Raw genomic sequence first — 72089 nt, forward strand, 5'->3', positions numbered from 1 at the left:
CATCCCTGCAGCTGTAGTGGGCGGACGCTATAGTAGCATCCCTGCAGCTGTAGTGGGCGGACGCTATAGTAGCATCCCTGCAGCTGTAGTGGGCGGACGCTATAGTAGCATCCCTGCAGCTGTAGTGGGCGGACGCTATAGTAGCGGCACTGCAGCTGTAGTGGGCGGACGCTATAGTAGCATCCCTGCAGCTGTAGTGGGCGGCCGCTATAGTAGCATCCCTGCAGCTGTAGTGGGCGGACGCTATAGTAGCGGCACTGCAGCTGTAGTGGGCGGACGCTATAGTAGCGGCACTGCAGCTGTAGTGGGCGGACGCTATAGTAGCATCCCTGCAGCTGTAGTGGGCGGACGCTATAGTAGCATCCCTGCAGCTGTAGTGGGCGGACGCTATAGTAGCATCCCTGCAGCTGTAGTGGGCGGACGCTATAGTAGCGGCACTGCAGCTGTAGTGGGCGGACGCTATAGTAGCATCCCTGCAGCTGTAGTGGGCGGACGCTATAGTAGCGGCACTGCAGCTGTAGTGGGCGGACGCTATAGTAGCATCCCTGCAGCTGTAGTGTGCGGACGCTATAGTAGCATCCCTGCAGCTGTAGTGGGCGGACGCTATAGTAGCATCCCTGCCGCTGTAGTGGGCGGACGCTATAGTAGCGGCACTGCAGCTGTAGTGGGCGGACGCTATAGTAGCGGCACTGCAGCTGTAGTGGGCGGACGCTATAGTAGCGGCACTGCAGCTGTAGTGGGCGGACGCTATAGTAGCGGCACTGCAGCTGTAGTGGGCGGACGCTATAGTAGCGGCCCTGCAGCTGTAGTGGGCGGACGCTATAGTAGCATCCCTGCAGCTGTAGTGGGCGGACGCTATAGTAGCATCCCTGCAGCTGTAGTGGGCGGACGCTATAGTAGCGGCACTGCAGCTGTAGTGGGCGGACGCTATAGTAGCATCCCTGCAGCTGTAGTGGGCGGACGCTATAGTAGCGGCACTGCAGCTGTAGTGGGCGGACTCTATAGTAGCATCCCTGCAGCTATAGTGGGCGGACGCTATAGTAGCGGCACTGCAGCTGTAGTGGGCGGACGCTATAGTAGCATCCCTGCAGCTGTAGTGGGCGGACGCTATAGTAGCATCCCTGCAGCTGTAGTGGGCGGTGTAGTGGGCGGACGCTATAGTAGCATCCCTGCAGCTGTAGTGGGCGGACGCTATAGTAGCATCCCTGCAGCTGTAGTGGGCGGACGCTATAGTAGCATCCCTGCAGCTGTAGTGGGCGGACGCTATAGTAGCGGCACTGCAGCTGTAGTGGGCGGACGCTATAGTAGCGGCACTGCAGCTGTAGTGGGCGGACGCTATAGTAGCATCCCTGCAGCTGTAGTGGGCGGACGCTATAGTAGCCATCCCTGCAGCTGTAGTGGGCGGACGCTATAGTAGCATCCCTGCAGCTGTAGTGGGCGGACGCTATAGTAGCGGCACTGCAGCTGTAGTGGGCGGACGCTATAGTAGCGGCACTGCAGCTGTAGTGTGCGGACGCTATAGTAGCATCCCCTGCAGCTGTAGTGTGCGGACGCTATAGTAGCATCCCTGCCGCTGTAGTGGGCGGACGCTATAGTAGCGGCACTGCAGCTGTAGTGGCGGACGCTATAGTAGCGGCACTGCAGCTGTAGTGGGCGGACGCTATAGTAGCGGCACTGCAGCTGTAGTGGGCGGACGCTATAGTAGCGGCACTGCAGCTGTAGTGGGCGGACGCTATAGTAGCGGCCCTGCAGCTGTAGTGGGCGGACGCTATAGTAGCATCCCTGCAGCTGTAGTGGGCGGACGCTATAGTAGCATCCCTGCAGCTGTAGTGGGCGGACGCTATAGTAGCATCCCTGCAGCTGTAGTGGGCGGACGCTTAGTAAGCAGCACTGCAGCTGTAGTGGGCGGACGCTATAGTAGCGCACTGCAGCTGTAGTGGGCGGACGCTATAGTAGCATCCCTGCAGCTGTAGTGGGCGGACGCTATAGTAGCATCCCTGCAGCTGTAGTGGGCGGACGCTATAGTAGCATCCCTGCAGCTGTAGTGGGCGGACGCTATAGTAGCGCCCTGCAGCTGTAGTGGGCGGACGCTATAGTAGCCTGCAGCTGTAAGTGGGCGGACGCTATAGTAGCATCCCTGCAGCTGTAGTGTGCGGACGCTATAGTAGCATCCCTGCAGCTGTAGTGTGCGGACGCTATAGTAGCATCCCTGCCGCTGTAGTGGGCGGACGCTATAGTAGCGGCACTGCAGCTGTAGTGGGCGGACGCTATAGTAGCGGCACTGCAGCTGTAGTGGGCGGATGCTATAGTAGCGGCACTGCAGGCTGTAGTGGGCGGACGCTATAGTAGCGGCACTGCAGCTGTAGTGGGCGGACGCTATAGTAGCGGCCCTGCAGCTGTAGTGGGCGGACGCTATAGTAGCATCCCTGCAGCTGTAGTGGGCGGACGCTATAGTAGCATCCCTGCAGCTGTAGTGGGCGGACGCTATAGTAGCATCCCTGCAGCTGTAGTGGGCGGACGCTATAGTAGCGGCCCTGCAGCTGTAGTGGGCGGACGCTATAGTAGCGGCCCTGCAGCTGTAGTGGGCGGACGCTATAGTAGCGGCCCTGCAGCTGTAGTGTGCGGACGCTATAGTAGCGGCCACTGCAGCTGTAGTGTGCGGACGCTATAGTAGCATCCCTGCAGCTGTAGTGGGCGGACGCTATAGTAGCATCCCTGCAGCTGTAGTGGGCGGACGCTATAGTAGCGGCACTGCAGCTGTAGTGGGCGGACTCTATAGTAGCATCCCTGCAGCTATAGTGGGCGGACGCTATAGTAGCGGCACTGCAGCTGTAGTGGGCGGACGCTATAGTAGCATCCCTGCAGCTGTAGTGGGCGGACGCTATAGTAGCATCCCTGCAGCTGTAGTGGGCGGACGCTATAGTAGCATCCCTTGCAGCTGTAGTGGGCGGACGCTATAGTAGCATCCCTGCAGCTGTAGTGGGCGGACGCTATAGTAGCATCCCTGCAGCTGTAGTGGGCGGACGCTATAGTAGCGGCACTGCAGCTGTAGTGGGCGGACGCTATAGTAGCGGCACTGCAGCTGTAGTGGGCGGACGCTATAGTAGCATCCCTGCAGCTGTAGTTGGGCGGACGCTATAGTAGCATCCCTGCAGCTGTAGTGGGCGGACGCTATAGTAGCATCCCTGCAGCTGTAGTGGGCGGACGCTATAGTAGCGGCACTGCAGCTGTAGTGGGCGGACGCTATAGTAGCGGCACTGCAGCTGTAGTGTGCGGACGCTATAGTAGCATCCCTGCAGCTGTAGTGTGCGGACGCTATAGTAGCATCCCTGCCGCTGTAGTGGGCGGACGCTATAGTAGCGGCACTGCAGCTGTAGTGGGCGGACGCTATAGTAGCGGCACTGCAGCTGTAGTGGGCGGACGCTATAGTAGCGGCACTGCAGCTGTAGTGGGCGGACGCTATAGTAGCGGCACTGCAGCTGTAGTGGGCGGACGCTATAGTAGCGGCACTGCAGCTGTAGTGGGCGGACGCTATAGTAGCGGCCCCTGCAGCTGTAGTGGGCGGACGCTATAGTAGCATCCCTGCAGCTGTAGTGGGCGGACGCTATAGTAGCATCCCTGCAGCTGTAGTGGGCGGACGCTATAGTAGCGGCACTGCAGCTGTAGTGGGCGGACGCTACAGTAGCATCCCTGCAGCTGTTAGTGGGCGGACGCTATAGTAGCATCCCTGCAGCTGTAGTGGGCGGACGCTATAGTAGCATCCCTGCAGCTGTAGTGGGCGGACGCTATAGTAGCATCCCTGCAGCTGTAGTGGGCGGACGCTATAGTAGCATCCCTGCAGCTGTAGTGGGCGGACGCTATAGTAGCGGCACTGCAGCTGTAGTGGGCGGACGCTATAGTAGCGGCCCTGCAGCTGTAGTGGGCGGACGCTATAGTAGCGGCCCTGCAGCTGTAGTGGGCGGACGCTATAATAGCGGCCCTGCAGCTGTAGTGGGCGGACGCTATAGTAGCATCCCTGCAGCTGTAGTGGGCGGACGCTATAGTAGCATCCCTGCAGCTGTAGTGGGCGGACGCTATAGTAGCATCCTGCAGCTGTAGTGGGCGGACGCTATAATAGCGGCCCTGCAGCTGTAGTGGGCGGACGCTATAGTAGCGGCCCTGCAGCTGTAGTGGGCGGACGCTATAGTAGCATCCCTGCAGCTGTAGTGGGCGGACGCTATAGTAGCATCCCTGCAGCTGTAGTGGGCGGACGCTATAGTAGCATCCCTGCAGCTGTAAGTGGGCGGACGCTATAGTAGCGGCACTGCAGCTGTAGTGGGCGGACTCTATAGTAGCATCCCTGCAGCTATAGTGGGCGGACGCTATAGTAGCGGCACTGCAGCTGTAGTGGGCGGACGCTATAGTAGCATCCCTGCAGCTGTAGTGGGCGGACGCTATAGTAGCATCCCTGCAGCTGTAGTGGGCGGACGCTATAGTAGCATCCCTGCAGCTGTAGTGGGCGGACGCTATAGTAGCATCCCTGCAGCTGTAGTGGGCGGACGCTATAGTAGCATCCCTGCAGCTGTAGTGGGCGGACGCTATAGTAGCATCCCTGCAGCTGTAGTGGGCGGACGCTATAGTAGCGGCACTGCAGCTGTAGTGGGCGGACGCTATAGTAGCGGCACTGCAGCTGTAGTGGGCGGACGCTATAGTAGCATCCCTGCAGCTGTAGTGGGCGGACGCTATAGTAGCATCCCTGCAGCTGTAGTGGGCGGACGCTATAGTAGCATCCCTGCAGCTGTAGTGGGCGGACGCTATAGTAGCATCCCTGCAGCTGTAGTGGGCGGACGCTATAGTAGCGGCACTGCAGCTGTAGTGGGCGGACGCTATAGTAGCGGCACTGCAGCTGTAGTGTGCGGACGCTATAGTAGCATCCCTGCAGCTGTAGTGTGCGGACGCTATAGTAGCATCCCTGCCGCTGTAGTGGGCGGACGCTATAGTAGCGGCACTGCAGCTGTAGTGGGCGGACGCTATAGTAGCGGCCCTGCAGCTGTAGTGGGCGGACGCTATAGTAGCATCCCTGCAGCTGTAGTGGGCGGACGCTATAGTAGCATCCCTGCAGCTGTAGTGGGCGGACGCTGCAGCTGTAGTGGGCGGACGCTATAGTAGCGGCACTGCAGCTGTAGTGGGCGGACGCTATAGTAGCATCCCTGCAGCTGTAGTGGGCGGACGCTATAGTAGCGGCACTGCAGCTGTAGTGGGCGGACGCTATAGTAGCGGCACTGCAGCTGTAGTGGGCGGACGCTATAGTAGCATCCCTGCAGCTGTAGTGGGCGGACGCTATAGTAGCATCCCTGCAGCTGTAGTGGGCGGCACGCTATAGTAGCATCCCTGCAGCTGTAGTGGGCGGACGCTATAGTAGCATCCCTGCAGCTGTAGTGGGCGGACGCTATAGTAGCATCCCTGCAGCTGTAGTGGGCGGACGCTATAGTAGCATCCCTGCAGCTGTAGTGGGCGGACGCTATAGTAGCATCCCTGCAGCTGTAGTGGGCGGACGCTATAGTAGCATCCCTGCAGCTGTAGTGGGCGGACGCTATAGTAGCATCCCTGCAGCTGTAGTGGGCGGACGCTATAGTAGCATCCCTGCAGCTGTAGTGGGCGGACGCTATAGTAGCATCCCTGCAGCTGTAGTGGGCGGCACGCTATAGTAGCATCCCTGCAGCTGTAGTGGGCGGACGCTATAGTAGCGGCACTGCAGCTGTAGTGGGCGGACGCTATAGTAGCGGCACTGCAGCTGTAGTGGGCGGACGCTATAGTAGCGGCCCTGCAGCTGTAGTGTGCGGACGCTATAGTAGCATCCCTGCAGCTGTAGTGTGCGGACGCTATAGTAGCATCCCTGCAGCTGTAGTGGGCGGACGCTATAGTAGCATCCCTGCAGCTGTAGTGGGCGGACGCTATAGTAGCGGCACTGCAGCTGTAGTGGGCGGACGCTATAGTAGCGGCACTGCAGCTGTAGTGGGCGGACGCTATAGTAGCATCCCTGCAGCTGTAGTGGGCGGACGCTATAGTAGCATCCTGCAGCTGTAGTGGGCGGAGGCTATAGTAGCATCCCTGCAGCTGTAGTGGGCGGAGGCTATAGTAGCATCCCTGCAGCTGTAGTGGGCGGACGCTATAGTAGCGGCACTGCAGCTGTAGTGGGCGGACGCTATAGTAGCATCCCTGCAGCTGTAGTGGGCGGACGCTATAGTAGCATCCCTGCAGCTGTAGTGGGCGGACGCTATAGTAGCATCCCTGCAGCTGTAGTGGGCGGCACGCTATAGTAGCATCCCTGCAGCTGTAGTGGGCGGACGCTATAGTAGCGGCCCTGCAGCTGTAGTGTGCGGACGCTATAGTAGCATCCCTGCAGCTGTAGTGTGCGGACGCTATAGTAGCATCCCTGCAGCTGTAGTGGGCGGACGCTATAGTAGCATCCCTGCAGCTGTAGTGTGCGGACGCTATAGTAGCATCCCTGCAGCTGTAGTGTGCGGACGCTATAGTAGCGGCACTGCAGCTGTAGTGGGCGGACGCTATAGTAGCATCCCTGCAGCTGTAGTGGGCGGACGCTATAGTAGCATCCCTGCAGCTGTAGTGTGCGGACGCTATAGTAGCGGCACTGCAGCTGTAGTGGGCGGACGCTATAGTAGCGGCACTGCAGCTGTAGTGGGCGGACGCTATAGTAGCATCCCTGCAGCTGTAGTGGGCGGACGCTATAGTAGCATCCCTGCAGCTGTAGTGGGCGGACGCTATAGTAGCATCCCTGCAGCTGTAGTGGGCGGACGCTATAGTAGCGGCACTGCAGCTGTAGTGGGCGGACGCTATAGTAGCATCCCTGCAGCTGTAGTGGGCGGACGCTATAGTAGCGGCACTGCAGCTGTAGTGGGCGGACGCTATAGTAGCATCCCTGCAGCTGTAGTGGGCGGACGCTATAGTAGCATCCCTGCAGCTGTAGTGGGCGGACGCTATAGTAGCGGCACTGCAGCTGTAGTGGGCGGACGCTATAGTAGCATCCCTGCAGCTGTAGTGGGCGGACGCTATAGTAGCATCCCTGCAGCTGTAGTGGGCGGACGCTATAGTAGCATCCCTGCAGCTGTAGTGTGCGGACGCTATAGTAGCGGCACTGCAGCTGTAGTGGGCGGACGCTATAGTAGCATCCCTGCAGCTGTAGTGGGCGGACGCTATAGTAGCATCCCTGCAGCTGTAGTGTGCGGACGCTATAGTAGCATCCCTGCAGCTGTAGTGGGCGGACGCTATAGTAGCATCCCTGCAGCCTGTAGTGGGCGGACGCCTATAGTAGCATCCCTGCAGCTGTAGTGGGCGGACGCTATAGTAGCATCCCTGCAGCTGTAGTGGGCGGACGCTATAGTAGCATCCCTGCAGCTGTAGTGGGCGGACGCTATAGTAGCATCCCTGCAGCTGTAGTGGGCGGACGCTATAGTAGCATCCCTGCAGCTGTAGTGGGCGGACGCTATAGTAGCATCCCTGCAGCTGTAGTGGGCGGACGCTATAGTAGCATCCCTGCAGCTATAGTGGGCGGACGCTATAGTAGCATCCCTGCAGCTGTAGTGGGCGGGCGCTATAGTAGCATCCCTGCAGCTGTAGTGGGCGGACGCTATAGTAGCATCCCTGCAGCTGTAGTGGGCGGACGCTATAGTAGCATCCCTGCAGCTGTAGTGGGCGGACGCTATAGTAGCATCCCTGCAGCTGTAGTGGGCGGACGCTATAGTAGCATCCCTGCAGCTGTAGTGGGCGGACGCTATAGTAGCGGCACTGCAGCTGTAGTGGGCGGACGCTATAGTAGCATCCCTGCAGCTGTAGTGGGCGGACGCTATAGTAGCATCCCTGCAGCTGTAGTGGGCGGACGCTATAGTAGCATCCCTGCAGCTGTAGTGGGCGGACGCTATAGTAGCATCCCTGCAGCTGTAGTGGCGGACGCTATAGTAGCATCCCTGCAGCTGTAGTGGGCGGACGCTATAGTAGCATCCCTGCAGCTGTAGTGGGCGGACGCTATAGTAGCATCCCTGCAGCTGTAGTGGGCGGACGCTATAGTAGCATCCCTGCAGCTGTAGTGGGCGGACGCTATAGTAGCATCCCTGCAGCTGTAGTGGGCGGACGCTATAGTAGCGGCACTGCAGCTCTGCTCATCCCCGCAGGTGGACCCCTCGGCTGAGAACCTGAACTCCAATGACGCGTTTGTGCTGCAGTCTCCATCCGGCGCTGTCCTGTGGGTTGGACTCGGCGCCAGCGATGCGGAGGTCCGGGGAGCCCGCCACCTCCTGGGGGTGCTCGGGGCGTCGGCCTCAGAGATGACGGAAGGAAGTGAAAGCGGTGAGTGCGAGCGCGCTGCAGCAGATTGTGGAGTGAGCGGAGCATTAACCCTTCCTCTCCCTGCAGATGAGTTCTGGGCGGCGCTGGGCGGGAAGGGTCCGTACAGAACCTCCTCCAGGCTGAAGGACAAGCTCAGCGCCCACCCCCCGCGCCTCTTCGCCTGCTCCAACAAGACCGGCAGATTCATCGTAAGCTCCAGGGGCTGGGGGGCATTGGGGGCGCCGGATCGGGGGGGGGGTCAGGGGGACATTGGGGGCGTCGGGGCAGGGGGACATTTGGGGGGGAGGGGGCAGGGGGACATTGGGGCGTCGGGGTAGGGGGACATTTGGGGCGCCGGGGGGAGGGGGCAGGGGGACATTGGGGGGGCTGAAGTTGTGGATCGGTTGGTGCTTCTCCCCCATACATTGAGGAGCGGTGGCAGATCAGTTTTGGGGGACCCCCCTTCTTATCCTCCCTCTCTCCTGTATATTGAGGAGCGGGAGAGGCAGAGTCTTTGGGGTCGGAGCCCCTCCTCTCTTGTAGATTGAGGAGCGGGGGAGGCAGAGTCTTTGGGGGTCTTTGGGGTTGGAGCCCCTCCTCTCTTGTAGATTGAGGAGCGGGGGAGGCAGAGTCTTTGGGGGTCTTTGGGGTCGGAGCCCTCTCTCTTGTAGATTGAGGAGCGGGGGAGGCAGGGTCTTTGGGGGGTCTTTGGGTCGGAGCCCCTCCTCTCTTGTAGATTGAGGAGCGGGGAGGCAGAGTCTTTGGGGGGTCTTTGGGTCGGAGCCCCTCCTCTCTTGTAGATTGAGGAGCGGGGAGGCAGAGTCTTTGGGGGTTGGAGCCCCTCCTCTCTTGTAGATTGAGGAGCGGGGGAGGCAGAGTCTTTGGGGTTGGAGCCCCTCCTCTCTTGTAGATTGAGGAGCGGGGGAGGCAGAGTCTTTGGGGTTGGAGCCCCTCCTCTCTTGTAGATTGAGGAGCGGGGAGGCAGAGTCTTTGGGGTTTGGAGCCCCTCCTCTCTTGTAGATTGAGGAGCGGGGAGGCAGAGTCTTCGGGGGGTCTTTGGGGTCGGAGCCCCTCCTCTCTTGTAGATTGAGGAGCGGGGGAGGCAGAGTCTTTGGGGGTCTTTGGGGTCGGAGCCCCTCCTCTCTTGTAGATTGAGGAGCGGGGGAGGCAGGGTCTTTGGGGTTGGAGCCCCTCCTCTCTTGTAGATTGAGGAGCGGGGGAGGCAGAGTCTTTGGGGTTGGAGCCCCTCCTCTCTTGTAGATTGAGGAGCGGGGAGGCAGAGTCTTTGGGGGGGCTTTGGGGTCGGAGCCCCTCCTCCTTGTAGATTGAGGAGCGGGGGAGGCAGAGTCTTTGGGGTTGGAGCCCCTCCTCTCTTGTAGATTGAGGAGCGGGGGAGGCAGAGTCTTTGGGGTTGGAGCCCCTCCTCTCTTGTAGATTGAGGAGCGGGGAGGCAGAGTCTTTGGGGTTGGAGCCCCTCCTCTCTTGTAGATTGGAGGAGCGGGGGAGCAGAGTCTTTGGGGTTGGAGCCCCTCCTCTCTTGTAGATTGAGGAGCGGGGAAGGCAGAGTCTTTGGGGTTGGAGCCCCTCCTCTCTTGTAGATTGAGGAGCGGGGGAGGCAGAGTCTTTGGGGTTGGAGCCCCTCCTCTCTTGTAGATTGAGGAGCGGGGAGGCAGAGTCTTTGGGGTCGGAGCCCCTCCTCTCTTGTAGATTGAGGAGCGGGGGAGGCAGAGTCTTTGGGGGGTCTTTGGGGTCGGAGCCCCTCCTCTCTTGTAGATTGAGGAGCGGGGGAGCAGAGTCTTTGGGGTCGGAGCCCCTCCTCTCTTGTAGATTGAGGAGCGGGGGAGGCAGAGTCTTTGGGGTTGGAGCCCTCCTCTCTTGTAGATTGAGGAGCGGGGGAGGCAGAGTCTTTGGGGTTGGAGCCCCTCCTCTCTTGTAGATTGAGGAGCGGGGAGGCAGAGTCTTTGGGGGGGTCTTTGGGGTCGGAGCCCCTCCTCTCTTGTAGATTGAGGAGCGGGGGAGGCAGAGTCTTTGGGGGGTCTTTGGGGTCGGAGCCCCTCCTCTCTTGTAGATTGAGGAGCGGGGGAGGCAGAGTCTTTGGGGTTGGAGCCCCTCCTCTCTTGTAGATTGAGGAGCGGGGGAGGCAGAGTCTTTGGGGTTGGAGCCCCTCCTCTCTTGTAGATTGAGGAGCGGGGGAGGCAGAGTCTTTGGGGTTGGAGCCCCTCCTCTCTTGTAGATTGAGGAGCGGGGGGAGGCAGAGTCTTTGGGGTTGGAGCCCCTCCTCTCTTGTAGATTGAGGAGCGGGGGAGGCAGAGTCTTTGGGGTTGGAGCCCCTCCTCTCTTGTAGATTGAGGAGCGGGGGAGGCAGAGTCTTTGGGGTTGGAGCCCCTCCTCTCTTGTAGATTGAGGAGCGGGGAGGCAGAGTCTTTGGGGTTGGAGCCCCTCCTCTCTTGTAGATTGAGGAGCGGGGAGGCAGAGTCTTTGGGGTTGGAGCCCCTCCTCTCTTGTAGATTGAGGAGCGGGGGAGGCAGAGTCTTTGGGTCGGAGCCCCTCCTCTCTTGTAGATTGAGGAGCGGGGGAGGCAGAGTCTTTGGGGGGTCTTTGGGGTCGGAGCCCCTCCTCTCTTGTAGATTGAGGAGCGGGGAGGCAGAGTCTTTGGGGTTGGAGCCCCTCCTCTCTTGTAGATTGAGGAGCGGGGGAGGCAGAGTCTTTGGGTTGGAGCCCCTCCTCTCTTGTAGATTGAGGAGCGGGGGAGGCAGAGTCTTTGGGGTTGGAGCCCCTCCTCTCTTGTAGATTGAGGAGCGGGGGAGGCAGAGTCTTCGGGGGGTCTTTGGGGTCGGAGCCCCTCCTCTCTTGTAGATTGAGGAGCGGGGGAGGCAGAGTCTTTGGGGGGTCTTTGGGGTCGGAGCCCCTCCTCTCTTGTAGATTGAGGAGCGGGGGAGGCAGGGTCTTTGGGGTTGGAGCCCCTCCTCTCTTGTAGATTGAGGAGCGGGGGAGGCAGAGTCTTTGGGGTTGGAGCCCCTCCTCTCTGTAGATTGAGGAGCGGGGGAGGCAGAGTCTTTGGGGGGGCTTTGGGGTCGGAGCCCCTCCTCTCTTGTAGATTGAGGAGCGGGGGAGGCAGAGTCTTTGGGGTTGGAGCCCCTCCTCTCTTGTAGATTGAGGAGCGGGGAGGCAGAGTCTTTGGGGTTGGAGCCCCTCCTCTCTTGTAGATTGAGGAGCGGGGAGGCAGAGTCTTTGGGGTTGAGAGCCCCTCCTCTCTTGTAGATTGAGGAGCGGGGGAGGCAGAGTCTTTGGGGTTGGAGCCCCTCCTCTCTTGTAGATTGAGGAGCGGGGGAGGCAGAGTCTTTGGGGTTGGAGCCCCTCCTCTCTTGTTAGATTGAGGAGCGGGGGAGGCAGAGTCTTTGGGTTGGAGCCCCTCCTCTCTTGTAGATTGAGGAGCGGGGGAGGCAGAGTCTTTGGGGTTGGAGCCCCTCCTCTCTTGTAGATTGAGGAGCGGGGGAGGCAGAGTCTTGGGGTCGGAGCCCCTCCTCTCTTGTAGATTGAGGAGCGGGGGAGGCAGAGTCTTTGGGGGGTCTTTGGGGTCGGAGCCCTCCTCTCTTGTAGATTGAGGAGCGGGGGAGGCAGAGTCTTTGGTCGGAGCCCCTCCTCTCTTGTAGATTGAGGAGCGGGGGAGGCAGAGTCTTTGGGGTTGGAGCCCCTCCTCCTTGTAGATTGAGGAGCGGGGGAGGCAGAGTCTTTGGGGTTGGAGCCCCTCCTCTCTTGTAGATTGAGGAGCGGGGGAGGCAGAGTCTTTGGGGGGTCTTTGGGGTCGGAGCCCCTCCTCTCTTGTAGATTGAGGAGCGGGGGAGGCAGAGTCTTTGGGGGGTCTTTGGGGTCGGAGCCCCTCCTCTCTTGTAGATTGAGGAGCGGGGGAGGCAGAGTCTTTGGGGTTGGAGCCCCTCCTCTCTTGTAGATTGAGGAGCGGGGGAGGCAGAGTCTTTGGGGTTGGAGCCCCTCCTCTCTTGTAGATTGAGGAGCGGGGAGGCAGAGTCTTTGGGGTTGGAGCCCCTCCTCTCTTGTAGATTGAGGAGCGGGGGAGGCAGAGTCTTTGGGGTTGGAGCCCCTCCTCTCTTGTAGATTGAGGAGCGGGGGAGGCAGAGTCTTTGGGGTTGGAGCCCCTCCTCTCTTGTAGATTGAGGAGCGGGGGAGGCAGAGTCTTTGGGGTTGGAGCCCCTCCTCTCTTGTAGATTGAGGAGCGGGGGAGGCAGAGTCTTTGGGGTTGGAGCCCCTCCTCTCTTGTAGATTGAGGAGCGGGGGAGGCAGAGTCTTTGGGGTTGGAGCCCCTCCTCTCTTGTAGATTGAGGAGCGGGGGAGGCAGAGTCTTTGGGGTCGGAGCCCCTCCTCTCTTGTAGATTGAGGAGCGGGGGAGGCAGAGTCTTTGGGGGGTCTTTGGGTCGGAGCCCCTCCTCTCTTGTAGATTGAGGAGCGGGGGAGGCAGAGTCTTTGGGGTCGGAGCCCCTCCTCTCTTGTAGATTGAGGAGCGGGGGAGGCAGAGTCTTTGGGGTTGGAGCCCCTCCTCTCTTGTAGATTGAGGAGCGGGGGAGGCAGAGTCTTTGGGGGTCTTTGGGGTCGGAGCCCCTCCTCTCTTGTAGATTGAGGAGCGGGGGAGGCAGAGTCTTTGGGGGGTCTTTGGGGTCGGAGCCCCTCCTCTCTTGTAGATTGAGGAGCGGGGGAGGCAGAGTCTTTGGGGTTGGAGCCCCTCCTCTCTTGTAGATTGAGGAGCGGGGGAGGCAGAGTCTTTGGGGGGTCTTTGGGGTCAGAGCCCCTCCTCTCTTGTAGATTGAGGAGCGGGGGAGGCAGAGTCTTTGGGGGGCTTTGGGGTCAGAGCCCCTCCTCTTATCTCTCTTCTCTCCTGCAGATTGAGGAGGTCCCCGGGAGATGACACAGGATGATTTGGCCACAGATGATGTGATGCTCCTGGATGTGCGGGATCAGGTAAGGTGGGGGTCCCGGGGGGGGGGAGTCTGGGGGTCCCGCGGCTCCTCTCACCGGACTCCTCTCACCTGTATTTTCAGGTGTTTGTCTGGATTGGGAATGAGGCTCAAGAGGAGGAGAAGAGGAGGCGCAGAATTCGGGTGAGTCTGGGGGTAACTTGTATATATGGGGGGGGGGGGGGGGGATACATTGTAACAAGTCCTCAGCTGTGAGAAGCTCTGGGCCCGAATATGAGGATCTTCTGTCACTTTTGTCTTGCAGCTTCTAAATACATTGAGACGGACCCCTCCAGCAGAGACAAGCGGACCCCCATAGCCGTGATTAAGCAGGGATTCGAGCCCCCCACCTTCACCGGATGGTTCCTGGGCTGGGACAGCGACTTCTGGGCCATGGACCCCCTGGAGAAGGCACTGGCAGAACTCAACATGTGACCCGGGTCCTGCAGACAGCGACTAATGTGCCTTCACTGCCCCTCCCCAGCAGAGACTGTGTGACCCCCTGACCCCTCACCTCCAGCAGAGACTGTGTGACCCCTTGCCCCCCCCCCCCAGCAGAGACTGTGTGACCCCCTTGGGCCCCCTCCCCCCCCAGCAGAGACTGTGTGACCCCTCACCTCCCTCTCACCCCCCGCTGTGCAATAACCAGACATTTCTTAGCGCCCCTGCAGATTTGGGGGAATTTTAGTAATAAAGCTTTGATTGGATCTGATGCTGTGGAGCCCCTCATCTGTTGGCAGAGCCCCCCACAATCTCCTCCAGTCACATCCAGAGCTGCGAGCCGTGGGATTTGACGCTTTATTAGACATAAGATATAAAATGTCATATTTATAAAATAAGAAAAACTTAAAATGAATTAAAAAAAAATAGTCAAGAAAAGAAGGAAAAGAGGAGGAGCCGAGGTGAGTGCCCCTCCCCCGCACATTCTGATGTGTCATCCTATAGGCTGCAATGCATCATGGGATCTATTATACATCACAGGCGCTTCGTGTCGCGCTATTTGCGGCCGGAGACGATTCCCTGCAGCAGATCGATGGGAAGCGGAAAGACGATGGTGGAATTCTTCTCCGCAGCGATGGTGGTCAACGTCTGCAGGTACCGGAGCTGCAGCGCCGCAGGAGACTCCGTCATCACAATGGAAGCTTCCTTCAAGGCACGAGATGCATTCATCTCCCCCTCTGCTGCGATCACCTGCACAGATGTACAAAGAGAGGCATAAACAGTCACCACCAGGGGGAGCTCCCTGCATACAGAGTGTCCAGTCACCGCCACCAGGGGGAGCTCCCAGCGTACAGAGTGTCCAGTCACCGCCACCAGGGGGAGCTCCCAGCGTACAGAGTGTCCAGTCACCGCCACCAGGGGGAGCTCCCAGCGTACAGAGTGTCCAGTCACCGCCACCAGGGGGAGCTCCCAGCGTACAGAGTGTCCAGTCACCGCCACCAGGGGGAGCTCCCAGCGTACAGAGTGTCCAGTCACCGCCACCAGGGGGAGCTCCCAGCGTACAGAGTGTCCAGTCACCGCCACCAGGGGGAGCTCCCAGCGTACAGAGTGTCCAGTCACCGCCACCAGGGGGAGCTCCCAGCGTACAGAGTGTCCAGTCACCGCCACCAGGGGGAGCTCCCAGCGTACAGAGTGTCCAGTCACCGCCACCAGGGGGAGCTCCCAGCGTACAGAGTGTCCAGTCACCGCCACCAGGGGGAGCTCCCAGCGTACAGAGTGTCCAGTCACCGCCACCAGGGGGAGCTCCCAGCGTACAGAGTGTCCAGTCACCGCCACCAGGGGGAGCTCCCAGCGTACAGAGTGTCCAGTCACCGCCACCAGGGGGAGCTCCCAGCGTACAGAGTGTCCAGTCACCGCCACCAGGGGGAGCTCCCAGCGTACAGAGTGTCCAGTCACCGCCACCAGGGGAGCTCCCAGCGTACAGAGTGTCCAGTCACCGCCACCAGGGGGAGCTCCCAGCGTACAGAGTGTCCAGTCACCGCCACCAGGGGGAGCTCCCAGCGTACAGAGTGTCCAGTCACCGCCACCAGGGGGAGCTCCCAGCGTACAGAGTGTCCAGTCACCGCCACCAGGGGGAGCTCCCAGCGTACAGAGTGTCCAGTCACCGCCACCAGGGGAGCTCCCAGCGTACAGAGTGTCCAGTCACCGCCACCAGGGGGAGCTCCCAGCGTACAGAGTGTCCAGTCACCGCCACCAGGGGGAGCTCCCAGCGTACAGAGTGTCCAGTCACCGCCACCAGGGGGAGCTCCCAGCGTACAGAGTGTCCAGTCACCGCCACCAGGGGGAGCTCCCAGCGTACAGAGTGTCCAGTCACCGCCACCAGGGGGAGCTCCCAGCGTACAGAGTGTCCAGTCACCGCCACCAGGGGGAGCTCCCAGCGTACAGAGTGTCCAGTCACCGCCACCAGGGGGAGCTCCCAGCGTACAGAGTGTCCAGTCACCGCCACCAGGGGGAGCTCCCAGCGTACAGAGTGTCCAGTCACCGCCACCAGGGGGAGCTCCCAGCGTACAGAGTGTCCAGTCACCGCCACCAGGGGGAGCTCCCAGCGTACAGAGTGTCCAGTCACCGCCACCAGGGGGAGCTCCCAGCGTACAGAGTGTCCAGTCACCGCCACCAGGGGGAGCTCCCAGCGTACAGAGTGTCCAGTCACCGCCACCAGGGGGAGCTCCCAGCGTACAGAGTGTCCAGTCACCGCCACCAGGGGGAGCTCCCAGCGTACAGAGTGTCCAGTCACCGCCACCAGGGGGAGCTCCCAGCGTACAGAGTGTCCAGTCACCGCCACCAGGGGAGCTCCCAGCGTACAGAGTGTCCAGTCACCGCCACCAGGGGGAGCTCCCAGCGTACAGAGTGTCCAGTCACCGCCACCAGGGGGAGCTCCCAGCGTACAGAGTGTCCAGTCACCGCCACCAGGGGGAGCTCCCAGCGTACAGAGTGTCCAGTCACCGCCACCAGGGGGAGCTCCCAGCGTACAGAGTGTCCAGTCACCGCCACCAGGGGGAGCTCACTGCATACACATTATACACCACCACCAGGGGGAGCTCACTGCATACACATTATACACCACCACCAGGGGGAGCTCACTGCATACACATTATACACCACCACCAGGGGGAGCTCACTGCATACACATTATACACCACCACCAGGGGGAGCTCACTGCATACACATTATACACCACCACCAGGGGGAGCTCACTGCATACACATTATACACCACCACCAGGGGGAGCTCACTGCATACACATTATACACCACCACCAGGGGGAGCTCACTGCATACACATTATACACCACCACCAGGGGGAGCTCACTGCATACACATTATACACCACCACCAGGGGGAGCTCACTGCATACACATTATACACCACCACCAGGGGGAGCTCACTGCATACACATTATACACCACCACCACGGGGAGCTCACTGCATACACATTATACACCACCACCAGGGGGAGCTCACTGCATACACATTATACACCACCACCAGGGGGAGCTCACTGCATACACATTATACACCACCACCAGGGGAGCTCACTGCATACACATTATACACCACCACCAGGGGGAGCTCACTGCATACACATTATACACCACCACCAGGGGGAGCTCACTGCATACACATTATACACCACCACCAGGGGGAGCTCACTGCATACACATTATACACCACCACCAGGGGGAGCTCACTGCATACACATTATACACCACCACCAGGGGGAGCTCACTGCATACACATTATACACCACCACCAGGGGGAGCTCACTGCATACACATTATACACCACCACCAGGGGGAGCTCACTGCATACACATTATACACCACCACCAGGGGGAGCTCACTGCATACACATTATACACCACCACCAGGGGGAGCTCACTGCATACACATTATACACCACCACCAGGGGGAGCTCACTGCATACACATTATACACCACCACCAGGGGGAGCTCACTGCATACACATTATACACCACCACCAGGGGAGCTCACTGCATACACATTATACACCACCACCAGGGGGAGCTCACTGCATACACATTATACACCACCACCAGGGGAGCTCACTGCATACACATTATACACCACCACCAGGGGGAGCTCACTGCATACACATTATACACCACCACCAGGGGGAGCTCACTGCATACACATTATACACCACCACCAGGGGGAGCTCACTGCATACACATTATACACCACCACCAGGGGGAGCTCACTGCATACACATTATACACCACCACCAGGGGAGCTCACTGCATACACATTATACACCACCACCAGGGGGAGCTCACTGCATACACATTATACACCACCACCAGGGGGAGCTCACTGCATACACATTATACACCACCACCAGGGGGAGCTCACTGCATACACATTATACACCACCACCAGGGGAGCTCACTGCATACACATTATACACCACCACCAGGGGGAGCTCACTGCATACACATTATACACCACCACCAGGGGGAGCTCACTGCATACACATTATACACCACCACCAGGGGGAGCTCACTGCATACACATTATACACCACCACCAGGGGGAGCTCACTGCATACACATTATACACCACCACCAGGGGGAGCTCACTGCATACACATTATACACCACCACCAGGGGGAGCTCACTGCATACACATTATACACCACCACCAGGGGGAGCTCACTGCATACACATTATACACCACCACCAGGGGGAGCTCACTGCATACACATTATACACCACCACCAGGGGGAGCTCACTGCATACACATTATACACCACCACCAGGGGGAGCTCACTGCATACACATTATACACCACCACCAGGGGGAGCTCACTGCATACACATTATACACCACCACCAGGGGGAGATCACTGCATACACATTATACACCACCACCAGGGGGAGATCACTGCATACAGATTATACACCACCACCAGGGGGAGATCACTACATACACATTATACACCACCACCAGGGGGAGATCACTACATACACATTATACACCACCACTAGGGGGAGATCACTACATACACATTATACACCACCACTAGGGGGAGATCACTACATACAGATTATACACCACCACCAGGGGGAGATCACTACATACACATTATACACCACCACCAGGGGGAGATCACTACATACAGATTATACACCACCACTAGGGGGAGATCACTACATACACATTATACACCACCACTAGGGGGAGATCACTACATACAGATTATACACCACCACTAGGAGGAGATCACTACATACACATTATACACCACCACTAGGGGGAGATCACTACATACAGATTATACAGCCACCACTAGGGGGAGATCACTACATACACATTATGCACCACCACTAGGGGGAGATCACTACATACACATTATACACCACCACTAGGGGGAGATCACTACATACACATTATACACCACCACTAGGGGGAGCTGTATTTGCTGTGGTGGATATTTCAGTCTCCGGTTCTGTCTCCCTGTATGGACTGGTATGTGTTGTGTTACTGCCAGGGGCTAAAAATAGTCTGGAATCTGCGGTTGGCTGTGGATTACTTTGTGCCCCCCCCCCACCCTGTGTATTAGTGTGAATACTTGGCCGGGTCAGGTCTGTCTCCTGAAATCCTCTGTGCTGCTGGTACCTTGGCTCTGGCCTCCCGGGCAGCCTCCGCCTCGGCGGCCATGGCTCTCTGCAGCTGGACCGGCAGCTTGACGTCCTTGATCTCCACGCGCTCCACCTTGATACCCCAGTCATCGGTGGCCACGTCCAGTGTGGACTGTGGAGAGGGTAGAGCAGGGTCAGCCACGTGCAGCCACAGAGCCCCAGCATGACGCGGCGCCCCCTACCTGCATGTTGTGGGCGATCTCCTCGCGGTCGGACAGGATCTGGGACAGGTTCTTGGTGCCCAGGACGTTCCTCAGGGTGGTCTGCGCCAGGAGGCGGGTGGCGGAGTCGGCGTTGGTGATGTTGGCCACGGCTAGGGTGGCGTTCTGGACACGGTAATAGACCACGCCATCCACGCTGACCGTCACTGAGTCCTTGGTCAGGATCTGCGGGGGAGAAGGAGGTCAGGAGCTGCGATGTGGCCCCCCCGTGTGCAGGACTGGTGCCCCCTTCCCCCCCCCCCCCCCCCCCGTGTGCATGACTGGTGCCCCCCCCCCCCCCCCCCGTGTGCAGGACTGGTGCCTCCCCTCGTGTACAGGACTGGTGCCTCCCCCTCGTGTGCAGGACTGGTGCCTCCCTCGTGTGCAGGACTGGTGCCTCCCCCTCGTGTACAGGACTGGTGCCTCCCCCTCGTGTGCAGGACTGGTGCCTCCCTCGTGTGCAGGACTGGTGCCTCCCCCTCGTGTACAGGACTGGTGCCTCCCTCGTGTGCAGGACTGGTGCCTCCCCCTCGTGTGCAGGACTGGTGCCCCCCCCCCCCCCGTGTACAGGACTGGTGCCCCCCCCCCCCCCCCCCCGTGTACAGGACTGGTGCCCATCCCCCCCCCCCCCCGTGTACAGGACTGGTGCCCCCCCCCCGTGTACAGGACTGGTGCCTCCCCCTCGTGTACAGGACTGGTGCCCCCCCCCCATGTACAGGACTGGTGCCCCCCCCCCCGTGTACAGGACTGGTGCCCCCCCCCCCCCCCCCGTGTACAGGACTGGTGCCTCCCCCTCGTGTACAGGACTGGTGCCCCCCGTGTACAGGACTGGTGGCCCTCTTACCTCCTGTGGTGGGATGTCGAAGGAGATGGTCCTCATGTCCACCTTGATGAAGCTGTCAGTGCAGGGCAGGACGAAGAAGAGACCTACGGAGGGATCACAGCAGTGACTGAGGGGTTAATGGGGCGCCCACCTGTCATGTGACCCCACACAGTGACAAACCCCCAGCTGTGAGAAGCGCCAGGCGCCCATTTATCTGCAGATTTTCGATTTTGTGCCAAAAATGTTCTTACAAAAACCTTCATAAACATCAAGTTACAAAATGACACAGAAGTTTCTGAAATTGTGACAATCGATTCGTGAGAAATCTGCCAGACTCCGCCCCCAGCGGCTCCGTGCGAAAAACAATAAAACAATCCTGGACACGATGAAGCCGCGCGCAGTGCGATCCGGGGACTTTACTTACGATTCCTCAAAGTTTCTCTGCATCAACGAGCAGATAACGGGGGGAAGACGCACGCGGAAATCTGCAGTAACACAGCGAATAGAAACGCAGGAGAAGCCACAAGAAGCGCAGAACTGGCGAAAATGTCATGAAAATACAAACTTCAGCCAAAAAAGTTGTAAATAAAGATGATAAATCTGCCCCGAGGTGAAAAAGAAACGTAAAATTCAATAAAAGCAAAAAGAGAAGTGGAGGGGCATTAATCACAGCGTCTTATTGTGCAGTAATCTGGCGCAGTCGGTTTATTTACAGTTCATTAATTTGGCGCGCTTAGTGGCTCTGAGTCCCTGTGCCTCATCTGACACAGTGGGGGTTATTTACTAAGAGCCCGGAAATCGGGGGGCGTGGCCGAACGAAAACCCGACGGATTCGGAAAAACCGCCGCATTTAAAAACCGAAAAAGTGTCGCTTAGGGAGCGCTTACCTTCACCTGGTCCGAGGTGGTGCATTCCGGCGCGATGAGATGACTTTCAGCGCAGCGGCGCCACCTGGTGGACAGCGGAGGAACTACCTTATTAAATCCCGGCCGGACCCGAATCCAGAGCAGAGAACGCGCCGCTGGATCGCGAATGGGCCGGGTAAGTAAATGTGCCCCAGTGAGCAGCTGCTATACTGAGGTTTGCTCCGGATCTATCACCAATCTGCACCTAAAAAGGCACAAAAATGCCCCAACTCTGAGCAGCTGCACTTCCAAAAAACCTCACTTTTCATTACTAAACACACAGATTTTCGTTTCGGAGAGAATACAATGTAACATTTGCCCAGTAACGACCTCATCAGTGTCAGCGGGATCTTCTTTGTGATTATCGTCTTATTGTACAGATCTATAATATTATCAGACTCCCATTCCTGTGCATTATAATAACAAAGGCGAAGACTCAGCGCAGCGGGAATTATTATTTTTTTACATATCTAACTTTTAATCCCTGCTCTTACATCACAATGAGATGAAGCCCTGAACCTTCTGTCACATTCTCTCCTTTCATTATTGCTCACAAATGAAATCTAACAATTTGAGACAAATTTAGGCGCAAATGAATCGGACATGAGACAATTCCAAACGCATTTACTAAGGCAGAACCAGATCCATCATAGATCACAAGCAAAAAGAACAAACCAGGCGCAAAAATAGCCGAAGCTGAGACCCCACTATGATTAATATCCCCCCATGGAGGATGTGGTGCAGTCAGTAATAAATGTGGAGCAGTCAGTAATAAATGTGATATAGTCAGTAATAAATGTGATGTAGTCAGTAATAAATGTGATGTAGTCAGTAATAAATGTGGAGCAGTCAGTAATAAATGTGGAGCAGTCAGTAATAAATGTGATGCAGTCAGTAATAAATGTGATACAGTCAGTAATAAATGTGGTGCAGTCAGTAATAAATGTGATGCAGTCAGTAATAAATGTGATGCAGTCAGTAATAAATGTGATACAGTCAGTAATAAATGTGGAGCAGTCAGTAATAAATGTGATGCAGTCAGTAATAAATGTGGAGCAGTCAGTAATAAATGTGAAGCAGTCAGTAATAAATGTGGAGCAGTCAGTAATAAATGTGGAGCAGTCAGTAATAAATGTGATACAGTCAGTAATAAATGTGGAGCAGTCAGTAATAAATGTGGAGCAGTCAGTAATAAATGTGATACAGTCAGTAATAAATGTGGAGCAGTCAGTAATAAATGTGGAGCAGTCAGTAATAAATGTGATACAGTCAGTAATAAATGTGGAGCAGTCAGTAATAAATGTGATGCAGTCAGTAATAAATGTGATGCAGTCAGTAATAAATGTGGTGCAGTCAGTAATAAATGTGGTACAGTCAGTAATAAATGTGATGTAGTCAGTAATAAATGTGATACAGTCAGTAATAAATGTGATGCAGTCAGTAATAAATGTGGAGCAGTCAGTAATAAATGTGGAGCAGTCAGTAATAAATGTGATACAGTCAGTAATAAATGTGGAGCAGTCAGTAATAAATGTGATGCAGTCAGTAATAAATGTGATATAGTCAGTAATAAATGTGATGTAGTCAGTAATAAATGTGATACAGTCAGTAATAAATGGTGGAGCAGTCAGTAATAAATGTGATGCAGTCAGTAATAAATGTGGAGCAGTCAGTAATAAATGTGAAGCAGTCAGTAATAAATGTGGAGCAGTCAGTAATAAATGTGGAGCAGTCAGTAATAAATGTGATACAGTCAGTAATAAATGTGGAGCAGTCAGTAATAAATGTGGAGCAGTCAGTAATAAATGTGGAGCAGTCAGTAATAAATGTGATACAGTCAGTAATAAATGTGATGCAGTCAGTAATAAATGTGATACAGTCAGTAATAAATGTGATACAGTCAGTAATAAATGTGATGTAGTCAGTAATAAATGTGATACAGTCAGTAATAAATGTGATGTAGTCAGTAATAAATGTGATACAGTCAGTAATAAATGTGATGCAGTCAGTAATAAATGTGGAGCAGTCAGTAATAAATGTGGTGCAGTCAGTAATAAATGTGGTACAGTCAGTAATAAATGTGATGCAGTCAGTAATAAATGTGATACAGTCAGTAATAAATGTGGAGCAGTCAGTAATAAATGTGGAGCAGTCAGTAATAAATGTGATACAGTCAGTAATAAATGTGGAGCAGTCAGTAATAAATGTGGAGCAGTCAGTAATAAATGTGATGTAGACAGTAATAAATGTGATGCAGTCAGTAATAAATGTGATGTAGTCAGTAATAAATGTGGAGCAGTCAGTAATAAATGTGGAGCAGTCAGTAATAAATGTGATGTAGTCAGTAATAAATGTGGAGCAGTCAGTAATAAATGTGATGCAGTCAGTAATAAATGTGATGTAGTCAGTAATAAATGTGATGCAGTCAGTAATAAATGTGGAGCAGTCAGTAATAAATGTGATGCAGTCAGTAATAAATGTGATACAGTCAGTAATAAATGTGGAGCAGTCAGTAATAAATGTGATACAGTCAGTAATAAATGTGGTGCAGTCAGTAATAAATGTGATGTAGTCAGTAATAAATGTGATACAGTCAGTAATAAATGTGGAGCAGTCAGTAATAAATGTGATGCAGTCAGTAATAAATGTGGAGCAGTCAGTAATAAATGTGAAGCAGTCAGTAATAAATGTGGAGCAGTCAGTAATAAATGTGGAGCAGTCAGTAATAAATGTGATACAGTCAGTAATAAATGTGGAGCAGTCAGTAATAAATGTGGAGCAGTCAGTAATAAATGTGATACAGTCAGTAATAAATGTGATGTAGTCAGTAATAAATGTGATACAGTCAGTAATAAATGTGATGTAGTCAGTAATAAATGTGATACAGTCAGTAATAAATGTGATGCAGTCAGTAATAAATGTGGAGCAGTCAGTAATAAATGTGGTGCAGTCAGTAATAAATGTGGTACAGTCAGTAATAAATGTGATGCAGTCAGTAATAAATGTGATACAGTCAGTAATAAATGTGGAGCAGTCAGTAATAAATGTGGAGCAGTCAGTAATAAATGTGATACAGTCAGTAATAAATGTGGAGCAGTCAGTAATAAATGTGGAGCAGTCAGTAATAAATGTGATGTAGTCAGTAATAAATGTGATGCAGTCAGTAATAAATGTGATGTAGTTAGTAATAAATGTGGAGCAGTCAGTAATAAATGTGGAGCAGTCAGTAATAAATGTGATGTAGTCAGTAATAAATGTGGAGCAGTCAGTAATAAATGTGATGCAGTCAGTAATAAATGTGATGTAGTCAGTAATAAATGTGATGCAGTCAGTAATAAATGTGGAGCAGTCAGTAATAAATGTGATGCAGTCAGTAATAAATGTGATACAGTCAGTAATAAATGTGGAGCAGTCAGTAATAAATGTGATACAGTCAGTAATAAATGTGGTGCAGTCAGTAATAAATGTGATGTAGTCAGTAATAAATGTGGAGCAGTCAGTAATAAATGTGGAGCAGTCAGTAATAAATGTGATGCAGTCAGTAATAAATGTGGTGCAGTCAGTAATAAATGTGATGCAGTCAGTAATAAATGTGGAGCAGTCAGTAATAAATGTGGAGCAGTCAGTAATAAATGTGGAGCAGTCAGTAATAAATGTGATGTAGTCAGTAATAAATGTGGAGCAGTCAGTAATAAATGTGATGCAGTCAGTAATAAATGTGATGTAGTCAGTAATAAATGTGATGCAGTCAGTAATAAATGTGATGCAGTCAGTAATAAATGTGATACAGTCAGTAATAAATGTGGAGCAGTCAGTAATAAATGTGGAGCAGTCAGTAATAAATGTGATGTAGTCAGTAATAAATGTGGAGCAGTCAGTAATAAATGTGATGCAGTCAGTAATAAATGTGATGCAGTCAGTGATAAATGTGGAGCAGTCAGTAATAAATGTGGAGCAGTCAGTAATAAATGTGATGCAGTCAGTAATAAATGTGATGCAGTCAGTAATAAATGTGGAGCAGTCAGTAATAAATGTGGTGCAGTCAGTAATAAATGTGATGTAGTCAGTAATAAATGTGATGCAGTCAGTAATAAATGTGATGCAGTCAGTAATAAATGTGGTACAGTCAGTAATAAATGTGATGTAGTCAGTAATAAATGTGATGCAGTCAGTAATAAATGTGATGCAGTCAGTAATAAATGTGATACAGTCAGTAATAAATGTGGTGCAGTCAGTAATAAATGTGGAGCAGTCAGTAATAAATGTGATGCAGTCAGTAATAAATGTGATGCAGTCAGTAATAAATGTGATACAGTCAGTAATAAATGTGATGGAGTCAGTAATAAATGTGATGCAGTCAGTAATAAATGTGATGCAGTCAGTAATAAATGTGATGCAGTCAGTAATAAATGTGGAGCAGTCAGTAATAAATGTGATACAGTCAGTAATAAATGTGATGCAGTCAGTAATAAATGTGATGCAGTCAGTAATAAATGTGATGCAGTCAGTAATAAATGTGATGCAGTCAGTAATAAATGTGGAGCAGTCAGTAATAAATGTGGAGCAGTCAGTAATAAATGTGATGCAGTCAGTAATAAATGTGATGTAGTCAGTAATAAATGTGATGCAGTCAGTAATAAATGTGATGCAGTCAGTAATAAATGTGATACAGTCAGTAATAAATGTGATGTAGTCAGTAATAAATGTGGAGCGGTCAGTAATAAATGTGGTGCAGTCAGTAATAAATGTGGAGCAGTCAGTAATAAATGTGGTGCAGTCAGTAATAAATGTGATGCAGTCAGTAATAAATGTGATGTAGTCAGTAATAAATGTGATGCAGTCAGTAATAAATGTGGAGCAGTCAGTAATAAATGTGGTGCAGTCAGTAATAAATGTGGAGCAGTCAGTAATAAATGTGGTACAGTCAGTAATAAATGTGATGCAGTCAGTAATAAATGTGATGCAGTCAGTAATAAATGTGGAGCAGTCAGTAATAAATGTGATGCAGTCAGTAATAAATGTGATGCAGTCAGTAATAAATGTGGAGCAGTCAGTAATAAATGTGATGCAGTCAGTAATAAATGTGATGTAGTCAGTAATAAATGTGATACAGTCAGTAATAAATGTGATGTAGTCAGTAATAAATGTGATGCAGTCAGTAATAAATGTGATGCAGTCAGTAATAAATGTGGAGCAGTCAGTAATAAATGTGATACAGTCAGTAATAAATGTGGAGCAGTCAGTAATAAATGTGGAGCAGTCAGTAATAAATGTGATGCAGTCAGTAATAAATGTGGAGCAGTCAGTAATAAATGTGATACAGTCAGTAATAAATGTGATACAGTCAGTAATAAATGTGATGCAGTCAGTAATAAATGTGATACAGTCAGTAATAAATGTGATGCAGTCAGTAATAAATGTGATGCAGTCAGTAATAAATGTGGAGCAGTCAGTAATAAATGTGGAGCAGTCAGTAATAAATGTGATGCAGTCAGTAATAAATGTGATGTAGTCAGTAATAAATGTGATGCAGTCAGTAATAAATGTGATGCAGTCAGTAATAAATGTGATACAGTCAGTAATAAATGTGATGTAGTCAGTAATAAATGTGGAGCGGTCAGTAATAAATGTGGTGCAGTCAGTAATAAATGTGGAGCAGTCAGTAATAAATGTGGTGCAGTCAGTAATAAATGTGATGCAGTCAGTAATAAATGTGATGTAGTCAGTAATAAATGTGATGCAGTCAGTAATAAATGTGGAGCAGTCAGTAATAAATGTGGTGCAGTCAGTAATAAATGTGGAGCAGTCAGTAATAAATGTGGTACAGTCAGTAATAAATGTGATGCAGTCAGTAATAAATGTGATGCAGTCAGTAATAAATGTGGAGCAGTCAGTAATAAATGTGATGCAGTCAGTAATAAATGTGATGCAGTCAGTAATAAATGTGGAGCAGTCAGTAATAAATGTGATGCAGTCAGTAATAAATGTGATGTAGTCAGTAATAAATGTGATACAGTCAGTAATAAATGTGATGTAGTCAGTAATAAATGTGATGCAGTCAGTAATAAATGTGATGCAGTCAGTAATAAATGTGGAGCAGTCAGTAATAAATGTGGTGCAGTCAGTAATAAATGTGGAGCAGTCAGTAATAAATGTGGTACAGTCAGTAATAAATGTGGAGCAGTCAGTAATAAATGTGGTACAGTCAGTAATAAATGTGATGTAGTCAGTAATAAATGTGATACAGTCAGTAATAAATGTGATGCAGTCAGTAATAAATGTGATGCAGTCAGTAATAAATGTGATACAGTCAGTAATAAATGTGATGCAGTCAGTAATAAATGTGATGCAGTCAGTAATAAATGTGGTGCAGTCAGTAATAAATGTGATGCAGTCAGTAATAAATGTGGTGCAGTCAGTAATAAATGTGGAGCAGTCAGTAATAAATGTGATGCAGTCAGTAATAAATGTGATGCAGTCAGTAATAAATGTGATGCAGTCAGTAATAAATGTGATGTAGTCAGTAATAAATGTGATACAGTCAGTAATAAATGTGATACAGTCAGTAATAAATGTGGAGCAGTCAGTAATAAATGTGAAGCAGTCAGTAATAAATGTGATACAGTCAGTAATAAATGTGATGCAGTCAGTAATAAATGTGATGCAGTCAGTAATAAATGTGGAGCAGTCAGTAATAAATGTGGAGCAGTCAGTAATAAATGTGATGCAGTCAGTAATAAATGTGGTACAGTCAGTAATAAATGTGATGTAGTCAGTAATAAATGTGGAGCAGTCAGTAATAAATGTGATGCAGTCAGTAATAAATGTGATGTAGTCAGTAATAAATGTGGAGCAGTCAGTAATCGCCCCTTTGACACATTGGGGCAGATTTACTTACCTGGCCCATTCGCAATCCAGCGGCGCGTTCTCAGCGGTGGATTCATTAAGGCAGTTCCTCCGTCGTCCACCAGGTGGCGATGCTGTGCTGAAGTTCCCCCAGGTCCGCCGGGATGCACCATCCTATACCTGGTGAAGGTAAGTGCAAGTCCCGCAACACTTTTTTTTTTTTTTTAATGCAGCGGTTTTTCCGAATCCATCGGGTTTTCGTTCGGCCACGCCGCCCGATTTCAGTCAATTGCATGCCAGCGCCGATGTGGCACAATCCGATCGCGTGCGCCAAAATCCCGGGGCAATACAGGGAAAATTGGAGCAAAATCGGAAATATTCGGGTAACACGTCGGGAAAACGCGAATCGGGCCCTTAGTAAATGACCGCCAAAGTTGTTGAGACATAACAGACCCTTTTGTAAATGTGGACCAATGTTGTCAGAGGGTTCTGGGTCTGAGGGTTCTGGGTCTGAGGGTTCTGGGTCTGAGAGTTCTGGGTCTGAGAGTTCTGGGTCTGAGAGTTGTGGGTCTAAAAGTTCTGGGTCTGAGGGTTCTGGGTCTGAGGGTTCTGGGTCTGAGGGTTTTGGGTCTGAGGGTTCTAAGTCTGACCTGGTCCCTTTGCTCCACCGCGCAGGATTCGGCCGAGACGGAAGATGATCGCCCGCTCGTACTCCTTCACGATCTGGAAGTGGGAGAAGAGATGTTAGAGGTCGGTGACTGTGGGTCATGGAGAGGGATGGGTGTGGCAGATTTGTGGGATATCCGGGGCTGTAGGACCCCCTGTGCCCCCCGCTGGCAGCGTCCCTACCTTTATACACATCCATACTGATATAGGAAATGTAATGATGGTGAAGAAGAAGGAGACGATGACCAGGATCCACCCACAGCAGCCGAGCCCCGGGTCCAGATCTCCTACAGGAAGGAAGAGAAGATGTGAGACGCCTGGAATCATGAGTTATCCTCTACACCTAGAGGAGAGGAGGTCCTACCATCACCATAGACAGGGGACATCCTCTTCACCTAGAGGAGAGGAGGTTCTACCATCACCATAGACAGGGGGCATCCCCTACACCTAGAGGAGAGAAGGTTCTATCATCACCATAGACAGGGGGCATCCTCTACACCTAGAGGAGAGGAGGTTCTACCATCACCATAGACAGGGGACATCCTCTACACCTAGAGGAGAGGAGGATCTACCATCACCATACACAGGGGGCATCCTCTACACCTAGAGGAGAGGAGGTTCTACCATCACCATAGACAGGGGACATCCTCTACACCTAGAGGAGAGGAGGTTCTACCATCACCATAGACAGGGGACATCCTCTACACCTAGAGGAGAGGAGGTTCTACCATCACCATAGACAGGGGGCATCCTCTACACCTAGAGGAGAGGAGGTTCTACCATCACCATAGACAGGGGGCTTCCTCTACACCTAGAGCAGAGGGGGTTCTACCATCACCATAGACAGGGGGCATCCTCTACACCTAGAGGAGAGGAGGTTCTACCATCACCATAGACAGGGGGCATCCTCTACACCTAGAGGAGAGGAGGTTCTACCATCACCATAGACAGGGGGCATCCTCTACACCTAGAGGAGAGGAGGTTCTACCATCACCATAGACAGGGGGCATCCTCTACACCTAGAGGAGAGGAGGTTCTACCATCACCATAGACAGGGGACATCCTCTACACCTAGAGGAGAGGTGGTTCTACCATCACCATAGAACGGGGACATCCTCTACACCTAGAGGAGAGGAGGTTCTACCATCACCATAGACAGGAGGCATCCTCTACACCTAGAGGAGAGGAGGTCCTACCATCACCATAGACAGGAGGCATCCTCTACACCTAGAGGAGAGGAGGTTCTACCATCACCATAGACAGGGGGCATCCTCTACACCTAGAGGAGAGAAGGTTCTACCATCACCATAGACAGGGGGTATCCTCTACACCTAGAGGAGAGGAGGTTCTACCATCACCATAGACAGGGGGTATCCTCTACACCTAGAGGAGAGGAGGTTCTACCATCACCATAGACAGGGGGCATCCTCTACACCTAGAGGAGAGGGGGTTCTACCATCACCATAGACAGGGGGCATCCTCTACACCTAGAGGAGAGGAGGTTCTACCATCACCATAGACAGGGGGCATCATCTACACCTAGAGGAGAGAAGGTTCTACCATCACCATAGACAGGGGGTATCCTCTACACCTAGAGGAGAGGAGGTTCTACCATCACCATAGACAGGGGGTATCCTCTACACCTAGAGGAGAGGAGGTTCTACCATCACCATAGACAGGGGGCATCCTCTACACCTAGAGGAGAGGGGGTTCTACCATCACCATAGACAGGGGGCATCCTCTACACCTAGAGGAGAGGAGGTTCTACCATCACCATAGACAGGGGGCATCCTCTACACCTAGAGGAGAGGAGGTTCTACCATCACCATAGACAGGGGGCATCCTCTACACCTAGAGGGGAGGAGGTTCTACCATCACCATAGACAGGGGGCATCCTCTACACCTAGAGGAGAGGAGGTTCTACCATCACCATAGACAGGGGGCATCCTCTACACCTAGAGGAGAGGAGGTTCTACCATCACCATAGACAGGGGGCATCCTCTACACCTAGAGGAGAGGAGGTTCTACCATCACCATAGACAGGGGGCATCCTCTACACCTAGAGGAGAGGAGGTGCTACCATCACCATAGACAGGGGGCATCCTCTACACCTAGAGGAGAGGAGGTGCTACCATCACCATAGACAGGGGGCATCCTCTACACCTAGAGGAGAGGAGGTTCTACCATCACCATAGACAGGGAGCATCCTCTACACCTAGAGGGGAGGAGGTTCTACCATCACCATAGACAGGGGGCATCCTCTACACCTAGAGGGGAGGAGGTTCTACCATCACCATAGACAGGGGGCATCCTCTACACCTAGAGGAGAGGAGGTTCTACCATCACCATAGACAGGGGGCATCCTCTACACCTAGAGGAGAGGAGGTTCTACCATCACCACAGACAGGGGACATCCTCTACACCTAGAGGAGAGGAGGTTCTACCATCACCATAGACAGGGGGCATCCTCTACACCTAGAGGAGAGGAGGTTCTACCATCACCATAGACACGGGGCATCCTCTACACCTAGAGGAGAGGAGGTTCTACCATCACCATAGACAGGGGGCATCCTCTACACCTAGAGGAGAGGAGGTTCTACCATCACCATAGACAGGGGCATCCTCTACACCTAGAGGAGAGGAGGTTCTACCATCACCAAAGACAGGGGGCATCCTCTATACCTAGAGGAGAGGAGGTTCTACCATCACCATAGACAGGGGGCATCCTCTACACCTAGAGGAGAGGAGGTTCTACCATCACCATAGACAAGGGGCATCCTCTACACCTAGAGGAGAGGAGGTTCTACCATCACCATAGACAGGGGGCATCCTCTACACCTAGATGAGAGGAAGTTCTACCATCACCATAGACAGGAGGCATCCTCTACACCTAGAGGAGAGGAGGTTCTACCATCACCATAGACAGGGAGCATCCTCTACACCTAGAGGAGAGGAGGTTCTACCATCACCATAGACAGGGGGCATCCTCTACACCTAGAGGAGAAGAGGTTCTACCATCACCATAGACAGGGGGCATCCTCTACACCTAGAGGAGAGGAGGTTCTACCATCACCATAGACAGGGGACATCCTCTACACCTAGAGGAGAGGAGGTTCTACCATCACCATAGACAGGGGACATCCTCTACACCTAGAGGAGAGGAGGTTCTACCATCACCATAGACAGGGGGCATCCTCTACACCTAGAGGAGAGGAGGTGCTACCATCACCATAGACAGGGGCATCCTCTACACCTAGAGGAGAGGAGGTTCTACCATCAAAATAGACAGGGGGCATCCTCTACACCTAGAGGAGAGGAGGTTCTACCATCACCATAAACAGGGGGCATCCTCTACACCTAGAGGAGAGGAGGTTCTACCATCACCATAGACAGGGGCATCCTCTACACCTAGAGGAGAGGAGGTTCTACCATCACCATAGACAGGGGGCATCCTCTACACCTAGAGGAGAGGAGGTTCTACCATCACCATAGACAGGGGGCATCCTCTACACCTAGAGGAGAGGAGGTTCTACCATCACCATAGACAGGGGGCATCCTCTACAAATAGAGGAGAGGAGGTTCTACCATCACCATAGACAGGAGGCATCCTCTACACCTAGAGGAGAGGAGGTTCTACCATCACCATAGACAGGAGGCATCCTCTATACCTAGAGGAGAGGAGGTTCTACCATCACCATAGACAGGGGGCATCCTCTACACCTAGAGGAGAGGAGGTTCTACCATCACCATAGACAGGGGGCATCCTCTACACCTAGAGGAGAGGAGGTTCTACCATCACCATAGACAGGGGCATCCTTTACACCTAGAGGAGAGGCAGTTCTACCATCACCATAGACAGAGGGCATCCTCTACACCTAGAGGAGAGGAGGTTCTACCATCACCATAGACAGGGGCATCCTCTACACCTAGAGGAGAGGAGGTTCTACCATCACCATAGACAGGAGGCATCCTCTATACCTAGAGGAGAGGAGGTTCTACCATCACCATAGACAGGGGCATCCTCTACACCTAGAGGAGAGGAGGTTCTACCATCACCATAGACAGGGGGCATCCTCTACACCTAGAGGAGAGGAGGTTCTACCATCACCATAGACAGGGGGCATCCTCTACACCTAGAGGAGAGGAGGTTCTACCATCACCATAGACAGGGGGCATCCTCTACAAATAGAGGAGAGGAGGTTCTACCATCACCATAGACAGGGGGCATCCTCTAAACCTAGAGGAGAGGCGGTTCTACCATCACCATAGACAGGGGGCATCTTCTACACCTAGAGGAGAGGAGGTTCTACCATCACCATAGACAGGGGGCATCCTCTACACCTAGAGGAGAGGAGGTTCTATCATCACCATAGACAGGGGGCATCCTCTACACCTAGAGGAGAGGAGGCTCTACCATCACGATAGAAAGGGGGCATCCTCTACACCTAGAAGAGAGGAGGTTCTACCATCACCATAGACAGTGGACATCCTCTACACCTAGAGGAGAGGAGGTTCTACCATCACCATAGACAGGGGGCATCCTCTACACCTAGAGGAGAGGAGGTTCTACCATCACCATAGACAGGGGGCATCCTCTACACCTAGAGGAGAGGAGGTTCTACCATCACCATAGACAGGGGCATCCTCTACACCTAGAGGAGAGGCAGTTCTACCATCACCATAGACAGAGGGCATCCTCTACACCTAGAGGAGAGGAGGTTCTACCATCACCATAGACAGGGGCATCCTCTACACCTAGAGGAGAGGGGGTTCTACCATCACCATAGACAGGGGGCATCCTCTACACCTAGAGGAGAGGCAGTTATACCATTACCATAGACAGGGGACATCCTCTACACCTAGAGGAGAGGAGGTTCTACCATCACCATAGACAGGGGGCATCCTCTACACCTAGAGGAGAGGAGGTTCTATCATCACCATAGACAGGGGGCATCCTCTACACCTAGAGGGGAGGAGGTTCTACCATCACCATAGACAGGGGGCATCCTCTTCACCTAGAGGAGAGAAGGTTCTACCATCACCATAGACAGGGGGCATCCTCTACACCTAGAGGAGAGGAGGTTCTACCATCACCATACACAGGAGGCATCCTCTACACCTAGAGGAGAGGAGGTTATACCATCACCATAGACAGGGGACATCATCTACACCTAGAGGAGAGGAGGTTCTGCCATCACCATAGACAGGGAACATCCTCTACACCTAGAGGAGAGGAGGTTCTACCATCACCATAGACAGGGGGCATCCTCTACACCTAGAGGAGAGGAGGTTCTACCATCACCATAGACAGGGAACATCCTCTACACCTAGAGGAGAGGAGGTTCTACCATCACAAAAGACAGGGGGCATCCTCTACACCTAGAGGAGAGGAGGTTCTACCATCACCATAGACAGGGGACACCTCTACACCTAGAGGAGAGGAGGTTCTACCATCACCATAGACAGGGGGCATCCTCTACACCTAGAGGAGAGGAGGTTCTACCATCACCATAGACAGGGGACATCCTCTACACCTAGAGGAGAGGAGGTTCTACCATCACCATAGACAGGGGGTATCCTCTACACCTAGAGGAGAGGAGGCTCTACCATCACCATAGACAGGGGACATCCTCTACACCTAGAGGAGAGAAGGTTCTACCATCATCATAGACAGGGGGCATCCTCTACACCTAGAGGAGAGGAGGTTCTACCATCATCATAGACAGGCGGCATCCTCTACACCTAGAGGAGAGGAGGTTCTGCCGTCACCATAGACAGGGGCATCCTCTACACCTAGAGGAGAGGAGGTTCTGCCATCACCATAGCCAGGGGCATCCTCTACACCTAGAGGAGAGGAGGTTCTACCATCACCATAGACAGGGGGCATCCTATACACCTAGAGGAGAGGAGGTTCTACCATCACCATAGACAGGGGGCATCCTCTACACCTAGAAAAGAGGAGGTTCTACCATCACCATAGACAGGGGCATCCTCTACACCTAGAGGAGAGGAGGTTCTACCATCACCATAGACATGGGCATCCTCTACACCTAGAGGAGAGGAGGTTCTACCATCAGCATAGACAGGGGCATCCTCTACACCTAGAGGAGAGGAGGTTCTACCATCACCATAGACACGGGGCATCCTCTACACCTAGAGGAGAGGAGGTTCTACCATCACCATAGACAGCGGCATCCTCTACACCTACAGGAGAGGCAGTTCTACCATCACCATAGACAGGGGCATCCTCTACACCTAGAGGAGAGGAGGTTCTACCATCACCATAGACAGGGGACATCCTCTACACCTAGAGGAGAGGAGGTTCTACCATCACCATAGACAAGAGACATCCTCTACACCTAGAGGAGAGGAGGTTCTACCATCACCATAGACATGGGCATCCTCTACACCTAGAGGAGAGGAGGATCTACCATCACCATAGACAGGGGGCATCCTCTACACCTATAGTAGAGGAGGTTCTACCATCACCATAGACAGGGAGCATCCTCTACACCTAGAGGAGAGGAGGTTCTACCATCACCATAGACAGGGGGCATCCTCTACACCTAGAGGAGAGGAGATTCTACCATCACCATAGACATGGGCATCCTCTACACCTAGAGGAGAGGAGGTTCTACCATCAGCATAGACAGGGGCATCCTCTACACCTAGAGGAGAGGAGGTTCTACCATCACCATAGACAGGGGGCATCCTCTACACCTAGAGGAGGGGAGGTTCTACCATCACCATAGACAGGGGGCATCCTCTACACCTACAGGAGAGGCAGTTCTACCATCACCATAGACAGAGGGCATCCTCTACACCTAGAGGAGAGGAGGTTCTACCATCACCATAGACAGGGGGCATCCTATACACCTAGAGGAGAGGAGGTTCTACCATCACCATAGACAGGGGGCATCCTCTACACCTAGAGAAGAGGAGGTTCTACCATCACCATAGACAGGGGCATCCTCTACACCTAGAGGAGAGGAGGTTCTACCATCACCATAGACATGGGCATCCTCTACAACTAGAGGAGAGGAGGTTCTACCATCAGCATAGACAGGGGCATCCTCTACACCTAGAGGAGAGGAGGTTCTACCATCACCATAGACACGGGGCATCCTCTACACCTAGAGGAGAGGAGGTTCTACCATCACCATAGACAGCGGCATCCTCTACACCTAGAGGAGAGGAGGTTCTACCATCACCATAGACAGGGGCATCCTCTACACCTAGAGGAGAGGAGGTTCTACCATCACCATAGACAGAGGACATCCTCTACACCTAGAGGAGAGGAGGTTCTACCATCACCATAGACAAGAGGCATCCTCTACACCTAGAGGAGAGGAGGTTCTACCATCACCATAGACAGGGGACATCCTCTACACCTAGAGGAGAGGAGGTTCTACCATCACCATAGACAAGAGGCATCCTCTACACCTAGAGGAGAGGAGGTTCTACCATCACCATAGACATGGGCATCCTCTACACCTAGAGGAGAGGAGGATCTACCATCACCATAGACAGGGGGCATCCTCTACACCTATAGTAGAGGAGGTTCTACCATCACCATAGACAGGGGGCATCCTCTACACCTAGAGGAGAGGAGGTTCTACCATCACCATAGACATGGGCATCCTCTACACCTAGAGGAGAGGAGGTTCTACCATCAGGATAGACAGGGGCATCCTCTACACCTAGAGGAGAGGAGGTTCTACCATCACCATAGACAGGGGGCATCCTCTACACCTAGAGGAGGGGAGGTTCTACCATCACCATAGACAGGGGCATCCTCTACACCTACAGGAGAGGCAGTTCTACCATCACCATAGACAGAGGGCATCCTCTACACCTAGAGGAGAGGAGGTTCTACCATCACCATAGACAGGGGGCATCCTCTACACCTAGAGGAGAGGAGGTTCTACCATCACCATAGACAGGGGCATCCTCTACACCTAGAGGAGAGGAGGTTCTACCATCACCATAGACAGGGGACACCTCTACACCGAGAGGAGAGGAGGTTCTACCATCACCATAGACAGGGGGCATCCTCTACACCTAGAGGAGAGGAGGTTCTACCATCACCATAGACAGGGGACATCCTCTACACCTAGAGGAGAGGAGGTTCTACCATCACCATAGACAGGGGGCATCCTCTACACCTAGAGGAGAGGAGGTTCTACCATCACCATAGACAGGGGACATCCTCTACACCTAGAGGAGAGAAGGTTGTACCATCATCATAGACAGGGGGCATCCTCTACACCTAGAGGAGAGGAGGTCCTACCATCACCATAGACAGGGGCATCCTCTACACCTAGAGGAGAGGAGGTTCTACCTTCACCATAGACAGGGGGCATCCTATACACCTAGAGGAGAGGAGGTTCTACCATCACCATAGACAGGGGGCATCCTCTACACCTAGAGGAGAGGAGGTTCTACCATCACCATAGACAGGGGACATCCTCTACACCTAGAGGAGAGGAGGTTCTACCATCACCATAGACAGGGGGCATCCTCTACACCTAGAGGAGAGGAGGATCTACCATCACCATAGACAGGGGGCATCCTCTACACCTAGAGGAGAGGAGGTTCTACCATCACCATAGACAGGGGGCATCCTCTACACCTAGAGGAGAGGAGGTTCTACTATCACCATAGACAGGGGCATCCTCTAGACCTAGAGGAGATGAGGTTCTACCATCACCATAGACAGGGGACATCCTCTACACCTAGAGGAGAGGAGGTTCTACCATCACTATAGACAGGGGACATCCTCTACACCTAGAGGAGAGGAGCTTCTACCATCACCATAGACAGGGGCATCCTCTACACCTAGAGGAGAGGAGGTTCTACCATCACCATACACAGGAGGCATCCTCTACACCTAGAGGAGAGGAGGTTATACCATCACCATAGACAGGGGACATCCTGTACACCTAGAGGAGAGGAGGTTCTACCATCACCATAGACAGGGGGCATCCTCTACACCTAGAGGAGAGGAGGATCTACCATCACCATAGACAGGGGGCATCCTCTACACCTAGAGGAGAGGAGGTTCTACCATCACCATAGACAGGGGGCATCCTCTACACCTAGAGGAGAGGGGGTTCTACCATCACCATAGACAGGGGGCATCCTCTACACCTAGAGGAGAGGAGGTTCTACCATCACAAAAGACAGGGGGCATCCTCTACACCTAGAGGAGAGGAGGTTCTACCATCACCATAGACAGGGGACACCTCTACACCTAGAGGAGAGGAGGTTCTACCATCACAAAAGACAGGGGGCATCCTCTACACCTAGAGGAGAGGAGGTTCTACCATCACCATAGACAGGGGACACCTCTACACCTAGAGGAGAGGAGGTTCTACCATCACCATAGACAGGGGGCATCCTCTACACCTAGAGGAGAGGAGGATCTACCATCACCATAGACAGGGGGCATCCTCTACACCTAGAGGAGAGGAGGTTCTACCATCACCATAGACAGGGGGCATCCTCTACACCTAGAGGAGAGGAGGTTCTACTATCACCATAGACAGGGGCATCCTCTAGACCTAGAGGAGATGAGGTTCTACCATCACCATAGACAGAGGACATCCTCTACACCTAGAGGAGAGGAGGTTCTACCATCACTATAGACAGGGGACATCCTCTACACCTAGAGGGGAGGAGGTTCTACCATCACCATAGACAGGGGGCATCCTCTTCACCTAGAGGAGAGGAGGTTCTACCATCACCATAGACAGGGGGCATCCTCTACACCTAGAGGAGAGGAGGTTCTACCATCACCATACACAGGAGGCAACCTCTACACCTAGAGGAGAGGAGGTTATACCATCACCATAGACAAGGGACATCCTGTACACCTAGAGGAGAGGAGGTTCTACCATCACCATAGACAGGGGGCATCCTCTACACCTAGAGGAGAGGAGGATCTACCATCACCATAGACAGGGGGCATCCTCTACACCTAGAGGAGAGGAGGTTCTACCATCACCATAGACAGGGGGCATCCTCTACACCGTGAGGAGAGGAGGTTCTACTATCACCATAGACAGGGGCATCCTCTAGACCTAGAGGAGATGAGGTTCTACCATCACCATAGACAGGGGACATCCTCTACACCTAGAGGAGAGGAGGTTCTACCATCACTATAGACAGGGGACATCCTCTACACCTAGAGGAGAGGAGGTTCTACCATCACCATAGACAGGGGCATCCTCTACACCTAGAGGAGAGGAGGTTCTACCATCACCATAGACAGGGGGCATCCTCTACACCTAGAGAAGAGGAGGTTCTACCATCACCATAGACAGGGGGCATCCTCTACACCTAGAGGAGAGGAGGTTCTACCATCACCATAGACAGAAGGCATCCTCTACACCTAGAGGAGAGGAGGTTCTACCATCACCATAGACATGGGCATCCTCTACACCTAGAGGAGAGGAGGTTCTACCATCACCATAGACAGGGGCATCCTCTACACCTAGAGGAGAGGAGGTTCTACCATCACCATAGACAGGGGAATCCTCTACACCTAGAGGAGAGGCAGTTCTACCATCACCATAGACAGAGGCATCCTCTACACCTAGAGGAGAGGAGGTTCCACCATCACCATAGACAGGGGGCATCCTCTACACCTAGAGGAGAGGAGGTTCTACCATCACCATAGACAGGGGCATCCTCTACACCTAGAGGAGAGGAGGTTCTACCATCACCATAGACAGGGGGCATCCTCTACACCTAGAGGAGAGGAGGTTCTACCATCACCATAGACAGGGAACATCCACTACACCTAGAGGAGAGGAGGTTCTACCATCACCATAGACAGGGAACATCCGCTACACCTAGAGGAGAGGAGGTTCTACCATCACCATAGACAGGGGACATCCTCTACACCTAGAGGAGAGGAGGTTCTACCATCACCATAGACAGGGGACATCCTCTACACCTAGAGGAGATGAGGTTCTACCATCACCATAGACAGGGGGCATCCTCTACACCTAGAGGAGAGGAGGTTCTGCCATCACCATAGACAGGGGACATCCTCTACACCTAGAGGAGATGAGGTTGTACCATCATCATAGACAGGGGGCATCCTCTACACCTAGAGGAGAGGAGGTTCTGCCATCACCATAGACAGGGAACATCCTCTACACCTAGAGGAGAGGAGGTTCTACCATCACCATAGACAGGGGGCATCCTCTACACCTAGAGGAGAGGAGGTTCTACCATCACCATAGACAGGGGGCATCCTCTACACCTAGAGGAGAGGAGGTTCTACCATCACAAAAGACAGGGGGCATCCTCTACACCTAGAGGAGAGGAGGTTCTACCATCACCATAGACAGGGGACACCTCTACACCTAGAGGAGAGGAGGTTCTACCATCACCATAGACAGGGGGCATCCTCTACACCTAGAGGAGAGGAGGTTCTACCATCACCATAGACAGGGGACATCCTCTACACCTAGAGGAGAGGAGGTTCTACCATCACCATAGACAGGGGGCATCCTCTACACCTAGAGGAGAGGAGGTTCTACCATCACCATAGACAGGGGACATCCTCTACACCTAGAGGAGAGAAGGTTGTACCATCATCATAGACAGGGGGCATCCTCTACACCTAGAGGAGAGGAGGTTCTACCATCACCATAGACAGGGGCATCCTATACACCTAGAGGAGAGGAGGTTCTACCATCACAATAGACAGGGGGCATCCTATATACCTAGAGGAGAGGAGGTTCTACCATCACCATAGACAGGGGGCATCCTCTACACCTAGAGGAGAGGAGGATCTACCATCACCATAGACAGGGGGCATCCTCTACACCTAGAGGAGAGGAGGATCTACCATCACCATAGACAGGGGGCATCCTCTACACCTAGAGGAGAGGAGGTTCTACCATCACCATAGACAGGGGCCATTCTCTAAACCTAGAGGAGAGGAGGTTCTACCATCACCATAGACAGGGGCATCCTCTACACCTAGAGGAGAGGAGGTTCTACCATCACCATAGACAGGGGGCATCCTCTACACCTAGAGGAGAGGAGGTTCTACCATCACCATAGACAGGGGACATCCTCTACACCTAGAGGAGAGGAGGTTCTACCATCACCATAGACAGGGGGCATCCTCTACACCTAGAGGAGAGGAGGTTCTCTCATCACCATAGACAGGGGGCATCCTCTACACCTAGAGGAGAGGAGGTTCTACCATCACCACAGACAGGGGGCATCCTATACACCTAGAGGAGAGGAGGTTCTACCATCACCATAGACATGGGCATCCTCTACACCTAGAGAAGAGGAGGTTCTACCATCACCATAGACAGGGGGCATCCTCTACACCTAGAGGAGAGGAGGTTCTACCATCACCATAGAAAGGAGGCATCCTCTACACCTAGAGGAGAGGAGGTTCTACCATCACCATAGACAGGGGGCATCCTGTACACCTAGAGGAGAGGAGGTTCTACCATCACCATAGACAGGGGGCATCCTCTACACCTAGAGGAGAGGCAGTTCTACCATCACCATAGACAGGGGGCATCCTCTACACCTAGAGGAGAGGAGGTTCTACCATCACCATAGACAGGAGGCATCCTCTACACCTAGAGAAGAGGCAGCTCTACCATCACCATAGACAGGGGGCATCCTCTACACCTAGAGGAGAGGAGGTTCTACCATCACCATAGACAGGGGTCATCCTCTACACCTAGAGGAGAGGAGGTTCTACCATCACCATAGACAGGGGGCATCCTCTACACCTAGAGGAGAGGAGGTTCTACCATCACCATAGACAGGGCGCATCCTCTACACCTAGAGGAGAGGAGGTTCTACCATCACCATAGACAGGAGGCATCCTCTACACCTAGAGGAGAGGAGGTTCTACCATCACCATAGACAGGAGGCATCCTCTACACCTAGAGGAGAGGAGGTTCTACCATCACCATAGACAGGAGGCATCCTCTACACCTAGAGGAGAGGAGGTTCTACCATCACCATAGACAGGAGGCATCCTCTACACCTAGAGGAGAGGAGGTTCTACCATCACCATAGACAGGAGGCATCCTCTACACCTAGAGGAGAGGAGGTTCTACCATCACCATAGACAGGAGGCATCCTCTACACCTAGAGGAGAGGAGGCTCTACCATCACCATAGACAGAGAGCATCATCTACACCTAGAGGAGAGGAGGTTCTACCATCACCATAGACAGGGGGCATCCTCTACACCTAGAGGAGAGGAGGTTCTACCATCACCATAGACAGGGGACATCCTCTACACCTAGAGGAGAGGAGGTTCTACCATCACCATAGTCAGAGGGCATCCTCTACACCTAGAGCAGAGGAGGTTCTACCATCACCATAGACAGGGAGCATCCTCTACACCTAGAGGAGAGGAGGTTCTACCATCACCATAGACAGGGGGCATCCTCTACACTTAGAGAAGTGGAGGTTCTACCATCACCATAGACAGGGGGCATCCTCTACACCTAGAGGAGAGGAGGTTCTACCATCACCATAGACAGGGGGCATCCTCTACACCTAGAGGAGAGGAGGCTCTACCATCACCATAGACAGGGGACATCCTCTACACCTAGAGGAGAGAAGGTTCTACCATCATCATAGACAGGGGGCATCCTCTACACCTAGAGGAGAGGAGGTTCTACCATCACCATAGACAGGGGGCATCCTCTACACCTAGAGGAGAGGAGGTTCTACCGTCACCATAGACAGGGGCATCCTCTACACCTAGAGGAGAGGAGGTTCTACCATCACCATAGACAGGGGCATCCTCTACACCTAGAGGAGAGGAGGTTCTACCATCACCATAGACAGGGGGCATCCTATACACCTAGAGGAGAGGAGGTTCTACCATCACCATAGACAGGGGGCATCCTCTACACCTAGAGGAGAGGAGGTTCTACCATCACCATAGACAGGGGGCATCCTCTACACCTAGAGGAGAGGAGGCTCTACCATCACCATAGACAGGGGACATCCTCTACACCTAGAGGAGAGAAGGTTCTACCATCATCATAGACAGGGGGCATCCTCTACACCTAGAAGAGAGGAGGTTCTACCATCATCATAGACAGGCGGCATCCTCTACACCTAGAGGAGAGGAGGTTCTGCCGTCACCATAGACAGGGGCATCCTCTACACCTAGAGGAGAGGAGGTTCTGCCATCACCATAGCCAGGGGCATCCTCTACACCTAGAGGAGAGGAGGTTCTACCATCACCATAGACAGGGGGCATCCTCTACACCTAGAGGAGAGGAGGTTCTACCATCACCATAGACAGGGGGCATCCTCTACACCTAGAGGAGAGGAGGTTCTACCATCACCATAGACAGGGGGCATCCTCTACACCTAGAGGAGAGGAGGTTCTACCATCACCATAGACAGGGGACATCCACTACACCTAGAGGAGAGGAGGTTCTACCATCACCATAGACAGGGGCATCCTCTACACCTAGAGGAGAGGAGGTTCTACCATCACCATAGACATGGGCATCCTCTACACCTAGAGGAGAGGAGGTTCTACCATCAGCATAGACAGGGGCATCCTCTACACCTAGAGGAGAGGAGGTTCTACCATCACCATAGACACGGGGCATCCTCTACACCTAGAGGAGAGGAGGTTCTACCATCACCATAGACAGCGGCATCCTCTACACCTACAGGAGAGGCAGTTCTACCATCACCATAGACAGGGGCATCCTCTACACCTAGAGGAGAGGAGGTTCTACCATCACCATAGACAGGGGACATCCTCTACACCTAGAGGAGAGGAGGTTCTACCATCACCATAGACAAGAGACATCCTCTACACCTAGAGGAGAGGAGGTTCTACCATCACCATAGACATGGGCATCCTCTACACCTAGAGGAGAGGAGGATCTACCATCACCATAGACAGGGGGCATCCTCTACACCTATAGTAGAGGAGGTTCTACCATCACCATAGACAGGGAGCATCCTCTACACCTAGAGGAGAGGAGGTTCTACCATCACCATAGACAGGGGGCATCCTCTACACCTAGAGGAGAGGAGGTTCTACCATCACCATAGACATGGACATCCTCTACACCTAGAGGAGAGAAGGTTCTACCATCATCATAGACAGGGGGCATCCTCTACACCTAGAGGAGAGGAGGTTCTACCATCACCATAGACAGGGGGCATCCTCTACACCTAGAGGAGAGGAGGTTCTACCGTCACCATAGACAGGGGCATCCTCTACACCTAGAGGAGAGGAGGTTCTACCATCACCATAGACAGGGGCATCCTCTACACCTAGAGGAGAGGAGGTTCTACCATCACTATAGACAGGGGACATCCTCTACACCTAGAGGAGAGGAGGTTCTACCAGTACCATAGAGAGGGGCATCCTCTACACCTAGAGGAGAGGAGGTTCTACCATCACCATAGACAGGGGGCATCCTCTACACCTAGAGAAGAGGAGGTTCTACCATCACCATAGACAGGGGGCATCCTCTACACCTAGAGGAGAGGAGGTTCTACCATCACCATAGACAGAAGGCATCCTCTACACCTAGAGGAGAGGAGGTTCTACCATCACCATAGACATGGGCATCCTCTACACCTAGAGGAGAGGAGGTTCTACCATCACCATAGACAGGGGCATCCTCTACACCTAGAGGAGAGGAGGTTCTACCATCACCATAGACAGGGGAATCCTCTACACCTAGAGGAGAGGCAGTTCTACCATCACCATAGACAGAGGCATCCTCTACACCTAGAGGAGAGGAGGTTCCACCATCACCATAGACAGGGGGCATCCTCTACACCTAGAGGAGAGGAGGTTCTACCATCACCATAGACAGGGGCATCCTCTACACCTAGAGGAGAGGAGGTTCTACCATCACCATAGAAAGGGGGCATCCTCTACACCTAGAGGAGAGGAGGTTCTACCATCACCATAGACAGGGAACATCCGCTACACCTAGAGGAGAGGAGGTTCTACCATCACCATAGACAGGGAACATCCGCTACACCTAGAGGAGAGGAGGTTCTACCATCACCATAGACAGGGGACATCATCTACACCTAGAGGAGAGGAGGTTCTGCCATCACCATAGACAGGGAACATCCTCTACACCTAGAGGAGAGGAGGTTCTACCATCACCATAGACAGGGGGCATCCTCTACACCTAGAGGAGAGGAGGTTCTACCATCACCATAGACAGGGAACATCCTCTACACCTAGAGGAGAGGAGGTTCTACCATCACAAAAGACAGGGGGCATCCTCTACACCTAGAGGAGAGGAGGTTCTACCATCACCATAGACAGGGGACACCTCTACACCTAGAGGAGAGGAGGTTCTACCATCACCATAGACAGGGGGCATCCTCTACACCTAGAGGAGAGGAGGTTCTACCATCACCATAGACAGGGGACATCCTCTACACCTAGAGGAGAGGAGGTTCTACCATCACCATAGACAGGGGGCATCCTCTACACCTAGAGGAGAGGAGGTTCTACCATCACCATAGACAGGGGACATCCTCTACACCTAGAGGAGAGAAGGTTGTACCATCATCATAGACAGGGGGCATCCTCTACACCTAGAGGAGAGGAGGTTCTACCATCACCATAGACAGGGGCATCCTATACACCTAGAGGAGAGGAGGTTCTACCATCACAATAGACAGGGGGCATCCTATACACCTAGAGGAGAGGAGGTTCTACCATCACCATAGACAGGGGGCATCCTCTACACCTAGAGGAGAGGAGGATCTACCATCACCATAGACAGGGGGCATCCTCTACACCTAGAGGAGAGGAGGATCTACCATCACCATAGACAGGGGGCATCCTCTACACCTAGAGGAGAGGAGGTTCTACCATCACCATAGACAGGGGCCATTCTCTACACCTAGAGGAGAGGCAGTTCTACCATCACCATAGACAGGGGGCATCCTCTACACCTAGAGGAGAGGAGGTTCTACCATCACCATAGACAGGAGGCATCCTCTACACCTAGAGAAGAGGCAGCTCTACCATCACCATAGACAGGGGGCATCCTCTACACCTAGAGGAGAGGAGGTTCTACCATCACCATAGACAGGGGTCATCCTCTACACCTAGAGGAGAGGAGGTTCTACCATCACCATAGACAGGGGGCATCCTCTACACCTAGAGGAGAGGAGGTTCTACCATCACCATAGACAGGGCGCATCCTCTACACCTAGAGGAGAGGAGGTTCTACCATCACCATAGACAGGAGGCATCCTCTACACCTAGAGGAGAGGAGGTTCTACCATCACCATAGACAGGAGGCATCCTCTACACCTAGAGGAGAGGAGGTTCTACCATCACCATAGACAGGAGGCATCCTCTACACCTAGAGGAGAGGAGGTTCTACCGTCACCATAGACAGGAGGCATCCTCTACACCTAGAGGAGAGGAGGTTCTACCATCACCATAGACAGGAGGCATCCTCTACACCTAGAGGAGAGGAGGTTCTACCATCACCATAGACAGGAGGCATCCTCTACACCTAGAGGAGAGGAGGCTCTACCATCACCATAGACAGAGAGCATCATCTACACCTAGAGGAGAGGAGGTTCTACCATCACCATAGACAGGGGGCATCCTCTACACCTAGAGGAGAGGAGGTTCTACCATCACCATAGACAGGGGACATCCTCTACACCTAGAGGAGAGGAGGTTCTACCATCACCATAGTCAGAGGGCATCCTCTACACCTAGAGCAGAGGAGGTTCTACCATCACCATAGACAGGGAGCATCCTCTACACCTAGAGGAGAGGAGGTTCTACCATCACCATAGACAGGGGGCATCCTCTACACTTAGAGAAGTGGAGGTTCTACCATCACCATAGACAGGGGGCATCCTCTACACCTAGAGGAGAGGAGGTTCTACCATCACCATAGACAGGGGGCATCCTCTACACCTAGAGGAGAGGCAGTTCTACCATCACCATAGACAGGGGGCATCCTCTACACCTAGAGGGGAGGAGGTTCTACCATCACCATAGACAGGAGGCATCCTCTACACCTAGAGAAGAGGCAGCTCTACCATCACCATAGACAGGGGGCATCCTCTACACCTAGAGGAGAGGAGGTTCTACCATCACCATAGACAGGGGTCATCCTCTACACCTAGAGGAGAGGAGGTTCTACCATCACCATAGACAGGGGGCATCCTCTACACCTAGAGGAGAGGAGGTTCTACCATCACCATAGACAGGGCGCATCCTCTACACCTAGAGGAGAGGAGGTTCTACCATCACCATAGACAGGAGGCATCCTCTACACCTAGAGGAGAGGAGGTTCTACCATCACCATAGACAGGAGGCATCCTCTACACCTAGAGGAGAGGAGGTTCTACCATCACCATAGACAGGAGGCATCCTCTACACCTAGAGGAGAGGAGGTTCTACCATCACCATAGACAGGAGGCATCCTCTACACCTAGAGGAGAGGAGGTTCTACCATCACCATAGACAGGAGGCATCCTCTACACCTAGAGGAGAGGAGGTTCTACCATCACCATAGACAGGAGGCATCCTCTACACCTAGAGGAGAGGAGGCTCTACCATCACCATAGACAGAGAGCATCATCTACACCTAGAGGAGAGGAGGTTCTACCATCACCATAGACAGGGGGCATCCTCTACACCTAGAGGAGAGGAGGTTCTACCATCACCATAGACAGGGGACATCCTCTACACCTAGAGGAGAGGAGGTTCTACCATCACCATAGTCAGAGGGCATCCTCTACACCTAGAGCAGAGGAGGTTCTACCATCACCATAGACAGGGAGCATCCTCTACACCTAGAGGAGAGGAGGTTCTACCATCACCATAGACAGGGGGCATCCTCTACACTTAGAGAAGTGGAGGTTCTACCATCACCATAGACAGGGGGCATCCTCTACACCTAGAGGAGAGGAGGTTCTACCATCACCATAGACAGGGGGCATCCTCTACACCTAGAGGAGAGGAGGCTCTACCATCACCATAGACAGGGGACATCCTCTACACCTAGAGGAGAGAAGGTTCTACCATCATCATAGACAGGGGGCATCCTCTACACCTAGAGGAGAGGAGGTTCTACCATCACCATAGACAGGGGGCATCCTCTACACCTAGAGGAGAGGAGGTTCTACCGTCACCATAGACAGGGGCATCCTCTACACCTAGAGGAGAGGAGGTTCTACCATCACCATAGACAGGGGCATCCTCTACACCTAGAGGAGAGGAGGTTCTACCATCACCATAGACAGGGGGCATCCTATACACCTAGAGGAGAGGAGGTTCTACCATCACCATAGACAGGGGGCATCCTCTACACCTAGAGGAGAGGAGGTTCTACCATCACCATAGACAGGGGGCATCCTCTACACCTAGAGGAGAGGAGGCTCTACCATCACCATAGACAGGGGACATCCTCTACACCTAGAGGAGAGAAGGTTCTACCATCATCATAGACAGGGGGCATCCTCTACACCTAGAAGAGAGGAGGTTCTACCATCATCATAGACAGGCGGCATCCTCTACACCTAGAGGAGAGGAGGTTCTGCCGTCACCATAGACAGGGGCATCCTCTACACCTAGAGGAGAGGAGGTTCTGCCATCACCATAGCCAGGGGCATCCTCTACACCTAGAGGAGAGGAGGTTCTACCATCACCATAGACAGGGGGCATCCTCTACACCTAGAGGAGAGGAGGTTCTACCATCACCATAGACAGGGGGCATCCTCTACACCTAGAGGAGAGGAGGTTCTACCATCACCATAGACAGGGGGCATCCTCTACACCTAGAGGAGAGGAGGTTCTACCATCACCATAGACAGGGGACATCCACTACACCTAGAGGAGAGGAGGTTCTACCATCACCATAGACAGGGGCATCCTCTACACCTAGAGGAGAGGAGGTTCTACCATCACCATAGACATGGGCATCCTCTACACCTAGAGGAGAGGAGGTTCTACCATCAGCATAGACAGGGGCATCCTCTACACCTAGAGGAGAGGAGGTTCTACCATCACCATAGACACGGGGCATCCTCTACACCTAGAGGAGAGGAGGTTCTACCATCACCATAGACAGCGGCATCCTCTACACCTACAGGAGAGGCAGTTCTACCATCACCATAGACAGGGGCATCCTCTACACCTAGAGGAGAGGAGGTTCTACCATCACCATAGACAGGGGACATCCTCTACACCTAGAGGAGAGGAGGTTCTACCATCACCATAGACAAGAGACATCCTCTACACCTAGAGGAGAGGAGGTTCTACCATCACCATAGACATGGGCATCCTCTACACCTAGAGGAGAGGAGGATCTACCATCACCATAGACAGGGGGCATCCTCTACACCTATAGTAGAGGAGGTTCTACCATCACCATAGACAGGGAGCATCCTCTACACCTAGAGGAGAGGAGGTTCTACCATCACCATAGACAGGGGGCATCCTCTACACCTAGAGGAGAGGAGGTTCTACCATCACCATAGACATGGACATCCTCTACACCTAGAGGAGAGAAGGTTCTACCATCATCATAGACAGGGGGCATCCTCTACACCTAGAGGAGAGGAGGTTCTACCATCACCATAGACAGGGGGCATCCTCTACACCTAGAGGAGAGGAGGTTCTACCGTCACCATAGACAGGGGCATCCTCTACACCTAGAGGAGAGGAGGTTCTACCATCACCATAGACAGGGGCATCCTCTACACCTAGAGGAGAGGAGGTTCTACCATCACTATAGACAGGGGACATCCTCTACACCTAGAGGAGAGGAGGTTCTACCAGTACCATAGAGAGGGGCATCCTCTACACCTAGAGGAGAGGAGGTTCTACCATCACCATAGACAGGGGGCATCCTCTACACCTAGAGAAGAGGAGGTTCTACCATCACCATAGACAGGGGGCATCCTCTACACCTAGAGGAGAGGAGGTTCTACCATCACCATAGACAGAAGGCATCCTCTACACCTAGAGGAGAGGAGGTTCTACCATCACCATAGACATGGGCATCCTCTACACCTAGAGGAGAGGAGGTTCTACCATCACCATAGACAGGGGCATCCTCTACACCTAGAGGAGAGGAGGTTCTACCATCACCATAGACAGGGGAATCCTCTACACCTAGAGGAGAGGCAGTTCTACCATCACCATAGACAGAGGCATCCTCTACACCTAGAGGAGAGGAGGTTCCACCATCACCATAGACAGGGGGCATCCTCTACACCTAGAGGAGAGGAGGTTCTACCATCACCATAGACAGGGGCATCCTCTACACCTAGAGGAGAGGAGGTTCTACCATCACCATAGAAAGGGGGCATCCTCTACACCTAGAGGAGAGGAGGTTCTACCATCACCATAGACAGGGAACATCCGCTACACCTAGAGGAGAGGAGGTTCTACCATCACCATAGACAGGGAACATCCGCTACACCTAGAGGAGAGGAGGTTCTACCATCACCATAGACAGGGGACATCATCTACACCTAGAGGAGAGGAGGTTCTGCCATCACCATAGACAGGGAACATCCTCTACACCTAGAGGAGAGGAGGTTCTACCATCACCATAGACAGGGGGCATCCTCTACACCTAGAGGAGAGGAGGTTCTACCATCACCATAGACAGGGAACATCCTCTACACCTAGAGGAGAGGAGGTTCTACCATCACAAAAGACAGGGGGCATCCTCTACACCTAGAGGAGAGGAGGTTCTACCATCACCATAGACAGGGGACACCTCTACACCTAGAGGAGAGGAGGTTCTACCATCACCATAGACAGGGGGCATCCTCTACACCTAGAGGAGAGGAGGTTCTACCATCACCATAGACAGGGGACATCCTCTACACCTAGAGGAGAGGAGGTTCTACCATCACCATAGACAGGGGGCATCCTCTACACCTAGAGGAGAGGAGGTTCTACCATCACCATAGACAGGGGACATCCTCTACACCTAGAGGAGAGAAGGTTGTACCATCATCATAGACAGGGGGCATCCTCTACACCTAGAGGAGAGGAGGTTCTACCATCACCATAGACAGGGGCATCCTATACACCTAGAGGAGAGGAGGTTCTACCATCACAATAGACAGGGGGCATCCTATACACCTAGAGGAGAGGAGGTTCTACCATCACCATAGACAGGGGGCATCCTCTACACCTAGAGGAGAGGAGGATCTACCATCACCATAGACAGGGGGCATCCTCTACACCTAGAGGAGAGGAGGATCTACCATCACCATAGACAGGGGGCATCCTCTACACCTAGAGGAGAGGAGGTTCTACCATCACCATAGACAGGGGCCATTCTCTACACCTAGAGGAGAGGCAGTTCTACCATCACCATAGACAGGGGGCATCCTCTACACCTAGAGGAGAGGAGGTTCTACCATCACCATAGACAGGAGGCATCCTCTACACCTAGAGAAGAGGCAGCTCTACCATCACCATAGACAGGGGGCATCCTCTACACCTAGAGGAGAGGAGGTTCTACCATCACCATAGACAGGGGTCATCCTCTACACCTAGAGGAGAGGAGGTTCTACCATCACCATAGACAGGGGGCATCCTCTACACCTAGAGGAGAGGAGGTTCTACCATCACCATAGACAGGGCGCATCCTCTACACCTAGAGGAGAGGAGGTTCTACCATCACCATAGACAGGAGGCATCCTCTACACCTAGAGGAGAGGAGGTTCTACCATCACCATAGACAGGAGGCATCCTCTACACCTAGAGGAGAGGAGGTTCTACCATCACCATAGACAGGAGGCATCCTCTACACCTAGAGGAGAGGAGGTTCTACCGTCACCATAGACAGGAGGCATCCTCTACACCTAGAGGAGAGGAGGTTCTACCATCACCATAGACAGGAGGCATCCTCTACACCTAGAGGAGAGGAGGTTCTACCATCACCATAGACAGGAGGCATCCTCTACACCTAGAGGAGAGGAGGCTCTACCATCACCATAGACAGAGAGCATCATCTACACCTAGAGGAGAGGAGGTTCTACCATCACCATAGACAGGGGGCATCCTCTACACCTAGAGGAGAGGAGGTTCTACCATCACCATAGACAGGGGACATCCTCTACACCTAGAGGAGAGGAGGTTCTACCATCACCATAGTCAGAGGGCATCCTCTACACCTAGAGCAGAGGAGGTTCTACCATCACCATAGACAGGGAGCATCCTCTACACCTAGAGGAGAGGAGGTTCTACCATCACCATAGACAGGGGGCATCCTCTACACTTAGAGAAGTGGAGGTTCTACCATCACCATAGACAGGGGGCATCCTCTACACCTAGAGGAGAGGAGGTTCTACCATCACCATAGACAGGGGGCATCCTCTACACCTAGAGGAGAGGAGGCTCTACCATCACCATAGACAGGGGACATCCTCTACACCTAGAGGAGAGAAGGTTCTACCATCATCATAGACAGGGGGCATCCTCTACACCTAGAGGAGAGGAGGTTCTACCATCACCATAGACAGGGGGCATCCTCTACACCTAGAGGAGAGGAGGTTCTACCGTCACCATAGACAGGGGCATCCTCTACACCTAGAGGAGAGGAGGTTCTACCATCACCATAGACAGGGGCATCCTCTACACCTAGAGAGAGGAGGTTCTACCATCACCATAGACAGGGGGCATCCTATACACCTAGAGGAGAGGAGGTTCTACCATCACCATAGACAGGGGGCATCCTCTACACCTAGAGGAGAGGAGGTTCTACCATCACCATAGACAGGGGGCATCCTCTACACCTAGAGGAGAGGAGGCTCTACCATCACCATAGACAGGGGACATCCTCTACACCTAGAGGAGAGAAGGTTCTACCATCATCATAGACAGGGGGCATCCTCTACACCTAGAAGAGAGGAGGTTCTACCATCATCATAGACAGGCGGCATCCTCTACACCTAGAGGAGAGGAGGTTCTGCCGTCACCATAGACAGGGGCATCCTCTACACCTAGAGGAGAGGAGGTTCTGCCATCACCATAGCCAGGGGCATCCTCTACACCTAGAGGAGAGGAGGTTCTACCATCACCATAGACAGGGGGCATCCTCTACACCTAGAGGAGAGGAGGTTCTACCATCACCATAGCCAGGGGCATCCTCTACACCTAGAGGAGAGGAGGTTCTACCATCACCATAGACAGGGGACATCCACTACACCTAGAGGAGAGGAGGTTCTACCATCACCATAGACAGGGGCATCCTCTACACCTAGAGGAGAGGAGGTTCTACCATCACCATAGACATGGGCATCCTCTACACCTAGAGGAGAGGAGGTTCTACCATCAGCATAGACAGGGGCATCCTCTACACCTAGAGGAGAGGAGGTTCTACCATCACCATAGACACGGGGCATCCTCTACACCTAGAGGAGAGGAGGTTCTACCATCACCATAGACAGCGGCATCCTCTACACCTACAGGAGAGGCAGTTCTACCATCACCATAGACAGGGGCATCCTCTACACCTAGAGGAGAGGAGGTTCTACCATCACCATAGACAGGGGACATCCTCTACACCTAGAGGAGAGGAGGTTCTACCATCACCATAGACAAGAGACATCCTCTACACCTAGAGGAGAGGAGGTTCTACCATCACCATAGACATGGGCATCCTCTACACCTAGAGGAGAGGAGGATCTACCATCACCATAGACAGGGGGCATCCTCTACACCTAGAGGAGAGGAGGTTCTACCATCACCATAGACAGGGAGCATCCTCTACACCTAGAGGAGAGGAGGTTCTACCATCACCATAGACAGGGGGCATCCTCTACACCTAGAGGAGAGGAGGTTCTACCATCACCATAGACATGGACATCCTCTACACCTAGAGGAGAGAAGGTTCTACCATCATCATAGACAGGGGGCATCCTCTACACCTAGAGGAGAGGAGGTTCTACCATCACCATAGACAGGGGGCATCCTCTACACCTAGAGGAGAGGAGGTTCTACCGTCACCATAGACAGGGGCATCCTCTACACCTAGAGGAGAGGAGGTTCTACCATCACCATAGACAGGGGCATCCTCTACACCTAGAGGAGAGGAGGTTCTACCATCACTATAGACAGGGGACATCCTCTACACCTAGAGGAGAGGAGGTTCTACCAGTACCATAGAGAGGGGCATCCTCTACACCTAGAGGAGAGGAGGTTCTACCATCACCATAGACAGGGGGCATCCTCTACACCTAGAGAAGAGGAGGTTCTACCATCACCATAGACAGGGGGCATCCTCTACACCTAGAGGAGAGGAGGTTCTACCATCACCATAGACAGAAGGCATCCTCTACACCTAGAGGAGAGGAGGTTCTACCATCACCATAGACATGGGCATCCTCTACACCTAGAGGAGAGGAGGTTCTACCATCACCATAGACAGGGGCATCCTCTACACCTAGAGGAGAGGAGGTTCTACCATCACCATAGACAGGGGAATCCTCTACACCTAGAGGAGAGGCAGTTCTACCATCACCATAGACAGAGGCATCCTCTACACCTAGAGGAGAGGAGGTTCCACCATCACCATAGACAGGGGGCATCCTCTACACCTAGAGGAGAGGAGGTTCTACCATCACCATAGACAGGGGCATCCTCTACACCTAGAGGAGAGGAGGTTCTACCATCACCATAGAAAGGGGGCATCCTCTACACCTAGAGGAGAGGAGGTTCTACCATCACCATAGACAGGGAACATCCGCTACACCTAGAGGAGAGGAGGTTCTACCATCACCATAGACAGGGAACATCCGCTACACCTAGAGGAGAGGAGGTTCTACCATCACCATAGACAGGGGACATCATCTACACCTAGAGGAGAGGAGGTTCTGCCATCACCATAGACAGGGAACATCCTCTACACCTAGAGGAGAGGAGGTTCTACCATCACCATAGACAGGGGGCATCCTCTACACCTAGAGGAGAGGAGGTTCTACCATCACCATAGACAGGGAACATCCTCTACACCTAGAGGAGAGGAGGTTCTACCATCACAAAAGACAGGGGGCATCCTCTACACCTAGAGGAGAGGAGGTTCTACCATCACCATAGACAGGGGACACCTCTACACCTAGAGGAGAGGAGGTTCTACCATCACCATAGACAGGGGGCATCCTCTACACCTAGAGGAGAGGAGGTTCTACCATCACCATAGACAGGGGACATCCTCTACACCTAGAGGAGAGGAGGTTCTACCATCACCATAGACAGGGGGCATCCTCTACACCTAGAGGAGAGGAGGTTCTACCATCACCATAGACAGGGGACATCCTCTACACCTAGAGGAGAGAAGGTTGTACCATCATCATAGACAGGGGGCATCCTCTACACCTAGAGGAGAGGAGGTTCTACCATCACCATAGACAGGGGCATCCTATACACCTAGAGGAGAGGAGGTTCTACCATCACAATAGACAGGGGGCATCCTATACACCTAGAGGAGAGGAGGTTCTACCATCACCATAGACAGGGGGCATCCTCTACACCTAGAGGAGAGGAGGATCTACCATCACCATAGACAGGGGGCATCCTCTACACCTAGAGGAGAGGAGGATCTACCATCACCATAGACAGGGGGCATCCTCTACACCTAGAGGAGAGGAGGTTCTACCATCACCATAGACAGGGGCCATTCTCTAAACCTAGAGGAGAGGAGGTTCTACCATCACCATAGACAGGGGCATCCTCTACACCTAGAGGAGAGGAGGTTCTACCATCACCATAGACAGGGGGCATCCTCTACACCTAGAGGAGAGGAGGTTCTACCATCACCATAGACAGGGGACATCCTCTACACCTAGAGGAGAGGAGGTTCTACCATCACCATAGACAGGGGGCATCCTCTACACCTAGAGGAGAGGAGGTTCTCTCATCACCATAGACAGGGGGCATCCTCTACACCTAGAGGAGAGGAGGTTCTACCATCACCACAGACAGGGGGCATCCTATACACCTAGAGGAGAGGAGGTTCTACCATCACCATAGACATGGGCATCCTCTACACCTAGAGAAGAGGAGGTTCTACCATCACCATAGACAGGGGGCATCCTCTACACCTAGAGGAGAGGAGGTTCTACCATCACCATAGACAGGAGGCATCCTCTACACCTAGAGGAGAGGAGGTTCTAACATCACCATAGACAGGGGGCATCCTCTACACCTAGAGGAGAGGAGGTTCTACCATCACCATAGACAGGGGGCATCCTCTACACCTAGAGGAGAGGCAGTTCTACCATCACCATAGACAGGGGGCATCCTCTACACCTAGAGGAGAGGAGGTTCTACCATCACCATAGACAGGAGGCATCCTCTACACCTAGAGGAGAGGCAGCTCTACCATCACCATAGACAGGGGTCATCCTCTACACCTAGAGGAGAGGAGGTTCTACCATCACCATAGACAGGGGGCATCCTCTACACCTAGAGATGAGGAGGTTCTACCATCACCATAGACAGGGCGCATCCTCTACACCTAGAGGAGAGGAGGTTCTACCATCACCATAGACAGGAGGCATCCTCTACACCTAGAGGAGAGGAGGTTCTACCATCACCATAGACAGGAGGCATCCTCTACACCTAGAGGAGAGGAGGTTCTACCATCACCATAGACAGGAGGCATCCTCTACACCTAGAGGAGAGGAGGTTCTACCATCACCATAGACAGGAGGCATCCTTTACACCTAGAGGAGAGGAGGTTCTACCATCACCATAGACAGGAGGCATCCTCTACACCTAGAGGAGAGGAGGTTCTACCATCACCATAGACAGGAGGCATCCTCTACACCTAGAGGAGAGGAGGCTCTACCATCACCATAGACAGAGAGCATCATCTACACCTAGAGGAGAGGAGGTTCTACCATCACCATAGACAGGGGGCATCCTCTACACCTAGAGGAGAGGAGGTTCTACCATCACCATAGACAGGGGACATCCTCTACACCTAGAGGAGAGGAGGTTCTACCATCACCATAGTCAGAGGGCATCCTCTACACCTAGAGCAGAGGAGGTTCTACCATCACCATAGACAGGGAGCATCCTCTACACCTAGAGGAGAGGAGGTTCTACCATCACCATAGACAGGGGGCATCCTCTACACCTAGAGGAGAGGAGGTTCTACCATCACCATAGACAGGGGGCATCCTCTACACCTAGAGGAGAGGAGGTTCTACCATCACCATAGACAGGGGGCATCCTCTACACCTAGAGGAGAGGAGGCTCTACCATCACCATAGACAGGGGACATCCTCTACACCTAGAGGAGAGAAGGTTCTACCATCATCATAGACAGGGGGCATCCTCTACACCTAGAGGAGAGGAGGTTCTACCATCACCATAGACAGGGGGCATCCTCTACACCTAGAGGAGAGGAGGTTCTACCGTCACCATAGACAGGGGCATCCTCTACACCTAGAGGAGAGGAGGTTCTACCATCACCATAGACAGGGGCATCCTCTACACCTAGAGGAGAGGAGGTTCTACCATCACCATAGACAGGGGGCATCCTATACACCTAGAGGAGAGGAGGTTCTACCATCACCATAGACAGGGGGCATCCTCTACACCTAGAGGAGAGGAGGTTCTACCATCACCATAGACAGGGGGCATCCTCTACACCTAGAGGAGAGGAGGCTCTACCATCACCATAGACAGGGGACATCCTCTACACCTAGAGGAGAGAAGGTTCTACCATCATCATAGACAGGGGGCATCCTCTACACCTAGAGGAGAGGAGGTTCTACCATCATCATAGACAGGCGGCATCCTCTACACCTAGAGGAGAGGAGGTTCTGCCGTCACCATAGACAGGGGCATCCTCTACACCTAGAGGAGAGGAGGTTCTGCCATCACCATAGCCAGGGGCATCCTCTACACCTAGAGGAGAGGAGGTTCTACCATCACCATAGACAGGGGGCATCCTATACACCTAGAGGAGAGGAGGTTCTACCATCACCATAGACAGGGGGCATCCTCTACACCTAGAGAAGAGGAGGTTCTACCATCACCATAGACAGGGGCATCCTCTACACCTAGAGGAGAGGAGGTTCTACCATCACCATAGACATGGGCATCCTCTACACCTAGAGGAGAGGAGGTTCTACCATCAGCATAGACAGGGGCATCCTCTACACCTAGAGGAGAGGAGGTTCTACCATCACCATAGACACGGGGCATCCTCTACACCTAGAGGAGAGGAGGTTCTACCATCACCATAGACAGCGGCATCCTCTACACCTACAGGAGAGGCAGTTCTACCATCACCATAGACAGGGGCATCCTCTACACCTAGAGGAGAGGAGGTTCTACCATCACCATAGACAGGGGACATCCTCTACACCTAGAGGAGAGGAGGTTCTACCATCACCATAGACAAGAGACATCCTCTACACCTAGAGGAGAGGAGGTTCTACCATCACCATAGACATGGGCATCCTCTACACCTAGAGGAGAGGAGGATCTACCATCACCATAGACAGGGGGCATCCTCTACACCTAAAGGAGAGGAGGTTCTACCATCACCATAGACAGGGGGCATCCTCTACACCTAGAGGAGAGGAGGTTCTACCATCACCATAGACAGGGAGCATCCTCTACACCTAGAGGAGAGGAGGTTCTACCATCACCATAGACAGGGGGCATCCTCTACACCTAGAGGAGAGGAGGTTCTACCATCACCATAGACATGGGCATCCTCTACACCTAGAGGAGAGGAGGTTCTACCATCACCATAGACAGGGGCATCCTCTACACCTAGAGGAGAGGAGGTTCTACCATCACCATAGACAGGGGGCATCCTCTACACCAGTGATGGCTAACCTATGGCACTGGTGCCAGAGGTGGCACTCAGAGCCCTTTCTGTGGGCACCCAGGCCATCACCAGAGATGACTCCAGGTATCTTCCTGCAGTCCCAGACAGCTCGGGACTTGCTGTGCACAGAACTATATTAAAGTGACAGCTCTACCTGGGACTATTTTCTGCTTTATTGGTGTCCTCAGGGGCTGGTATCAATGAAAACTGTGACAGAGCAGTATAAATCATAAATTACATTTCTGTGTTGGCACTTTGCGATAAATAAGTGGTTCTTGGTTGTAGTTTGGGCACTCGGTCTCTAAAAGGTTCGCCATCACTGCTCTACACCTAGAGGAGGGGAGGTTCTACCATCACCATAGACAGGGGCATCCTCTACACCTACAGGAGAGGCAGTTCTACCATCACCATAGACAGAGGGCATCCTCTACACCTAGAGGAGAGGAGGTTCTACCATCACCATAGACAGGGGGCATCCTATACACCTAGAGGAGAGGAGGTTCTACCATCACCATAGACAGGGGGCATCCTCTACACCTAGAGGAGAGGAGGTTCTACCATCACCATAGACAGGAGGCATCCTCTACACCTAGAGGAGAGGAGGTTCTACCATCACCATAGACAGGAGGCATCCTCTACACCTAGAGGAGAGGAGGTTCTACCATCACCATAGACAAGGGCATCCTCTACACCTAGAGAAGAGGAGGTTCTACCATCACCATAGACAGGGGCATCCTCTACACCTAGAGGAGAGGAGGTTCTACCATCACCATAGACATGGGCATCCTCTACACCTAGAGGAGAGGAGGTTCTACCATCAGCATAGACAGGGGCATCCTCTACACCTAGAGGAGAGGAGGTTCTACCATCACCATAGACACGGGGCATCCTCTACACCTAGAGGAGAGGAGGTTCTACCATCACCATAGACAGCGGCATCCTCTACACCTACAGGAGAGGCAGTTCTACCATCACCATAGACAGGGGCATCCTCTACACCTAGAGGAGAGGAGGTTCTACCATCACCATAGACAGGGGACATCCTCTACACCTAGAGGAGAGGAGGTTCTACCATCACCATAGACAAGAGGCATCCTCTACACCTAGAGGAGAGGAGGTTCTACCATCACCATAGACATGGGCATCCTCTACACCTAGAGGAGAGGAGGATCTACCATCACCATAGACAGGGGGCATCCTCTACACCTATAGTAGAGGAGGTTCTACCATCACCATAGACAGGGGGCATCCTCTACACCTAGAGGAGAGGAGGTTCTACCATCACCATAGACATGGGCATCCTCTACACCTAGAGGAGAGGAGGTTCTACCATCAGGATAGACAGGGGCATCCTCTACACCTAGAGGAGAGGAGGTTCTACCATCACCATAGACAGGGGGCATCCTCTACACCTAGAGGAGGGGAGGTTCTACCATCACCATAGACAGGGGCATCCTCTACACCTACAGGAGAGGCAGTTCTACCATCACCATAGACAGAGGGCATCCTCTACACCTAGAGGAGAGGAGGTTCTACCATCACCATAGACAGGGGGTATCCTCTACACCTAGAGGAGAGGAGGTTCTACCATCACCATAGACAGGGGCATCCTCTACACCTAGAGGAGAGGAGGTTCTACCATCACCATAGACAGGGGACATCCTCTACACCTAGAGGAGAGGAGGTTCTACCATCACCATAGACAGGGGGCATCCTCTACACGTAGAGGAGAGGAGGTTCTACCATCACCATAGACAGGGGACATCCTCTACACCTAGAGGAGAGAAGGTTGTACCATCATCATAGACAGGGGGCATCCTCTACACCTAGAGGAGAGGAGGTCCTACCATCACCATAAACAGGGGCATCCTCTACACCTAGAGGAGAGGAGGTTCTACCATCACCATAGACAGGGGGCATCCTATACACCTAGAGGAGAGGAGGTTCTACCATCACCATAGACAGGGGGCATCCTCTACACCTAGAGGAGAGGAGGTTCTACCATCACCATAGACAGAGGGCATCCTCTACGCCTAGAGGAGAGGAGGATCTACCATCACCATAGACAGGGGGCATCCTCTACACCTAGAGGAGAGGAGGTTCTACCATCACCACAGACAGGGGGCATCCTATACACCTAGAGGAGAGGAGGTTCTACCATCACCATAGACATGGGCATCCTCTACACCTAGAGAAGAGGAGGTTCTACCATCACCATAGACAGGGGGCATCCTCTACACCTAGAGGAGAGGAGGTTCTACCATCACCATAGACAGGAGACATCCTCTACACCTAGAGGAGAGGAGGTTCTACCATCACCATAGACAGGGGGCATCCTCTACACCTAGAGGAGAGGAGGTTCTACCATCACCATAGACAGGGAACATCCTCTACACCTAGAGGAGAGGAGGTTCTACCATCACAATAGACAGGGGGCATCCTCTACACCTAGAGGAGAGGAGGTTCTACCATCACCATAGACAGGGGACACCTCTACACCTAGAGGAGAGGAGGTTCTACCATCACCATAGACAGGGAGCATCCTCTACACCTAGAGGAGAGGAGGTTCTACCATCACCATAGACATGGGACATCCTCTACACCTAGAGGAGAGGAGGTTCTACCATCACCATAGACAGGGGGCATCCTCTACACCTAGAGGAGAGGAGGTTCTACCATCACCATAGACATGGGCATCCTCTACACCTAGAGGAGAGGAGGTTCTACTATCACCATAGACAAGGGGCATCCTCTACACCTAGAGGAGAGGAGGTTCTACCATCACCATAGACAGGGGGCATCCTCTACACCTAGAGGAGAGGAAGTTCTACCATCACCATAGACAGGAGGCATCCTCTACACCTAGAGGAGAGGAGGTTCTACCATCACCATAGACAGGGAGCATCCTCTACACCTAGAGGAGAGGAGGTTCTACCATCACCATAGACAGGGGGCATCCTCTACACCTAGAGGAGAGGAGGTTCTACCATCACCATAGACAGGGGGCATCCTCTACACCTAGAGGAGAAGAGGTTCTACCATCACCATAAACAGGGGGCATCCTCTACACCTAGAGGAGAGGAGGTTCTACCATCACCATAGACAGGGGACATCCTCTACACCTAGAGGAGAGGAGGTTCTACCATCACCATAGACAGGGGACATCCTCTACACCTAGAGGAGAGGAGGTTCTACCATCACCATAGACAGGGGGCATCCTCTACACCTAGAGGAGAGGAGGTGCTACCATCACCATAGACAGGGGCATCCTCTACACCTAGAGGAGAGGAGGTTCTACCATCACCATAGACAGGGGCATCCTCTACACCTAGAGGAGAGGCAGTTCTACCATCACCATAGAGAGGGGGCATCCTCTACACCTAGAGGAGAGGAGGTTCTACCATCACCATAGACAGGAGGCATCCTCTACACCTAGAGGAGAGGAGGTTCTACCATCACCATAGACATGGGCATCCTCTACACCTAGAGGAGAGGAGGTCCTACCATCACCATAGACAGGAGGCATCCTCTACACCTAGAGGAGAGGAGGTTCTACCATCACCATAGACAGGGCGCATCCTCTACACCTAGAGGAGAGGAGGTTCTACCATCACCATAGACAGGAGGCATCCTCTACACCTAGAGGAGAGGAGGTTCTACCATCACCATAGACAGGAGGCATCCTCTACACCTAGAGGAGAGGAGGTTCTACCATCACCATAGACAGGAGGCATCCTCTACACCTAGAGGAGAGGAGGTTCTACCATCACCATAGACAGGAGGCATCCTCTACACCTAGAGGAGAGGAGGCTCTACCATCACCATAGACAGAGAGCATCATCTACACCTAGAGGAGAGGAGGTTCTACCATCACCATAGACAGGGGGCATCCTCTACACCTAGAGGAGAGGAGGTTCTACCATCACCATAGACAGGGGACATCCTCTACACCTAGAGGAGAGGAGGTTCTACCATCACCATAGACAGAGGGCATCCTCTACACCTAGAGCAGAGGAGGTTCTACCATCACCATAGACAGGGAGCATCCTCTACACCTAGAGGAGAGGAGGTTCTACCATCACCATAGACAGGGGGAATCCTCCACACCTAGAGGAGAGGAGGTTCTACCATCACCATAGACAGGGGGCATCCTCTACACCTAGAGGAGAGGAGGTTCTACCATCACCATAGACAGGGGGCTTCCTCTACACCTAGAGCAGAGGGGGTTCTACCATCACCATAGACAGGGGGCATCCTCTACACCTAGAGGAGAGGAGGTTCTACCATCTCCATAGACAGGGGGCATCCTCTACACCTAGAGGAGAGGAGGTTCTACCATCACCATAAACAGGAGGCATCCTCTACACCTAGAGGAGAGGAGGTTCTGCCGTCACCATAGACAGGGGCATCCTCTACACCTAGAGGAGAGGAGGTTCTACCATCACCATAGACAGGGGGCTTCCTCTACACCGAGAGCAGAGGGGGTTCTACCATCACCATAGACAGGGGGCATCCTCTACACCTAGAGGAGAGGAGGTTCTACCATCTCCATAGACAGGGGGCATCCTCTACACCTAGAGGAGAGGAGGTTCTACCATCATCATAGACAGGCGGCATCTTCTACACCTAGAGGAGAGGAGGTTCTGCCGTCACCATAGACAGGGGCATCCTCTACACCTAGAGAAGAGGAGGTTCTGCCATCACCATAGCCAGGGGCATCCTCTACACCTAGAGGAGAGGAGGTTCTACCATCACCATAGACAGGGGGCATCCTATACACCTAGAGGAGAGGAGGTTCTACCATCACCATAGACAGGGGGCATCCTCTACACCTAGAGAAGAGGAGGTTCTACCATCACCATAGACAGGGGCATCCTCTACACCTAGAGGAGAGGAGGTTCTACCATCACCATAGACATGGGCATCCTCTACACCTAGAGGAGAGGAGGTTCTACCATCAGCATAGACAGGGGCATCCTCTACACCTAGAGGAGAGGAGGTTCTACCATCACCATAGACACGGAGCATCCTCTACACCTAGAGGAGAGGAGGTTCTACCATCACCATAGACAGCGGCATCCTCTACACCTACAGGAGAGGCAGTTCTACCATCACCATAGACAGGGGCATCCTCTACACCTAGAGGAGAGGAGGTTCTACCATCACCATAGACAGGGGACATCCTCTACACCTAGAGGAGAGGAGGTTCTACCATCACCATAGACAAGAGGCATCCTCTACACCTAGAGGAGAGGAGGTTCTACCATCACCATAGACATGGGCATCCTCTACACCTAGAGGAGAGGAGGATCTACCATCACCATAGACAGGGGGCATCCTCTACACCTATAGTAGAGGAGGTTCTACCATCACCATAGACAGGGAGCATCCTCTACACCTAGAGGAGAGGAGGTTCTACCATCACCATAGACAGGGGGCATCCTCTACACCTAGAGGAGAGGAGGTTCTACCATCAGCATAGACAGGGGCATCCTCTACACCTAGAGGAGAGGAGGTTCTACCATCACCATAGACAGGGGGCATCCTCTACACCTAGAGGAGAGGAGGTTCTACCATCACCATAGACAGGGGCATCCTCTACACCTACAGGAGAGGCAGTTCTACCATCACCATAGACAGAGGGCATCCTCTACACCTAGAGGAGAGGAGGTTCTACCATCACCATAGACAGGGGGCATCCTCTACACCTAGAGGAGAGGAGGTTCTCTCATTACCATAGACAGGGGGCATCCTCTACACCTAGAGGAGAGGAGGTTCTACCATCACCACAGACAGGGGGCATCCTATACACCTAGAGGAGAGGAGGTTCTACCATCACCATAGACATGGGCATCCTCTACACCTAGAGAAGAGGAGGTTCTACCATCACCATAGACAGGGGGCATCCTCTACACCTAGAGGAGAGGAGGTTCTACCATCACCATAGACAGGGGCATCCTCTACACCTACAGGAGAGGCAGTTCTACCATCACCATAGACAGAGGGCATCCTCTACACCTAGAGGAGAGGAGGTTCTACCATCACGATAGACAGGGGGCATCCTCTACACCTAGAGGAGAGGAGGTTCTCTCATTACCATAGACAGGGGGCATCCTCTACACCTAGAGGAGAGGAGGTTCTACCATCACCACAGACTGGGGGCATCCTATACACCTAGAGGAGAGGAGGTTCTACCATCACCATAGACATGGGCATCCTCTACACCTAGAGAAGAGGAGGTTCTACCATCACCATAGACAGGGGGCATCCTCTACACCTAGAGGAGAGGAGGTTCTACCATCACCATAGACAGGAGGCATCCTCTACACCTAGAGGAGAGGAGGTTCTACCATCACCATAGACAGGGGGCATCCTCTACACCTAGAGGAGAGGAGGTTCTACCATCACCATAGACAGGGGGCATCCTCTACACCTAGAGGAGAGGAGATTCTACCATCACCATAGACAGGGGGCATCCTCTACACCTAGAGGAGAGGCAGTTCTACCATCACCATAGACAGGGGGCATCCTCTACACCTAGAGGAGAGGAGGTTCTACCATCACCATAGACAGGAGGCATCCTCTACACCTAGAGGAGAGGAGGTTCTACCATCACCATAGACAGGGGGCATCCTCTACACCTAGAGGAGAGGAGGTCCTACCATCACCATAGACAGGAGGCATCCTCTACACCTAGAGGAGAGGAGTTTCTACCATCACCATAGACAGGGCGCATCCTCTACACCTAGAGGAGAGGAGGTTCTACCATCACCATAGACAGGGGGCATCCTCTACACCTAGAGGAGAGGAGGTTCTACCATCACCATAGACAGGAGGCATCCTCTACACCTAGAGGAGAGGAGGTTCTACCATCACCATAGACAGGAGGCATCCTCTACACCTAGAGGAGAGGAGGTTCTACCATCACCATAGACAGGAGGCATCCTCTACACCTAGAGGAGAGGAGGCTCTACCATCACCATAGACAGAGAGCATCATCTACATCTAGAGGAGAGGAGGTTCTACCATCACCATAGACAGGGGGCATCCTCTACACCTAGAGGAGAGGAGGTTCTACCATCACCATAGACAGGGGACATCCTCTACACCTAGAGGAGAGGAGGTTCTACCATCACCATAGACAGAGGGCATCCTCTACACCTAGAGGAGAGGAGGTTCTACCATCACCATAGACAGGGGGAATCCTCCACACCTAGAGGAGAGGAGGTTCTACCATCACCATAGACAGGGGGCATCCTCTACACCTAGAGGAGAGGAGGTTCTACCATCACCATAGACAGGGGGCATCCTCTACACCTAGAGCAGAGGAGGTTCTACCATCACCATAGACAGGGGGCATCCTCTACACCTAGAGGAGAGGAGGTTCTACCATCTCCATAGACAGGGGGCATCCTCTACACCTAGAGGAGAGGAGGTTCTACCATCACCATAGACAGGAGGCATCCTCTACACCTAGAGGAGAGGAGGTTCTACCATCACCATAGACAGGGCGCATCCTCTACACCTAGAGGAGAGGAGGTTCTACCATCACCATAGACAGGAGGCATCCTCTACACCTAGAGGAGAGGAGGTTCTACCATCACCATAGACAGGGGGCATCCTCTACACCTAGAGGAGAGGAGGTTCTACCATCACCATAGACAGGGGGCATCCTCTACACCTAGAGGAGAGGAGGCTCTACCATCACCATAGACAGGGGACATCCTCTACACCTAGAGGAGAGGAGGTTCTACTATCACCAAAGACAGGGGGCATACTCTACACCTAGAGGAGAGGAGGTTCTACCATCACCATAGACAGGGGGCATCCTCTACACCTAGAGGAGAGGAGGTTCTACCATCACCATAGACAGGGGGCATCCTCTACACCTAGAGGAGAGGAGGTTCTACCATCACCATAGACAGGGGGCATCCTCTACACCTAGAGGAGAGGAGGTTCTACCATCACCATAGACAGGGGGCATCCTCTACACCTAGAGGAGAGGAGGCTCTACCATCACCATAGACAGGGGACATCCTCTACACCTAGAGGAGAGAAGGTTCTACCATCATCATAGACAGGGGGCATCCTCTACACCTAGAGGAGAGGAGGTTCTACCATCATCATAGACAGGCGGCATCCTCTACACCTAGAGGAGAGGAGGTTCTGCCGTCACCATAGACAGGGGCATCCTCTACACCTAGAGGAGAGGAGGTTCTACCATCACCATAGCCAGGGGCATCCTCTACACCTAGAGGAGAGGAGGTTCTACCATCACCATAGACAGGGGGCATCCTATACACCTAGAGGAGAGGAGGTTCTACCATTACCATAGACAGGGGGCATCCTCTACACCTAGAGGAGAGGAGGTTCTACCATCACCATAGACAGGGGGCATCCTCTACACCTAGAGGAGAGGAGGATCTACCATCACCATAGACAGGGGGCATCCTCTACACCTAGAGGAGAGGAGGTTCTACCATCACCATAGACAGGGGGCATCCTCTACATCTATAGGAGGTTCTACCATCACCATAGACAGGTGGCATTCTCTAAACCTAGAGGAGAGGCAGTTCTACCATCACCATAGACAGGGGCATCCTCTACACCTAGAGGAGAGGAGGTTCTACCATCACCATAGACAGGGGGCATCCTATACACCTAGAGGAAAGGAGGTTCTACCATCACCATAGACATGGGCATCCTCTACACCTAGAGAAGAGGAGGTTCTACCATCACCATAGACAGGGGGCATCCTCTACACCTAGAGGAGAGGAGGTTCTACCATCACCATAGACAGGAGGCATCCTCTACACCTAGAGGAGAGGAGGTTCTACCATCACCATAGACAGGGGGCATCCTCTACACCTAGAGGAGAGGAGGATCTACCATCACCATAGACAGGGGGCATCCTCTACACCTAGAGGAGAGGAGATTCTACCATCACCATAGACAGGGGGCATCCTCTACACCTAGAGGAGAGGAGGTTCTACCATCACCATAGACAGGGGACATCCTCTACACCTAGAGGAGAGAAGGTTCTACCATCATCATAGACAGGGGGCATCCTCTACACCTAGAAGAGAGGAGGTTCTACCATCATCATAGACAGGCGGCATCCTCTACACCTAGAGGAGAGGAGGTTCTGCCGTCACCATAGACAGGGGCATCCTCTACACCTAGAGGAGAGGAGGTTCTGGCATACCATAGCCAGGGGCATCCTCTACACCTAGAGGAGAGGAGGTTCTACCATCACCATAGACAGGGGGCATCCTATACACCTAGAGGAGAGGAGGTTCTACCATCACCATAGACAGGGGGCATCCTCTACACCTAGAGAAGAGGAGGTTCTACCATCACCATAGACAGGGGCATCCTCTACACCTAGAAGAGAGGAGGTTCTACCATCACCATAGACATGGGCATCCTCTACACCTAGAGGAGAGGAGGTTCTACCATCAGCATAGACAGGGGCATCCTCTACACCTAGAGGAGAGGAGGTTCTACCATCACCATAGACACGGGGCATCCTCTACACCTAGAGGAGAGGAGGTTCTACCATCACCATAGACAGCGGCATCCTCTACACCTACAGGAGAGGCAGTTCTACCATCACCATAGACAGGGGCATCCTCTACACCTAGAGGAGAGGAGGTTCTACCATCACCATAGACAGGGGACATCCTCTACACCTAGAGGAGAGGAGGTTCTACCATCACCATAGACAAGAGACATCCTCTACACCTAGAGGAGAGGAGGTTCTACCATCACCATAGACATGGGCATCCTCTACACCTAGAGGAGAGGAGGATCTACCATCACCATAGACAGGGGGCATCCTCTACACCTATAGTAGAGGAGGTTCTACCATCACCATAGACAGGGAGCATCCTCTACACCTAGAGGAGAGGAGGTTCTACCATCACCATAGACAGGGGGCATCCTCTACACCTAGAGGAGAGGAGGTTCTACCATCACCATAGACATGGGCATCCTCTACACCTAGAGGAGAGGAGGTTCTACCATCAGCATAGACAGGGGCATCCTCTACACCTAGAGGAGAGGAGGTTCTACCATCACCATAGACAGGGGGCATCCTCTACACCTAGAGGAGGGGAGGTTCTACCATCACCATAGACAGGGGCATCCTCTACACCTACAGGAGAGGCAGTTCTACCATCACCATAGACAGAGGGCATCCTCTACACCTAGAGGAGAGGAGGTTCTACCATCACCATAGACAGGGGGCATCCTCTACTCCTAGAGGAGAGGAGGTTCTACCATCACCATAGACATGGGCATCCTCTACACCTAGAGGAGAGGAGGTTCTACCATCAGGATAGACAGGGGCATCCTCTACACCTAGAGGAGAGGAGGTTCTACCATCACCATAGACAGGGGGCATCCTCTACACCTAGAGGAGGGGAGGTTCTACCATCACCATAGACAGGGGCATCCTCTACACCTACAGGAGAGGCAGTTCTACCATCACCATAGACAGAGGGCATCCTCTACACCTAGAGGAGAGGAGGTTCTACCATCACCATAGACAGGGGACATCCTCTACACCTAGAGGAGAGGAGGTTCTACCATCACCATAGACAGGGGCATCCTCTACACCTAGAGGAGAGGAGGTTCTACCATCACCATAGACAGGGGACACCTCTACACCGAGAGGAGAGGAGGTTCTACCATCACCATAGACAGGGGGCATCCTCTACACCTAGAGGAGAGGAGGTTCTACCATCACCATAGACAGGGGACATCCTCTACACCTAGAGGAGAGGAGGTTCTACCATCACCATAGACAGGGGGCATCCTCTACACCTAGAGGAGAGGAGGTTCTACCATCACCATAGACAGGGGACATCCTCTACACCTAGAGGAGAGAAGGTTGTACCATCATCATAGACAGGGGGCATCCTCAACACCTAGAGGAGAGGAGGTCCTACCATCACCATAGACAGGGGCATCCTCTACACCTAGGGGAGAGGAGGTTCTACCATCACCATAGACAGGGGGCATCCTATACACCTAGAGGAGAGGAGGTTCTACCATCACCATAGACAGGGGGCATCCTCTACACCTAGAGGAGAGGAGGTTCTACCATCACCATAGACAGAGGGCATCCTCTACGCCTAGAGGAGAGGAGGATCTACCATCACCATAGACAGGGGGCATCCTCTACACCTAGAGGAGAGGAGGTTCTACCATCACCATAGACAGGGGACATCCTCTACACCTAGAGGAGAGAAGGTTGTACCATCATCATAGACAGGGGGCATCCTCAACACCTAGAGGAGAGGAGGTCCTACCATCACCATAGACAGGGGCATCCTCTACACCTAGAGGAGAGGAGGTTCTACCATCACCATAGACAGGGGGCATCCTCTACACCTAGAGGAGGGGAGGTTCTACCATCACCATAGACAGGGGCATCCTCTACACCTACAGGAGAGGCAGTTCTACCATCACCATAGACAGAGGGCATCCTCTACACCTAGAGGAGAGGAGGTTCTACCATCACCATAGACAGGGGGCATCCTCTACTCCTAGAGGAGAGGAGGTTCTACCATCACCATAGACATGGGCATCCTCTACACCTAGAGGAGAGGAGGTTCTACCATCACCATAGACATGGGCATCCTCTACACCTAGAGAAGAGGAGGTTCTACCATCACCATAGACAGGGGTCATCCTCTACACCTAGAGGAGAGGAGGTTCTACCATCACCATAGACAGGAGACATCCTCTACACCTAGAGGAGAGGAGGTTCTACCATCACCATAGACAGGGGGCATCCTCTACACCTAGAGGAGAGGAGGTTCTACCATCACCATAGACAGGGAACATCCTCTACACCTAGAGGAGAGGAGGTTCTACCATCACCATAGACAGGGGCATCCTCTACACCTAGAGGAGAGGAGGTTCTACCATCACCATAGACAGGGGACACCTCTACACCTAGAGGAGAGGAGGTTCTACCATCACCATAGACAGGGGGCATCCTCTACACCTAGAGGAGAGGAGGTTCTACCATCACCATAGACAGGGGACATCCTCTACACCTAGAGGAGAGGAGGTTCTACCATCACCATAGACAGGGGGCATCCTCTACACCTAGAGGAGAGGAGGTTCTACCATCACCATAGACAGGGGGCATCCTCTACACCTAGAGGAGAGGAGGTTCTACCATCACCATAGACAAGGGGCATCCTCTACACCTAGAGGAGAGGAGATTCTACCATCACCATAGACAGGGGGCATCCTCTACACCTAGAGGAGAGGAAGTTCTACCATCACCATAGACAGCAGGCATCCTCTACACCTAGAGGAGAGGAGGTTCTACCATCACCATAGACAGGGAGCATCCTCTACACCTAGAGGAGAGGAGGTTCTACCATCACCATAGACAGGGGGCATCCTCTACACCTAGAGGAGAGGAGGTTCTACCATCACCATAGACAGGGGGCATCCTCTACACCTAGAGGAGAAGAGGTTCTACCATCACCATAGACAGGGGGCATCCTCTACACCTAGAGGAGAGGAGGTTCTACCATCACCATAGACAGGGGACATCCTCTACACCTAGAGGAGAGGAGGTTCTACCATCACCATAGACAGGGGGCATCCTCTACACCTAGAGGAGAGGAGGTTCTACCATCACCATAGACAGGGAACATCCTCTACACCTAGAGGAGAGGAGGTTCTACCATCACAATAGACAGGGGGCATCCTCTACACCTAGAGGAGAGGAGGTTCTACCATCACCATAGACAGGGGCCACCTCTACACCTAGAGGAGAGGAGGTTCTACCATCACCATAGACAGGGGGCATCCTCTACACCTAGAGGAGAGGAGGTTCTACCATCACCATAGACAGGGGACATCCTCTACACCTAGAGGAGAGGAGGTTCTACCATCACCATAGACAGGGGGCATCCTCTACACCTAGAGGAGAGGAGGTTCTACCATCACCATAGACAGGGGGCATCCTCTACACCTAGAGGAGAGGAGGTTCTACCATCACCATAGACAAGGGGCATCCTCTACACCTAGAGGAGAGGAGGTTCTACCATCACCATAGACAGGGGGCATCCTCTACACCTAGAGGAGAGGAAGTTCTACCATCACCATAGACAGCAGGCATCCTCTACACCTAGAGGAGAGGAGGTTCTACCATCACCATAGACAGGGAGCATCCTCTACACCTAGAGGAGAGGAGGTTCTACCATCACCATAGACAGGGGGCATCCTCTACACCTAGAGGAGAGGAGGTTCTACCATCACCATAGACAGGGGGCATCCTCTACACCTAGAGGAGAAGAGGTTCTACCATCACCATAGACAGGGGGCATCCTCTACACCTAGAGGAGAGGAGGTTCTACCATCACCATAGACAGGGGACATCCTCTACACCTAGAGGAGAGGAGGTTCTACCATCACCATAGACAGGGGACATCCTCTACACCTAGAGGAGAGGAGGTTCTACCATCACCATAGACAGGGGACATCCTCTACACCTAGAGGAGAGGAGGTTCTACCATCACCATAGACAGGAGGCATCCTCTACACCTAGAGGAGAGGAGGTTCTACCATCACCATAGACAGGAGGCATCCTCTACACCTAGAGGAGAGGAGGATCTACCATCACCATAGACAGGAGGCATCCTCTACACCTAGAGGAGAGGAGGTTCTACCATCACCATAGACAGGAGGCATCCTCTACACCTAGAGGAGAGGAGGCTCTACCATCACCATAGACAGAGAGCACCTAGAGGAGAGGAGGTTCTACCATCACCATAGAACGGGGACATCCTCTACACCTAGAGGAGAGGAG

The 72089-nt window shown here is 52.8% G+C and overlaps 2 protein-coding genes across 2 annotated transcripts; one reads left to right on the forward strand and one right to left on the reverse strand.

The window, feature by feature from the left end:
• Positions 1-8120: 8120 nt before the first annotated feature.
• Positions 8121-13992, forward strand: LOC140110527 (gelsolin-like; the record flags this gene model as incomplete). Its single annotated transcript, XM_072132255.1, is given in 6 exon segments — positions 8121-8343; positions 8410-8531; positions 13217-13232; positions 13235-13293; positions 13374-13433; positions 13555-13992. Coding segments are annotated over 6 exon segments (534 nt in total), but the record flags the coding sequence as incomplete, so codon positions are not given.
• Positions 13993-14073: 81 nt separating this feature from the next.
• On the reverse strand, positions 14074-28728 carry STOM (stomatin). Its single transcript, XM_072132254.1, has 6 exons — positions 28570-28728; positions 28371-28443; positions 19991-20073; positions 19129-19332; positions 18924-19058; positions 14074-14480 (listed from the first exon to the last, which is right to left on the reverse strand). Exons 1-6 carry the CDS (start codon positions 28711-28713, stop codon positions 14286-14288), a joined length of 834 nt encoding a protein of 277 aa, XP_071988355.1. The 5' UTR covers positions 28714-28728; the 3' UTR covers positions 14074-14285.
• Between the last annotated feature and the right edge of the window lie 43361 nt (positions 28729-72089).

The sequence above is a fragment of the Engystomops pustulosus genome, unplaced genomic scaffold, assembly GCF_040894005.1.
Source record: "Engystomops pustulosus unplaced genomic scaffold, aEngPut4.maternal MAT_SCAFFOLD_300, whole genome shotgun sequence".
NCBI classification, from domain to species: Eukaryota; Metazoa; Chordata; class Amphibia; order Anura; family Leptodactylidae; genus Engystomops; species Engystomops pustulosus.

Coding starts and splice junctions, on each gene's coding strand:
- STOM (XM_072132254.1), bottom strand. CDS start 28,713: ATGATTCCAGGCGTCTCACATCTTCTCTTCCTTCCTGTAGGAGATCTG. Junction 28,444..28,569: donor CAGTATGGATGTGTATAAAG/GTAGGGACGCTG, acceptor TCCCACTTCCAG/ATCGTGAAGGAGTACGAGCG. Junction 20,074..28,370: donor CGGTGGAGCAAAGGGACCAG/GTCAGACTTAGA, acceptor ATCCCTCCGTAG/GTCTCTTCTTCGTCCTGCCC.